At 45.9% G+C, this 72,089-nt stretch overlaps 1 protein-coding gene, 2 non-coding genes and 1 pseudogene across 3 annotated transcripts; 1 reads left to right on the top strand and 3 right to left on the bottom strand.

Moving 5' to 3' along the window:
* Positions 1 to 35,225: 35,225 nt before the first annotated feature.
* On the bottom strand, positions 35,226 to 36,631 carry LOC147988798 (uncharacterized; annotated as a pseudogene).
* A 10,019-nt stretch (positions 36,632 to 46,650) lies between these two features.
* TRNAE-UUC (transfer RNA glutamic acid (anticodon UUC)) lies at positions 46,651 to 46,724 on the bottom strand. Its single transcript has one exon. It is a non-coding gene; the product is annotated as a tRNA-Glu (tRNA).
* Positions 46,725 to 46,798: 74 nt separating this feature from the next.
* LOC125531133 (coiled-coil protein (DUF572)) lies at positions 46,799 to 50,938 on the top strand. Its single transcript, XM_087545540.1, has 7 exons — positions 46,799 to 47,025; positions 47,176 to 47,238; positions 47,351 to 47,430; positions 48,102 to 48,210; positions 49,828 to 49,987; positions 50,073 to 50,236; positions 50,329 to 50,938. Exons 1-7 carry the CDS (start codon positions 47,023 to 47,025, stop codon positions 50,686 to 50,688), a joined length of 939 nt encoding a protein of 312 aa, XP_087401666.1. The 5' UTR covers positions 46,799 to 47,022; the 3' UTR covers positions 50,689 to 50,938.
* Positions 50,939 to 51,242: 304 nt separating this feature from the next.
* TRNAE-UUC (transfer RNA glutamic acid (anticodon UUC)) lies at positions 51,243 to 51,316 on the bottom strand. Its single transcript has one exon. It is a non-coding gene; the product is annotated as a tRNA-Glu (tRNA).
* Between the last annotated feature and the right edge of the window lie 20,773 nt (positions 51,317 to 72,089).

Here is a 72,089-nt window from a genome sequence, read left to right as displayed (position 1 = left end):
CCCATGGCCCATTACTCCGACAGTAGTCCCCGAAGCTGGTGAGGCGCCGCGGACGATCGGCCGAGAAGCCTCAGCAGTTTCTCTTTTCGGGTGCTCAACACATGGTTCTTGGTTGACTTCTGCCGGGCCGGCTAGAAGGAGTCGGACTCGCCCAACTCTGACTCGCACAATATTTCAAACGTCACGGCGGGATCCAAGTAGCGTGCTAGCTAAGCCTCCAGGCCGCCGCCCGTTCTAGGCCCATCATACGATGACACGTGGCTGGGCCATTCTGCCAGCCTACGCGCGCGACGGGACAGGCCACTAGGCGGGGCCCACCACTACCGCGCCTCGGCGCCCGAGCAGATCCGTTGCGGCCCCGGCGGACGGTTGGGATTCCCGTGGAGTTACTGCACGCAGTAACTTTGTCATGGAACGTGGGGGTCGTGGGGCTGTGGGCACAGTAAATCCCACGACCGCCCCGTCGGCTTCGCAGCCCACGAGGCTATAAGTAGGGGAAAGAGGGGGGCACGCACACCCCTCCTTCCCACTACTCCTCGCTCTCCTCCTTCTCACTGCTCCTCGCTCTCCTCCTTCTTCTTCTTCGCTCCGCCGCGCGCCCAAGCTTCGACGAATGCCGCGGCGATCAGCTCGCGATGAGTTCTTCCTCTGCCGCCGCGCCTCCCCCGGTGCGCTCCGGCACTTGGGACGGCTCCGAAGTTCACGACGACCACATCGAGTTCCTCCGCAAGACTCGTCAGCTCCCCGGCGAGGATCACGTGCGGGTGCGTCTTGCGCCGAAGGGGGAGATTTCCCCGCGCCGCAGGAGGGCGAGTGGGTCATCTTCCGCTCGCACTGCTTGCGCGGGTTGGGGCTGCCGGCGAGCAGTTTCTTCCGCTCCTTCCTGGAGTTCTACGGCCTCCAGCCGCACCACCTCACCCCCAACATGGTGGTGCTGCTGTCCACCTTTGTGGCCTTGTGCGAAGGCTTCCTCGGAGTCCCCCCAACCCTCGAGCTCTGGGGGGAGTTCTTCTTTTCCAAGCTCGGCACCCAGGCTGCAGGCGTGCCGGCTCAATGCGGCGCTTTCATCGCCGTGCGAAGGTTGGGGGCCGACAACCCCTTCCCCACCATCTCGCTGATTAAGTCGGTGAAGATGTGGCAGAGATCGTACTTCTACGTCAGGAGTGTCTCTGCGAGGGGCGACTGGGTCAACCTGCCGGCTTTCGAAGTCAGCCCGCCGGCTGGGAGGCTGCCCAACTGGTCGTACCGGGCCAAGTCGCTGACGCCGGCAGGAGCCGAAGCCATTGCGTGACTCCGAGTGCTGACACAGTCGGAGGGCTTGACTGGTCCAGACCTGCTGGCCGCCTTCGTGGCGCGCCGAGTTCTCCCGCTCCAAGGTCGCCCCCACATGATATGCCAAATGAGCGGGCGTCATGGCCCGAGTTGGATGTGCACCAAGGACATGCCTCACGAGGAGGTGACCTACATGGTGAACTACCTCTCGGACAGCAAGCTCCTGGAGGATTGGCGGTTCGGCAAGGAGCCGTACTCCCGCGCCAACCCCCCGCCCGTGGTGAGTTGCCCTTTCTTTCTTTCTTTGGATTGTCTTCTTTCTTGCAGAGTTTGTTTTGACCAGTCGGCTTTGGTCAGAATCCCCTCCTCCATCCACCAACCGGCACCTCGGGGCCGGCCCACGAGTTCCTTGCCGACCGGGCGGAGAGCGATGTCGACGACCCCGATCTGGGGGCGGCGGATCTGGAGGACGACGCCAAGGGAGGAGGAGGAGCAGCAGGCGGCTCCAGGCCTTCGGCCACTTTCGCCGACTGGCCTGACGATGATGCCATGGGAGAAGTCGCCCCCCGCCATCGGCCAGGAGCCAGCCAGCCTGGCGCGGGCTCTTCTGCCGCGCCGGGCGCTCCGGGCGGCGAGAAGAAGCGTAGGGCTGTGCCGACTTTGTTCGGCAGTCGGCCGAAGAAACCCAAGGGTTTGGCCGCGGCGACCCGGCGGGACGAGGCGGCTGCGAAGGCCATACGCTTCCGTAAGGAAGTGAAGAAGCCGCCGCTGGTCTCCGCGTGAGTATTCTGTCTTAACGCTTTATTCTTTCTTTGTGGCTTTATCCGAGTCTTTTGCTTGCTTCCCTTGCTTCAAGGCTCCCCTCACTCTTGAGAGGGTCACCGCCGCCTCCGTTATGGGGTCAGCGGAGACGTCCGCCACCACCCGGCGGATTGACCCCGCTGCTGACCTCCGGGAGGCAACAGAGCGAAATGCGCAGGAGAAGCGCAATGAATAAGAGGCCGCTCGCCTGGCGGAGGCCGAAGCCGTCGCCGCGACGAAGCGGTAGGCTGAGGAGGCCGCGCGCCGCCAATCGGCGGTGTTCGTCACCCCGCTGAACTCTGCACCGCCGCCTCCGGAGTTCACGGGGCAGACTGGGGAAGCCAGCGGCGAGAACCCCGTCATGGAGAGGGAAGGCGATGACTCCTCTACGCCGGACGTGATCGTTCCGCCGCCGCCTCCGCCGCCGTCTGGGAGCCCGCAAGGCAAACAGCCAGCGGACCCTCTGGTGCCGCCGACCGAAGACGAGGACGTGGCGAGGCTACTCCTCCAAGTCAGCTCACCAACGCGCCGCCGTCTGGAGAAGGCGACTTCGGCACCCCGCCCCCTGGAGGCCGGCACCGCCAGCTTGGCGATCCCAGACACCGAAGCGACGAGCGCCGCGCCCATTGGGTGGGTGCGAGGAGGCGGCACAGGGCCACTGAACCAGGCGCTTCTGGACGTCCAGGCGAAGCTTCGTGCTGAGGGCGACACTCTCCAGAATTGGACCAAGGCGTACCTGGCATCACGGGCAGCCGTCCAGGTATGTTTTTTCCTTTGGTCCTTGTTTTCTTGTTCCTCTCTGTGGCGGCGCGCCAGCGCACCCACTGGGTGTAGTCCCCGAGTTTCGGGCTGGCTGCTGAGCAGGCGGCCCGGAACTCCAATTGATGAACTCTGGGTATTAACTTTTTGTCTGAAACGCTTGTCGTAGGATTACCACAACCTCCGCGTCACTGCCTTCAACCGTAACGTTGAAGAGCTGGGCAAGCGGACCACCGATTTGTTGGAGAGCCGGAGTAAGTCCTTTTTCTTCTTTGTGGGGGCGCGCTGGCACACCCGTGGGCTGTAGTCCCCGAGATTCGGGCCGACTGCTGATGACTTAACGCCTTCTTTCTTCCTTCTTTTCAGGAGCCAACGCTGCTCTTCAACAGCAGCTGAGCGAAGCCAACTCCGCATTGCACGCCAAAGGGGAGGAGTGCAGCAAGCTCGCCATAGAGCGCGATCTGCTGGCCACTCAATTGGCAGAGCAGAGGGAGCTGCTTGCGAAGACGCAGAGGGAGGCGGAAGAGACGGAAACCGCCCTCCTGGCCGAGTTCGCGAGCGAGCGCTCCTCCTGGTCTGACAAGGAGGCGATGCTGGCCTCCGGCTTCCATGAGATTGAAGACATCGTTGATGGTGAGTTTCTTTACTTTCTTTCTTCGAGCTGCCGATTATAAGTCGTGCCGACTCCTGGTTTTTGACTTGCTTCTTAGTTTCTTCCGTCTTGGCAGACTTCTTTCCTGGGCACTCGCAGGCCGCCATCCAAGCCATCGAGGCTGACCGTGAAGGTCGGAGGGCGGAGGGCGCAGAGATCGCCGCCGACGCCCCCCGAACCCTTGACGAGCACATCCTGAGCATCGAGGCTCGCCTTCAGCCGACTCACCGGATGCTGCGCCGGCTTCAGCGTGTCAGTGCCCAGGCGATTGCCGCCCTGTGGCCGGACATGTAGGCTCCGCGCACCCCCAGCCTGACGGCCGACTGGCTAGAGGTCGCGGCTGGTCGTCTTGAGGCCTGGAAGGGTTCTTCGGCCCGAGCTGGAGCACGCCGGGCCTTGGAGTTCATCAAGGCATGGTATCCGGGGCTAGATCTAGACTGGCTGGCCACACTTCGGTCGGAGGCCCAGCCGGAGCTGGCAGCTGCGGAAGACGCCCTCATCAAGCGTGCTGCGGCGATCGCCGAGTACACCGACACCAGCATCTTCGTCCCCGAGCGGTCTGAAGACGGCGAGGAGGTACCGCCGGAGTGGTTTGGGATGAACCCAGACTACGGCGAGGACTCGGCAGAGGTGATTGGCTCCAGCGTCGAGGAGGAAGGCGAGGCGGAGGACGGAGGCGAGACGGAGGCACCAGAAGACGGAGCAGACGGCCAGCCTCAGCTCGACCACGCCTCCAGCAACGAGCCGCGTGCGACCGAGCCGACTACCGCTGGAGGCGATCAAGCCGAGACTACCCAGACGGCCGCCCCGACGCCTGACGCTGCCGCCTCCTCCGACCCTCTGAATCCGTCTGCTGCTTCCTAAGCTGCCGCCTTATCTTTATTTTATCCGCTTTAGTAGTCTTTGAAGAACTTGTTAATTCGCACAATTCCACCCGCGGGGTGTATTTTGAACTTCTGCTCGAAGATTCGGCCAAGGGCCTACGTTATGTAAATATATTTATCCGAGTTCTATCTTTTCTTGCTCATTGCTCTTTTGGCTTTTTTCCTTTGCCGCTTTCTCTTAGTTGCCTACCTTGCCAATCAGACAGCCGCTTTGTGGACTGCCGCTGGATCAAATGCTTGGCTACTTTGGGAAGGCAAGTACTTAGCCATTTTTTAAGATTTTTTTAGCAAGTTGAATAGAAGGCGGCAATCCGACTATTCGAGAGTCGGTTTGCGAAAAAAGGCTGGAAGCCGTCTTGACCTATGTTTTATGCTTTGAGTCCTTAGCCATTTTTCATGCGAACGCCCATTCTACCTTACTTCTGCCAACCGTACAGTCGCTCTGCGAGTTGCGGCTTCTGACAGGAGACAGTTTAGGTGTTACACACTACTTGTCCGGCTGCAGGAAGCATTTCACAGTGCAAGGTGGCAAGTCCCCGGGCCGACTTGTCGAGCCCAGTGCCAAGCGGCATAACAAAGAGTAACATACTTGTAGGCATAATTTTTATCATACAGACAAAAGAGGGCAGTCCCCGAGCTCGTCTCGGGGGGCCCGAAGTCTTGGTACTTTAATAAAAAGGTAGCGTGGTACATACTGCCTCAACTGTAAAATCTTCGGAGGAGATTTGCATTCCATGGCCGCTCTGTCTCCTTGCCGGAGTCATCCCTCTTGCGTGCTCGGGGCTTCTGAGCGTCAATCAGGTAGTAGGAGTCGTTGCCCAGTACTTTGCTGATGATGAAAGGGCCTTCCTAAGGCGCCGATAGCTTGTGTTGGCCGGCTGTTCGCTGGATCAGCCGGAGCACAAGGTCGCCTTCTTGGAAAGATCTTGGCTTGACCTTCCTGTTGTGGTATCGGCGCAGGCTCTGCTGGTAGATGCTGGACCGGCTGAGTGCCAACAGCCGGCCCTCTTCCAGCAGATCGACAACGTCTTGTCGTGCTTCTTCTGCTTCCTCCTCGGTGTACATGGTGACTCGTGGGGAGTCGAACTCTATGTCCGTTGGGATGACGGCTTCGGCACCGTAGATGAGGAAGAAAGGCGTGAAGCCAGTTGACTTGTTTGGAGTCGTGCGCAGACTCCAGAGGACGGCTGGTAGCTCATCGAGCCAGCAGCCAGCTGAGCGCTCTAGAGGCTCGATCAGCCGGGGTTTGATGCCGAACAGGATGAGGCCGTTTGCTCGTTCCACCTGGCCGTTTGACTGTGGGTGGGCGACGGATGCTAGGTCCAGTCGGATGCCCTGTGTTGCGCAGAAACGGACCAAGGCGCCTTTGGCAAAATTTGTGCCGTTGTCGGTGATGATGCTGTGTGGTATGCCGTACCGAATTGTGATGTCGGAGATGAAAGTTACGGCAGTCGGACCGTTCAGCTTCTTGATTGGCTTCGCTTCTATCCACTTGGCGAACTTGTCCACTGCGACAAGTAAGTGAGTTAAACCACCTCGTGCTGTCTTGAATGGTCCCACCATGTCTAGAACCCAAACTGCGAAAGGCCAAGCAATGGGGATGGTCTTGAGTGCAGAAGCCGGCTGGTGCGGCTTGGAGCTGAACTTCTGGCACCCTTTGCATTTTTGGACCAACTCCTTGGCCTCTTCTAAGGCAGTCGGCCAGAAGAAACCATGTCGAAAGGCTTTGGCGACGAGTGCTCTTGAAGCCGCATGGTGGCCGCACTCGCCTTGATGGATGTCTTTGAGAATTGCTTGCCCTTGCTCTGGCTCTATGCAGCGCTTGTAGACACCAGTGACACTGCGCCTGACCAGCTCTCTGTTGATTATGGTGTAGGCTACCGCCCGGCATTGTATTTGCCGAGCTGAGGTCTCATCAGTCGGCAGCTCTTTGCTCACCAGGAATTTGAGGATGGGCTGGGCCCATGAGGGTGCTGCTATTTCTTCGACTGCCAGAACTGCGACTTGGATGAGGGCGGTTGGGCTAGGAGGCGGCGAGTTGGAGTCAACAACCGCTTGCTGGGTTAATGAAGTCCCCAGGCCGACTGGAGCGGCCCTTGGGTCGAGTTCTAGAGTCTTCGAGTCCGCCGCCGTAGTCCCCGGGCCGGGCTCGACTATGGCGGCTTTGGAGCCATCTTCCAAAATCCCCGTACTGTCTGCCGGGGCTCTGGAGTCGGATCCGACGTCTTCGGGAGGAGCCGGCACAAAGATGGAGTCTGATTCTGGTGAAGCCTTGATGGACGGCTTGAGGAGGCGTTGAAGGGCGGCGCCGGATGGTATTGCTTGGCGGGTAGATCCGATTCGTGCCAAGGCGTCTGCTTGGTTGTTGTCGTTTCTTGGCACATGGAGGAACTCACACCCTTCGAAATACCCGCTAAGTTGCTGCACGAGGAAACGGTAACTCGCCATGTTTGCACCTTTCGCGTCCCAGTCGCCAGATGACTGCTAGACCACTAAGTCCGAGTCGCCATAACACAAGATCCGGCGGATGCCAAGTTCCTTGGCAAGCCGGAGCCCGTGAATGAGCGCCTTGTACTCGGCGACGTTGTTGGAGGCGGCAAAATGGATTTGCAGTGCGTATTTGAGCTTGTCGCCTTTAGGAGAGGTGAGGACGACGCCGGCTCCCAAGCCGGTGCGCATCTTGGAGCCGCCGAAATGCATCCGCCAATGGGTGGAGTCAGGCGCTGGAGGTAGGTACTGGGTCTCGGCCCAGTCGATGAGGAAGTCGGCCAGTGCTTGTGACTTGATGGCGGTGTGGGGCTGGTAATGGATGGTGTAGGGAGCCAGCTCTATGGCCCACTTGGCCACTCGACCAGAAGCATCTCGGCTTCCGATGATCTCAGCAAGTGGGGCCGTGCAGACTACAGTGATCGGATGCTCTTGAAAGTAAGGCTTCAATTTCTTGGCAGTAAAGTGTACGCCATAGCACATCTTCTGGTAGTGGGGGTAGTTCTGCTTGGAGGTCGACAGTACTTCGCTCAGGTAATATACCGGTCTCTGGACAGGTAGTGCCTTGCCTTCCTCCTTGCGTTCCACTATAATGACCGTGCTGACTACCCGGCTGGTGGCGGCGATGTACAGGAGCATAGGTTCCTTGGGAGTCGGAGCCACCAGGACGGGTGGAGTAGTCAGCGTCTTCTTCAACTGGAGAAAAGCTTCGTCCGCCTTATGGTTCCACTCGAAAAAAGTGGTCTTCTTCATGAGTTGGTATAAGGGGAGAGCTTTCTCGCCCAGCCGACTGATGAATCGGCTGATGGACGCCAAGCAGCCGGTGAACTTTTGCACATCCAGCAGTCGGCTGGGTACCTCCATTCTCTCAATGGCCTTGATCTTTACAGGGTTGCACTCTATGCCGCGTTCAGAGACCAGGAAGCCAAGGAGCTGGCCGGCTGGTACCCGAAGACACACTTCTCGGGATTGAGCTTGATCTGGAATCGGCGCAGGTTCTCAAAGGTCTCCTTGAGGTCTTCCAGCAGTGTTCCACGCTTTTCCGTCTTCACCACCACGTCGTCCACGTAGACGTGGGCGTTCCTGCCGAGCTGCTTGAGGAGGCACTTCTGCATGCAACGCTGAAAGGTGGCACCGGCATTCCTTAAGCCGAATGTCATGGTGAGGTAGCAGAAGGCTCCAAACAACGTGATGAATGCGGTCTTCAGTCTGTCAGCCGGGTTCAGCTTGATCTGGTGATATCCTGAGTATGCATCCAAAAAACTCAACAGCTCGCATCCGGCTGTGGAGTCTATCACCTGATCAATTCTTGGTAGAGCAAACGGGTCCTTAGGGCAGGCCTTGTTGAGGCTCGTGTAGTCAATACACATTCGCCACTACTTGTTCTTCTTTAGTACCAGGACCGTATTTGCTAGCCATTCTGGAAAGAATACTTCCATAATGAAGCCGGCTGCTAGGAGTCGGGCTATCTCTTCTCCGACAACTCTTCTCTTCTCTTCTGATAGGCGGCGCAGGGGCTGCCTGACCGGCTTTGCATCAGATTGGACATGTAACTTGTGCTCGGCAAATTCCATCGGTACACCTGGCATGTCTTTGGGGGACCATGTGAAGATGTCCCTATTCTCACGGAGGAAATTGACGAGCTCGCCTTCCTATTTGCTGTTGAGGTTTGCGCCTACGACAGCGTACCTTTCTGGGTGCTCCAGATCCAAGGGTATCTTCTTTGTCTCTTTGGCCGGCTTGAACGAACCCTCAGCCTCCGAATCCTTCGGGTTGGGCGATACCTCTGGCTGCTTGCCGGCCATCGCCACAACTCGCTCAAGGAACCGCTTCTCGGCCGCGATCACCAGGGACTCGGCTAGCCGACTGCTCTCAGCCGCACAGGCAGACGACTTCCGGAAGTCACCGGCTACAGTCAAAGTTCCCCTGGAACTGGGCATCTTCATTTTGAGGTAGGCGTAGTGGGGGACCGCCATGAACTTGGCCAAGGCGGGTCGGCCGAGTAGCGCATGGTATGGGCTCTCAAGGTCCACCACTTCAAACCAAACCGACTCTCGGCGGAAGTGATCTTTGTCTCCGAAGAGGACGTCCATCAAAATCTTGCCGATTGGTGACCAGGAAAGCCCAGGAACAATGTCGTGGAACACAGTCCGGCTGTTCTGAAGCTGTCTTTGCTTGATTCCTAACTTCTCCATGGTGTCCTTGTACAGGATATTGATGCTGCTGCCTCCGTCTATCAGAACTCGCGAGAAACGCGCGGCTCGTCTATCCGTAGCAAAGGTGGCGTCCAGGCCCAAGGCATAGGAGCCCGGACTCGGCAGCACCTCTGGGTGGTCAGCCCTGCTCCAGCTGATGGGCTTCTCAGACTAGTGCATGAACTCTGGCGTCTCTAATGCTACTGCATTCACCTCTTGTCGCTGCAGCCGCCTGCTGCGTCGATCATCAGCCATACTGGTAAACACCACGTAGGCTCCATGTTCTTCAGGGTATTCGTCTTGTACTGTGCCGACTGGCCTGACAGCCGGCTGCTGGGGCGGAGGCGGAGGCGGCTGCCCAGCAGGCGGAGGAGGCAGGAGGCCGTCTCCCTTGGCGATCCTGGCGAGCCAGTGGCACTTCCGGGTGGTGTGATTCGACGGCTTCGCGCCGCTATGGAACTTGCAAGGTCCATCCAGAGTCTGCTCGTAGGAGAAGGTCGGCAACCAGTTGGGCTTGCCGCCTTTCTGTCGCTTGGGCGGAGGCTGCCCGTCCGGCTGCTGGGCTTCGACGGTCGCGACCTGCCGGCTGCTGGAAGCCGGTAGCGGGGCCTTGCGCTTGTGGTCGCCCTGCTGTTGTCGCCGATTGGCGTCTCCCGCTGGAGTTCTTGGAGCTTGAGGAGCCACTTTGCCAGTTGTGTTGACTTGAATCTCTGCCTTCATGGAGGAGTCGGCCGTGGCGTACTTGTCCGCTATGATCAGCAGCTCGTCGAGGGTTTTTGGCTCATCGCAGAGGAGCTTGTGCTTGAGGAGGGTGCCTTCTCTGCACCCGGCCGTGAAGTACTCGATGGCCTGCACCTCGTGCACGCCCTCGCAGGAGTTCCGAAGCTCGGACCAACACATGAGGTAGTCGCGAGTCGACTCGTCGGGACCTTGCATGCACAAGGAGAGCTGACGAGGCTTGGGAGGACGCTTGTACGTGCCGGTGAAGTTGCGGACGAACGCTTCGGTGAAGTCGACCCAGCTGTTGATGCTGCGGGGCTTCAGGCTATTCAACCACGTCCGTGTCGTGCCCTAGAGCATGAGCGGAACGTATTTTACGGCGACACGCTTGTTGCCATTTGCTATGTTGACAGCCGTGGAGTAGTCGACCAGCCAGTCTTCCGACTTCATGGAGCCGGTATACTTGGGCGTGTCTCTTGGGAGCGTGAACCCTCTGGGAAAGGGCTCGTCTCGAATGCGGGGTCCGAAACAAGGAGGACCCAACTCGTCTTCTTCTTCCAGCGCTAGGGATCGGTGAAGTCGGTCGATCCGGTGGCGGGCGTCATTTTCTCCGACTCCCTCTCGGCAGCCAAGGCGATCGCCGAGAGTCGGATGGTCAACAGGTGGCGGGGAGACTCGCCTCTCCTTGCGAGGAGGAGGAGGCGGACAGTCGTCCCGTCGTTCCACTGCTCTCGGGCGGCCGTCTCGGTCGCGCTCTATGGTAATGTGAGTCCGACTGAGGCTGACAGCCGGGCCCTTGTCTCTTCTTCCTCGGGCACCGCCAGTCGGCGTCCGAGACGCCGCGCCTTGATCTTGGCGAAGGTCATCATTTTGCCACTGCGGTGCCTCCATGCGGCAGCCGACCTCGTTCTGCGCGGCAGCCACATCGAGGAGCCGCTGGACTCGCTCCATCATCAGGCGGCGTTCTTCGCCCTCGAAATTGTCCAGCTCGTCCGCCGCTGCCTGGGCGGCTCGGATGTTCTCCGTTGGTGTAGCGTACACAGGGCGGCTGGCCCCAAACAGGTTGGCGATGGCTACGCCGCGCTGCCGGACCGTGCCAAGGCGGCTGGGCCCTGCCGGGGCCGGCGAGCCGCCAACGGCGCGATCCATCTCCCGCTGGTAGGCTTCAGACAAGCGTCTCATGCTGGCCAGCTTCTTCGCGCCTTCGACGAGCTGAAGGTGGCGCGCCTCCAATGTCTCTGCGTCAGCGTCTTCCGGAATGGGCGCAGTTAGGTCTTGTAGCGCCGCGCCGAGTGAGTCATGCGCTCCTCCGCCGGGGAGCTCATCATGACTGATGACGAGCACCTCGGTGACGGTGCTTCCGTCGCTCTCCGCGCGAGGGAGAGGTTCGTCCTAGACCACCACATTAGTGGGGAACGCGTCGAGCGACGCGGTGTCGGAGTCGACCAGCATCGGGTCGGTGGAGCCTACAGACTCCAAGTCTATGGCAGGCTCGCCGGAAACGTGGAGTTGATCAAGGAGGCCCGCGAGGAGGCTCTCGGAGCCGCCCGTGCCTGCGTTGGATGCAGGTTCGTCGGAGAGGCGAACCTCTTCGACAAGTTCGGCGAGGCAACTGGCTGCCCAGACGATCTCAACGCCATGCAGCGCGTCGACGCAAACTCCGTCTGGCGTGCCTGGCTGGCTGCGCTCGCCAGGGAGGAAAAGGGTTCCCGTCTAGAACAGGTCTCCAGACGGCGGTGCACCAGGCCCCACGGTGGGCGCCAAATGTCGGGGGTTAGGTGCGACATATGCCAAAGGATGGCTTATCATGGTGGGGGCGAGTAGAACGTCACCAGTGCCTGGAAACGGGATGAGGTGAAGACATGCACGCTGGCGAATCTTACCCAGCTTCAAGGCTCTCCGGGGAGATAATACCCCTACTGCTGCTCTGCGGGGTCTCCGCATGATCACTATGGCCAAGTGTTTACACGATTGCTCCTTGAGCAGTTTTCTGGAGGTAGGAGAAGGCAAGGCTAGCTCTCTCCCTCCTATATGATCTGGTCTAGAGCTAATGGGTTCCAACCCTTTGCATGGGTGCCCTGGGGGGTTTATATAGGCTTACCTCCCCAGGGGTACAATGGTAATCCGACTGGACGCGGGCCCAGCTGTCAGCGCCTCTGGCCTCCGTCTTCTCCGCCGACTGGTGGGCCTCGCTGACTGGCCTGGTACGGAGCCGACAGGCCCCGTCCGCCGCGGGCGGGTCTTGCCGGCTGCTGATTACTGTAGCCATGCTTCTGATGACGCGGGCTTGGTCATGGGGTCGTGGCAATAGCCCCGTTGCCTGGCGGGCGATCACTATTGCCACTCTCCATCACATCTTGATTAATGGCGCGTGGGCCCCGGGGGAGGGCTCGGCCGACTCCCCGGGGCCGGCTCCCAACGGGTCCGACTGGTGGTCCTCCTGCCGTTTCCTGGGGTCTCACTGACTGGTGGGACCCGCTGCCTCTGGGCCGTACAGACAAGCCGTCATGGGTGCAGGATTCGATCCTGTAGTGCTGATGTCAGGGCCGGCATGGCAACAGTGCCACGCCGCACGGAGATCTTCCGGGGTACGGCGTGCTGTGGCCATGCCTGCCCTTGGTAAGGGGCGGGAGTAGGCTTCACTGTAACCACTCCCCTGCCCCGTCCCTCTTGATGAGGTCATGGGGTTTGTTGGAGTCGCAGGCCGACTCCCCAAGCCGGCTTCTCTAGAAGTCACCGGTCAGGAGTCGGCATACCCTGAAGTCGTCCCTGGGACTCGGCATGAGTGGGCAGTCGGCCGTCTTGCCGTCGACTCCTTAGAAGGCGGCTCTTCGCCCTGGGGTCTTGAGGGGCGCAGCCTGCCCTGATGTCTTGAAAGGTTCTGGGGCTCGGGTTGGCTTACCCGTGGCCCATTACTCCGACAATACCACAATTAAGAAGATTTGCATTGAAATTATGCCAAGTAGCACTCCGCATCAAAAATTCTCTTTTTATCATTTACCTACTCGAGGATGAGCAGGAATTAAGCTTGGGGATGCCTGATACGTCTCCAACGTATCTATATTTTTTGATTACTCCATGCTATATTATCTACTGTTTTGGACTATATTGGGCTTTATTTTCCACTTTTATATTATTTTTGGGACTAACCTATTAACCGGAGGCCAAGCCCAGAATTGTTGTTTTTTGCCTATTTCAGTGTTTCGAAGAAACGGAATATCAAACGGAGTCCAAACGGAATAAAATCTTCGGGAACGTGATTTTCTCACCGAACGTGATCCAGGAGACTTGGACCCTGCTCCAAGGAACAAAAGAGGCGGTCACGAGGGTGGGGGCGCGCCCCCCTACCTCGTGGGCCCCTCGCTGCTCCTCCTGCATACTTCTTCCTCCTATATATACACACGTACCCCCAAACGATCAGAACAGGAGCCAAAAACCTAATTCCAGCGCCGCAACTTTCTGTATCCACGAGATCCCATCTTGGGGCCTGTTCCGGAGCTCCGCCAGAAGAGGGCCGTCATCACGGAGGGCTTCTACATCACCATAGCCTCTCCGATGAAGTGTGAGTAGTTTACCTCAGACCTTCGGGTCCATAGTTAGTAGCTAGATGGCTTCTTCTCTCTCTTTGAATCTCAATACAAAGTTCTCCCCCTCTCCCGTGGAGATCTATTCAATGTAATCTTCTTTTTGCGGTGTGTTTGTTGAGATCGATGAATTGTGGGTTTATGATCAAGTCTATCTATGAATAATATTTGAATCTTCTCTGAATTCTTTTATGTATGATTGGTTATCTTTGCAAGTCTCTTCGAATTATCCGTTTGGTTTGGCCAACTAGATTGGTAGTTCTTGCCATGGGAGAAGTGCTTAGCTTTGGGTTCGATCTTGCGGTGTCCTTACCCAGTGACAGAAGGGGCAGCAAGGCACGTATTGTATCGTGGCCATCGAGGATAACAAGATGGGGTTTATTTCATATTGCATGAATTTATCTCTCTACATCATGTCATCTTGCTTAAGGCGTTACTCTGTTTTTAACTTAATACTCTAGATGCATGCTGGATAGCGGTCGATGAGTGGAGTAATAGTAGTAGATGCAGAATCGTTTCGATCTACTTGTCACGGACGTGATGCCTATATACATGATCATGCCTAGATATTCTCATAATTATGCTCAATTCTATCAATTGCTCAACAGTAATTTGTTCACCCACCGTAGAATACTTATGCTCTTGAGAGAAGCCACTAGTGAAACCTATGGCTCCCGGGTCTATTCTCATCATATCAATCTCCATCACTTTAATATTGTTTTGCTATTTACTTTGCCTTTACTTTTTATCTTGCATCTTTATATCAAAAATACCAAAAATATTCTATCTATCAGATCTGACTCTCGTAAGTGACCATGAAGGGCTTGACAACCCCTAATCGCGTTGGTTGCGAGTAGCTATCGCTTTGTGCAGGTACGAGCGACTTGAGCGTGGGCTCCTACTGGATTGATACCTTGGTTCTCAAAAAACTAAGGGAAATACTTACGCTACTCTGATGCATCATCCCTTCCTCTTCGGGGAAAACCGACGTAGCACATAGCAGTATGGGTGGAATAGAATATGATGATTGAGGTTGTGTGAGGAGACAAAAAGGGAGAAAGTCTCACATTGACGCGACTAATCAATGGGCTATGGAGATGCCCACCGATTGATGTCAATGCAAGAAGTTGGGATTGCCATGCAACGGATGCACTAGAGCTATAAATATATGGAAGCTCATCAAAGAAACTAAGTGGGTGTGCATCCAACTTGCTTGCTCAAGAAGACCTAGGGCATTTGAGGAAGTCCATCATTGGAATATACAAGCCAAGTTCTATAATGAAAAATTCCCACTAGTATATGAAAGTGACAAAATAAGAGACTCTCTATCATGAAGATCATGGTGATACTTTGAAGCACAAGTGTGGAAAAAGGATAGTAACATTGTCCCTTCTCTCTTTTTATCTCTTATCTTTTTTGGGGGCCTTATTTTTTTATGGCTTCTTTTTTTATTTTTATTTTTATTTTTCGTCCAGAGTCTCATCCCAACTTGTGGGGGAATCATAGTCTCCATCATCCTTTCCTCACATGGGATAATGCTCTAATGATGATCATCACACTTTTATTTACTTACAACTCAAGAATTACAACTCGATACTTAGAACAAAATATAACTCTATGTGAATGCCTCCGGCGGTGTACCAGGATTGCGATGAATCAAGAGTGACATGTATGAAAAATTAAGCATGGTGGCTTCGCCACAAATACAATGTCAACTACATGATCATGCAAAGCAATATGACAATGATGATGCGTGTCATAATAAATGGAACGGTGGAAAGTTGCATGGCAATATATCTCGAAATGGCTATGGAATGCCATAATAGGTAGGTATGGTGGCTGTTTTGAGGAAGATATAAGGAGGCTTATGTGTGATAGAGCGTATCATATCACGGGGTTTGGATGCACCGGCGAAGTTTGCACCAACTCTCAAGGTGAGAAAGGGCAATGCATGGTACCGAAGAGGCTAGCAATGATGGAAGGGTGAGAGTGCGTATAATCCATGGACTCAACATTAGTCATGAAGAACTCACATACTTATTGCAAAAATCTACAAGTCATCAAAACCAAGCACTACGCGCATGCTCCTAGGGGGATAGATTGGTAGGAAAAGACCATCGCTCGTCCCCGACCGCCACTCATAAGGAAAGCAATCAAAGAACACCCCATGCTTCAAATTTGTCACACGATATTTACCATATGTGCATGCTACGGGAATTGCCAACTTCAACACAAGTATTCATCAATTTCCCAATTACTCAACTAGCACACCTCTAATATTACCACCTTTATATCTCAAAACAACTATCAAGCATCCAACTTCTCTTGGCATTTAAAATTTATAACCAAAGTAAATTACCATGATGTTCTAAAGGACTCTCAAAATGATATAAGTGAAGCATGAGAGGTCAATTATTTCTATAAAATAGAACCACTGCCGTGCTCTAAAAGATATAAGCGAAGCACTAGAGAAAATGATAAACTACTCTGAAAGATATAAGTGAAGATCAATGAGTAGTCGAATAATTATGCAACTATGTGAAGACTCTCTAACATTTAAGAATTTCAGATCTTGGGATATTATTCAAACAGCAAGCAAAACTAAATAAAATATAATGACGCTCCAAGCAAAACACATATCATGTGGTGAATAAAAATATAGCTCCAAGTAAAGTTACCGATGAACGAAGACGAAAGAGGGGATGCCTTCCGGGGCATCCCCAAGCTTAGGCTTTTGGTTGTCCTTGAATATTACCTTGAGGTGCCTTGGGCATCCCCAAGCTTAGGCTCTTGCCACTCCTTATTCCAGAGCAGGCTATCGCGCGGGCGAAGGGGTTCGGAGAAATTTCCAAATTTTTGCCCGTGACTATATATAGCCTGACCCTGTCGGTGTGACCGAGTGGAACAACTCGGTGGCACCGAGATGCAAAACTGTATACAGTTGTTGCAACTCGGTGTGACCGAATGGTTCAAATCGGTTGCACCGAGATCGAAAACTTAGATCAACTTAATGATCTCGGTAGGACCGAAAGTGGGGTATCGGTCAGATCGAGAATCATAAAGAGGTTTTGGAAGTTTAAGTCTATGACGAATCGGGGACTCCGAGCGCTCCTCACACAGAGTGGTTCGAATCTGACTTGATCAAATTTTGTGATGTAGCATGAATAGAGTTTGAGACAAGAAAAGCATAGATAGCTAGAGGAGGTTCTTAGGCATTCTTGTCCATCCACTTGGCAAAAGGAAATAAAACCAAACAATCAAAACAACAAGTAGATGTCCTCGAATGAGTAAAATATGCAACCAGCATGCTCACACAATAAGATGGCAAATTAAATATGTGACAAGGCATGCACAACCAATTCTAGCATCTATCAAGAAATTTGCGATGACAAGGTCATCTATATATGAGTATATTGACTTAGGAGTCAAGTGAGAACACTTGATCATAGGTCATACTCATCGTTTAAGCTCAAGTGGGGTTACCACTTTTACATAAAGCATTGTTGTGTTCACATCTTTAGAGTTGCTTTAGCTCAAGTCTTAGAGTAAAGCTCCCCCTAGATGTGATATCCCCCCTTAGAGGGATGAACTAACCTCGGGTTTTGTCGATGATGACTTCATGTAGATGTTGAAGATGTGGATGCTCAATGTTGATGTAGATCACTTGGAGCTATCCATTTGAGTGAATTGCACTTTCAATACCTACATGGGTTAGTCCCACAAGGAACAAACAAGGATATCCATAGACATAGAGTGATGCACACACAAGATGATGTCCATGAAAACTTTTAGGTTACCTTGTCCCTTGTCTTACCAACAAGAGGGTTTGTGACTCCTTGAACTAGTGCAAGATGTGGAAGTTGATTGCACTTGTTCTTGCCAAAATGATAAGAGTGAAGTATGTTGGCGGAGTCACCCTCAAGAACTCTCTAGCTCTTCTTCTTTTGGATCCACACCATCTTGATGGGAATCCTTGGAGTTGTAGTCGTACTTGATGAAGTGGAACTTGAAGTAGTCTTGGGAATCCACTTGACTAAGGTCTTAGGAGCTTCTTCAAATGCATCAATTTCCTCTTGAAGCTTGTCCTTGCCTTTTTGCTTGTAGTCTTGTGGTGGAAGATCATCTTGAGCTTGTGTCCCCTTGAAAGAAGTATCATACTTCTCTTGTTGAGGAACAAACTTTGTCTTGGGGTATTGATCTTCTTCCCACTCAACTCCATTGGCATTGAACTTTCGTTCAAAACCAACACTTGATTCTTCCGGTGCATTCCTTGCTTGCGCACAATTTCCTTGAATTGCTTACTCCCAGCAAGGCTTTTGTACACTCCTTTCTCTATAATTCCCTTCAATAAGCTATTTTCTTGCTCAAGTGTAACTTGGCTAAGAGAATCATTAGTGGAATCAAGAGAACTACTAGAAGCAACAATATTGGATTTAGCATGATCATTGTTACTGCTAGAGGAAGAATCTTTCTTGTTCTTGTTACTAGACTTGACTTGAGGCATGTAAGTGGATAAGAGTAAACGCTTGGCAATGTAAGAAGAACTTTTCTTGCAGAGATCATCATTGATTGCTTTTAAGAACTCATGCTCTTGCTCAAGATTGAGCTTTTTAAAGCGTAATTTCTCATGAGCTCTTAAAAGTTCTCGATGATCTTCGAAGATAGTTTCATGAGCTAACTTAAGAGTGTTTAGTTCTTTAGTTAGAGCCTCAATCTTCTCCTTATCATTGTCATTCGTTTTATCTTGATTAGCATGATTAATTGACGTTTCATCATAGTATTAATCACTAGAGTTGTCAACAAGCAAATCATCACCTAACAAGTCATCTTCATCACTATTGAAATCAACATACTCGGGGTGTGTTACCTTAGGACCTTTGGCCATGAAGCATCTTCCAATTCCTTCATTTGGTGAGTCAAATATGTCGTAGGAGTTGGTTGACACAAGTGCTAGACCGGCAACACCTTCATCTTGAGTATCTTCGGAGTCGGAGTGATAACTTCTCTCGGAGTGGCTGTCGGAGTCGGAGCCAGATACCCATTCACCAACATGAGCTTGATGTCTTCGTTTTGTGTAGCTCCTTGATGATTTTTCCTTCCTTTCCGAATCCTTGCTTCTCCGTGAGTATCTTTGTTCATAATGATCATCTCTACTCCTTCTCTCTCTCTTGGTGGTGATTCTTTGCTTCTTCTTTTTGGAGAATCTTCTCTTCTCTTGTAGGGAGCCATACACTCATTGGAATAGTGTCCGGGTCTTCCACAACTGTAGCAGTTTCGCTCTCGACTAGAAGATTTTTTTCATTGTAGGACCTTGACTTGAAGCTTCTATCTTTGCTTCTACTCTTGTGGAACTTGTTGAAGTTCTTCACCATTAAGCTCAATTCTTCATTGAAGTTTTGTTGCTCACTTGATGATGTAGGGGCTTCACATGAGGCTTTGTAGGCACCACTTGATTTGTTGTGAAGTTCCTCTTTATCCTTAAGTGACATCTCATGAGCAACAATTCTTCCAATCACCTCCGTTGGCTTGAGATCTTTGTAATTGGGCATCATTTGGATCAATGTGCACACGGTATCATATTTTCCATCCAAGGCTCTTAGAATCTTCTTGATGATGAATCTATCGGTCATCTCTTCACTTCCTAAGCCGGCAATCTCATTTGTGATGAGAGAAAGCCTAGAGTACATTTCAGCGACACCTTCACCATCCTTCATTTTGAACTTGTCAAGTTGACTTTGAAGCACATCCAACTTGGATTCCTTGACGGAGTCGGTACCTTCGTGCATATCAATCAAAGTGCCCCAAATTTCCTTTGCACTCTCAAGACGGCTGATTTTGTTGAATTCTTTGGGGCACAATCCGTTGAAGAGAATATCACAAGCTTGAGCATTGTATTGCAACATCTTCAACTCATCCGCGGTAGCTTCACGGTTTGGTTCTTTCCCATCAAAGAAGTCACCTTGCAAACCAACACACACAATAGCCCAAACGGCGGGGTTATGTCCAAGAATATGCATTTTCATTTTATGCTTCCAACTAGCAAAATTAGTACCATCAAAGTAAGGACCTCTACGGTGATAATTTCCCTCGCTAGACGCCATACTCTCCTAGGTTGTGAAACCAAGGCTATGACCACCAAAAGCTATGGAGATCAAAGCAAATGGAGACCAAAGCTCTGATACCACTTGTAGGATCGAAAGTATGTCTAGAGGGGGGGTGAATAGACTACTTGACCAAATAAAAACTTAACCTTTTCCCAATTTTAGTTCTTGGCAGATTTTAGCTATTGTAGGACAAGTCAAGCAATCATCACACAATTCAAGCAAGCATGCAAAGAGTATATTGGCAGCGGAAAGTAAAGCATGCAACTTGCAAGAATGTAAAGGGAAGGGTTTGGAGAATTCAAACGCAATTGGAGACACGGATGTTTTTCCCGTGGTTCGGATAGGTGGTGCTATCCTACATCCACGTTGATGGAGACTTCAACCCACGAAGGGTAACGGTTGCGCGAGTCCACGGAGGGCTCCACCCACGAAGGGTAATGGTTGCGCGAGTCCACGGAGGGCTCCACCCACAAAGGGTCCACGTAGAAGCAACCACCCACGAAGGGTCCATGAAGAAGCAACCTTGTCTATCCCACCATGGCCATCGCCCACGAAGGACTTGCCTCACTAGCGGTAGATCTTCACGAAGTAGGCGATCTCCTTGCCCTTACAAACTCCTTGGTTCAACTCCACAATCTTGTCGGAGGCTCCCAAGTGACACCTAGCCAATCTAGGAGACACCACTCTCCAAGAAGTAACAAATGGTGTGTTGATGATGAACTCCTTGCTCTTGTGCTTCAAATGATAGTCTCCCCAACACTCAACTCTCTCTCATAGGATTTGGATTTTGTGGAAAGAAGATTTGAGTGGAAAGCAACTTGGGAAAGGCTAGAGATCAAGATTCATATGGTAGGAATGGAATATCTTGGTCTCAACACATGAGTAGGTGGTTCTCTCTCAGAACATATGAGTTGGAATTGTGTATGTGTTCTGATGGCTCTCTCTACGAATGAAGAGGAGGTGGAGGGGTATATATAGCCTCCACACAAAATCCAACCATTACACACAGTTTTCCAATCTCGGTGGGACCGACTCAACAAACTTGGTCGGACCGAAAAGGTAAACCTAGTGACCGTTAGAGATTTTCGGTGGGACTGACATGCAACTCGGTAGGACCGATATGGTTAGGGTTTGGGCATAACGTAATCTCGGTGAGACCGATTACACAAACTCGGTGAGACCGAGTTTGGTAATAAGCTAACCAGAGAGTTGGTCAGGCAAACTCGGTGGGACCGATTTGCTCTTTCGGTGAGACCGAAAAGTTACAAAAGGGAAACAAAGAGTTTACATTGCAATCTCGGTGGGACCGATTCACTCTTTTGGTGAGACCGAAAAGTTATGAAAGGGAAACAGAGAGTTTGCAATCCCATCTCGGTGAGACCGAGATCCCTATCGGTAGAACCGAATTGCTAGGGTTTGGCAGTGGCTTATGACAAGTGAAACTCGGTGGCGCCGGATAGAAAGAATCGGTAGGACCGAGTTTGGCTTAGGGTTTAGGTCATATGTGGATATGGGAAAGTAGTTGAGGGTTTTGGAGCATATCACTAAGCACATGAAGCAAGAGGCTCATTAAGCAACACCTCATCCCTCCTTGATAGTATTGGCTTTTCCTAAAGACTCAATGTGATCTTGGATCACTAAGATATAAAATGAAGAGTCTTGAGCTTTTGAGCTTGAGCCAATCCTTTGTCCTTACATTTTGAGGGTTCCACTTTCACATCCATGCCATGCCAATCATTGAGCTTTCCTGAAATAGTCATCTTGGAATAGCATTAGCTCAATGAACTATATGTTGTTATGAATTACCAAAACCACCTAGGGATAGTTGCACTTTCACATGGGTATCCAGATCCCGCTGTTGGTTATTGACCGGAGAGTTGTCTCGGCCATGTCTGCATGACTCCCGAGCCCGTAGGGTCTACACACTTAAGGTTCGATGACGCTAGGCTTATAGGGAATAGATGTACGTGGTTACCGGATGTTGTTCGGAGTCCTGGATGAGATCCTGGACGTCACGAGGAGTTCCAGAATGGTCCAGAGGTAAAGATTTATATATGGGAAGTCATCATACGGTCACCGGAATAATTCGGGGGTTACCGGTATTGTACCGAGACCACCGGAGGGGTTCCGGGGGTCCACCGGGAGGGTCCACCTACCCCGGAGGGCCCTATGGGCTGTATGTGGAGAGGGACCAGCCCCTTAGTGGGCTGGGCGCCTCCCCCCTAGGGCCCATGTGCCTAGGGTTTGGGGGAACCCTAAAGGGGGGGCGCCCCCCTTGCCTTGGGGGGCAAGGCAACCCCCTTGGCCGCCGCCCCCTCCTCAGATTGGATCTGAGGGGGCCGGGCCCCTCTACCTTGCCCCTATATATATGTGGGGGGTGGAAGGGCAGCCGCACCCAAGTTCTGGCGCAGCCCTCCCTCTCCCAAGTCCTCCTCTTCTCCTACGGTGCTTGGCGAAGCCCTGCAGGATTACCACGCTCCTCCTTCACCACCATGCCGTCGTGCTGCTGCTGGATGGAGTCTTCCCCAACCTCTCCTTCTCCCCTTGCTGGATCAAGGCATAGGAGACGTCACCGGGCTGTACGTGTGTTGAACGCGGAGGTGCCGTCCGTTCGGCACTAGGATCATCGGTGATTTGGATCACGACGAGTATGACTCCATCAACCCCGTTCACTTGAACGCTTCCGCTTAGCGATCTACAAGGGTATGTAGATGCACTCTCCTTCCCCTTGTTGCTAGATTACTCCATAGATTGATCTTGGTGATGCGTAGAAAATTTTAAATTTCTGCTACGATCCCCAACAGTGGCATCATGAGATAGGTCTATGCGTAGTTTCTATGCACGAGTAGAACACAAAGCAGTTGTGGGCGTTGATTTTGTCAATTTACTTGCCGTTACTAGTCTTATCTTGATTCGGCGGCATCGTGGGATGAAGCGGCCCGGACCGACCTTACACGTACGCTTACGTGAGACTGGTTCCACCGACTGACATGCACTAGTTGCATAAGGTGGCTAGCGGGTGTCTGTCTCTCCCACTTTAGTCGGATCGGATTCGATGAAAAGGGTCCTTATGAAGGGTAAATAGAAATTGGCATATCACGTTGTGGTTTTCGCATAGGTAAGAAACGTTCTTGCTAGAAACCTATAGCAGCCACGTAAAAACTTGCAACAACAATTAGAGGACGTCTAACTTGTTTTTGCAGCATATGTCGTGTGATGTGATATGGCCAAAAGGATGTGATGAATGATATATGTGATGTATGAGATTGAACATGTTCTTGTAATAGGAATCACGACTTGCATGTCGATGAGTATGACAACCGGCAGGAGCCATAGGAGTTGTCTTAATTTATTTATGACATGCGTGTCAACATAAACATCATGTAATTACTTTACTTTATTGCTAAAGCGTTAGCCATAGTAGTAGAAGTAATAGATGACGAGACAACTTCAAGAAGACATGATGATGGAGATCATGATGATGGAGATCATGGTGTCATGCCGGTGACAACGATGATCATGGAGCCCCGAAGATGGAGATCAAAAGCAGCAAAATGATATTGGCCATATCATGTCACTATTTGATTGCATGTGATGTTTATCATGTTTTACATCTTATTTGCTTAGAACAACGGTAGCTTAAATAATATGATCCCTCACTAAAATTTCAAGAAAAGTGTTCCCCCTAACTGTGCACCGTTGCGAAGGTTCGTCATTTTGAAGCACCACGTGATGATCGGGTTGTTGGGGAACGTAGCATAAATTCAAAATTTTCCTACGTGTCACCAAGATCAATCTATGGAGTCATCTAGCAACGAGGGAGGAGTGGATCTACATACCCTTGTAGATCGCGCGCGGAAGCGTTCAAGAGAATGGGGTTGATGGAGTCGTACTCATCGTGATCCAAATCACTGATGATCCTAGCGCCGAACGGACGGCACCTCCACGTTCAACACATGTACAGAGCAGCGATGTCTCCTCCTTCTTGATCCAGCAAGGGGGAAGGAGAGGTTGATGGAGATCCAGCAGCACGACGGCGTGGTGGTGGAAGTAGCGGGATTCCAACAGGGCTTCGCCAAGCGCTGCGGGAGGAGGGAGATGTGTCATGGGAGGGAGAGGGAGGCGCCAGGGCTCAGGTGTGGTTGCCCTCCCTTCCCCCCACTATATATAGGGCCAAGGGAGAGGGGGGGAGGCGCAGCCTTGGCCCTTCCTCCAAGGAAGGGTGCGGCCAGGGAGGAGTCCCTCCTCCCCAAGGCACCTCGGAGGTGCCTTCCCCCTTTAGGACTCTTCCTCTCCCTTGATTCTTGGCGCATGGGCCTCTTGGGGCTGGTGCCCTTGGCCCATGTAGGCCAAGGCGCACCCCCTACAGCCCATGTGCCCCCCCGGGGCAGGTGGCCCCACCCGGTGGACCCCCGGGACCCTTCCGGTGGTCCCGGTACAATACCGGTGACCCCGAAACTTGTCCCGACGGCCGAAATAGCACTTCCTATATATAATTCTTTACCTCCGGACCATTCCGGAACTCCTCGTGACGTCCGGGATCTGATCCGGGACTCCGAAAAACTTTCGGGTTACCGCATACTAATATCTCTATAACCCTAGCGTCACCGAACCTTAAGTGTGTAGACCCTACGGGTTCGGAGACATGCAGACATGACCGAGATGACCCTCCGGTCAATAACCAACAGCGGGATCTGGATACCCATGTTGGCTCCCACATGTTCCACGATGATCTCATCGGATGAACCACGATGTCAAGGACTTAATCAATCCCGTATACAATTCCCTTTGTCTAGCGGTACGATACTTGCCCGAGATTCGATCGTCGGTATCCCGATACCTTGTTCAATCTCGTTACCGGCAAGTCTCTTTACTCGTTTCGTAACACATCATCCCGTGATCAACTCCTTGATCACATTGTGCACATTATGATGATGTCCTACCGAGTGGGCCCAGAGATACCTCTCCGTTTACACGGAGTAACAAATCCCAGTCTCGATTTGTGCCAACCCAACAGACACTTTCGGAGATACCTGTAGTGTACCTTTATAGCCACCCAGTTACGTTGTGACGTTTGGCACACCCAAAGCACTCCTACGGTATCCGGGAGTTGCACAATCTCATGGTCTAAGGAAATGATACTTGACATTAGAAAAGCTTTAGCATACGAACTACATGATCTTGTGCTAGGCTTAGGATTGGGTCTTGTCCATCACATCATTCTCCTAATGATGTGATCCCGTTATCAATGACATCCAATGTCCATGGTCAGGAAACCGTAACCATCTATTGATCAACGAGCTAGTCAACTAGAGGCTTACTAGGGACATGGTGTTGTCTATGTATCCACACATGTATCTGAGTTTCATATCAATACAATTCTAGCATGGATAATAAACGATTATCATGAACAAGGAAATATAATAATAACTAATTTATTATTGCCTCTAGGGCATATTTCCAACACGGGTGTGATAGATTCTAATGTTCGAATACAACGGGTGTAAGCCAGATTTACACACGCAATACACTTAGGTTGACTTGACGAGCCTAGCATGTACAGACATGGCCTCGGAACACGGAAGACCGAAAGGTCGAGCATGAGTCGTATAGAAGATACGATCAACATGAAGATGTTCACCGATGTTGACTAGTCCATCTCACGTGATGATCGGACACGGCCTAGTTGACTCGGATCATGTTTCACTTAGATGACTAGAGGGATGTCTATCTGAGTGGGAGTTCATTAAATGAACTCAATTATCATGAACATAGTCTAAATTGTCTTTGCAAATATGTTGTAGATATATAGCTCACATTGTAGCTCCCTGTTTCAATACGTTCCTAGAGAAAGATTAAGTTGAAAGATATTGTAAGCAATGATGCGGACTAGGTCCGTAGTCCGAGGAGTGTCCTCACTGCTACATAGAAGGCTTACATCTTTGATGCACCGCTCGATGTGCAAACCCCTACAACATCGTCTGTGGATGTTGTGAACACCTGACAGACACATCCTGATGACTACTTGATAGTTTAGTGCACCATACTTTACGGCTTAAAATCGGGATTCGAATGATGTTTTGAACGCCATAGAACATATGAGATGTTCCAAGAGCTGAAATTGGGGTTTCAGGCTCATGCCCATGTTGAGAGGTGTGAGACCTCTGACAAGTTCTTTTGCCAACAAGATGGAGGAGAATAGCTCAGCTAGTGAGCATGTGCTCAGAATGTCTGGGTGCTACAATCACTTAAATCAAGTGGGGGTTAAACTTCCAGATAAGATAGTGATTGATAGAGGTCTCTAGCCACTATCACTAAGCTACTAGATCTTCATGATGAACTATGACATGCAAGGGATGAAATTGATCCCGGAGCTGTTCGCGGTGCTTAAGACCGCAAAAGGTAGAAATCAAGAAGGAGCATCAAGTGTTGATGGTTTAACAAGACCACTGGTTTCAAGAAGGGCAAGGGCTAGAAGGGAAACTTCATGGATGGCAAACCAGTTGCCGCTCCAGTAAAGGAACCCAAGGTTGAACCCAAACCCGAGACTGAGTGCTTCTATTGTAAGGGGAACAGTCACTGGTAGCGGAATTACCCCAAATGTATGATAGATAAGAAGGCTGGCAACTTCAAAAAAGTATATACGTGTTATTAATGTGTACCTCACTAGTACTCCTAGTAGCACCTGGGTATTGGATACCGGTTCAGTTGCTATTATTGGTGACTTGAAGCAAAAGCTACAGACTAAACAGAGACTAGCTAAGGGCGAGGTGACGATGTGTGTTGGAAGTGTTTCCAAAGTTGATGAGATCACCATCGCACACTCCATCTGCCTTCGGGATTAGTATTGAACCTAGATAAATGTTATCAGGTGTCTACGTTGAGCATGAATATGATTAGATCATGTTCATTGCAATATGGTCATTCATTTAAGTTAGAGAATAATGGTTATTCTGTTTACATGAATGATACCTTTCATGGTCATGCACCCTATGTGAATGGTTCATTGAATCTCGGTCATGGTAATACACATGTTCATGCCAAAATATGTGGAGTTAATAATGATAGTACCACTTTCTCGTGGCACTGCCGCTTAGGTCATATTGGCGTAAGATGCATGAAGAAACTCCATGTCGATGGATGTTTGGAGTCACTTGATTTTGAATCGCTTGACACATGCGAGCCATGCCTCATGGGCAGGATGACTAAGACCCCGCTTTCAGGTACAATGAAACGGGCAAGTGACTTGTTGGAAATCATACATGCTGATGCGTGTGATCCAATGAGAATTGAAGCGTGCGGTGGATATCGCTATTTTCTCATCTTCACTGACGATTTGAGTAGATATAGGTATATTTACTTAATGAAGCACAAGTCTGAAACGTTTGAAAAGTTCAAGCGATTTCAGAGTGAAGTTAAGAATCATCATAACAAGAAGATCAAATTCCTACGATCGGATCAATGAGAATATCTGAGTTATGAGTTTGGCAAACACTTAAGACATTGTGGAATTGTTTCACAGTTGAAGCCACCTGGAATACCACTGGGTTATGGTGTGTCCGGACGTCGTAATCGAACCCTATGAGATATGGTGCGATCTATGATGTCTCTTACCAATCTACCGTTTTCATTTTGAGGTTATGCGTTAGAGACAGCTGCATTCACTTTAGATAGGACACAATCTAAGTCCGTTGAGACGGCGTCGTATAAACATTGGTTTGGCAAGAAACCAAAGTTGTCGTTTCTTAATGTTTGGGGCTGCGATGCTTAAGGCTTCAGCCGGAGAAGCTCGAATCCAAAGCGGACAAACACATCTTCATAGGATACCCAAAGGTGATAGTAGGGTATACCTTCTATCTCAGATCCGAGGGAAAATTGTTTGTCGCTAAGAACGGGTCCTTTCTCGAGAAGGAGTTTCTCTAGAAAGAATTGAGTGGGAGGAAGATAGAACTTGATGAGGTTGTCGAACCTTTACTTCAACCAGAGAGTGATGCAACACAGAAAGATGTTTTCTATGGCGCCTACGTCTGTTGAATAGGAAGTTAATGATAGTGATCATGAAGCTTCGGATCAAGTTGCTATCGAACCTCGTAGGTCGACAAGGATATGTACTACTCCTAAGTGGTACGGTAATCCTGTCTTAGATATCATGTTGTTAGACAACAATGAACCTACGAGCTATGGAGAAGCGATGGTGGGCCCGTATTCCGACAAATGGTTAGAAGCCATGAAATCCGAGATAGGATCCATATATCAGAACAAAGTATGGACTTTGGTGGACTTGCCCGATGATCGGCAAGCCATTGAGATAAATGGATCTTTAAGAAGAAGACGGACGTGGGCGGTAATGTTACCGCCTATGAAGCTCGACTTGTGGGAAAGAGTCTTTTCACAAGTTCAAGGAGTTGACTACGATGAGAATTTCTCACCCGTAGTGATGCTTAAGTCCGTCAGAATCATGATAGCATTAGCTGTATTTTTTGATTATGAAATCTTACAGATGGATGTCAAAACAAGTTTTCTTACCAGTTTTCGTAAGAAAAGTTGTATGTGATACAATAAAAGGTTTTGTCGATCCTAAGGATGCTAAAAGGTATGCTGGCTCCAGCAATCCTTCTATGGACTAGAGTAAGCATCTCGGAATCGGAATATATGTTTTGATGGAGTGATCAAAGCTTTTAGGTTTATACAATGTTTGCTAGAAACTTGTATTTACAAGAAAGTGAGTGGGAGCACTACAATATTTCTGATAAGTATATGTGGATGACATATTGTTGATCCAAAATAATGTAGAATTTCTGGAAAGCATAAACGGTTGTTTTAAGAGTGTTTTTCAAAAGAAGACCTGGATAAAGCTGCTTACATATTGGGCATCAAGATCTATAGAGATAGATCAAGACACCTGATGGTAATTTCAAAGAACGCACACCTTGACATGTTTTTGAAGGAGTTCAAAATAGATCAGTCAAATAAGGGGTTCTTACCTGAGTTGTAAGGTGTGAAGTTGAGTAAGACTCAAAGCTTGACCACGGCATAAGAAAGAGAAAGGACGAAGGTCGTCCCCTATGCTTTTGTCATAGGCTCTATACGGTATGCCATGCTGAAGTACCGCACCTGATGTGTGCCTTGCCACATGTCTGGCAAGAGGGTACAAAGGTGATCTAGTAGTAGATCACCAGATAGTGGTCGAAATTATCCTTAGAGGAATAAGGAAATGTTTCTCGGTTATGGATATCATAAAGAGTTCAACGTAAAGAGTGTCGATGCAAGCTTAACACCTATCCGGATAGCTCTGAGTAGAGATACCGGATACGTATATGGAGCAATAATTTGGAATAGTTCCAAGTGGGACGTGGTAGCAGCATCTACGATATAAAGTTATGCGAAATACATAGGGATCTGAATATGGCAAGACCCGATGACCACAATCTCTCTCACAAGCATAACATGATCAAACCCAGAACTCTTTGAGTGTTTATCACATAGTGATGTGAACTAGATCATTGAGTCTAGTAGACTCTTGGATGTTGGTCACATGGCGATGTGACCTGTGAGTGTTAATCACATAGCGATGTGAACTATATTATTGACTCTAGTGCAAGTGGGAGACTGTTGGAAATATTCCCTAGAGGCAATAATAAATTAGTTATTATTATATTTCATTGTTCATGATAATCGTTTATTATCCATGCTAGAATTGTATTGATAGGAAACTCAGATACATGTGTGGATACATAGACAACACCATGTCCCTAGTAAGCCTCTAGTTGACTAGCTCGTTGATCAATAGATGGTTACAGTTTCCTGACCATGGACATTAGATGTCGTTGATAACGGGATCACATCATTAGGAGAATGATGTGATGGACAAGACCCAATCCTAGGCCTAGCACAAGATCGTGTAGTTCGTATGCTAAAGCTTTTCTAATGTCAAGTATCATTTCCTTAGACTATGAGATTGTGCAACTCCCGGATGCCGTAGGAGTGCTTTGGGTGTGCCAAACATCACAACGTAACTGGGTGGCTATAAAGGTACACTACAGGTATCTCCGAAAGTGTCTGTTGGGTTGGCACGAATCAAGACTGGGATTTGTCACTCCGTGTAACGGAGAGGTATCTTTGGGCCCACTCGGTAGGACATCATCATAATGTGCACAATGTGACCAAGGAGTTGATCACAGGATGATGTGTTACGGAACGAGTAAAGAGACTTGCCGGTAACGAGATTGAACAAGGTATCGGGATACCGACGATCGAATCTCAGGCAAGTATCGTACCGCTAGACAAAGGGAATTGTATACGGGATTGATTGAATCCTTGACATTGTGGTTCATCCGATGAGATCATCGTGGAGCATGTGGGAGACAACAAGGGTATCCAGATCCCGCTGTTGGTTATTGACCGGAGAGTTGTCTCGGCCATGTCTGCATGACTCCCGAGCCCGTAGGGTCTACACACTTAAGGTTCGATGACGCTAGGGTTATAGGGAATAGGTGTACGTGGTTACCGAATGTTGTTCGGAGTCCCGGATGAGATCCCGGACGTCACGAGGAGTTCTGGAATGGTCCGGAGGTAAAGATTTATATATGGGAAGTCAGCATACGGTCACCGGAATAATTCGGGGGTTACCGGTATTGTACCGGGACCACCGGAGGGGTTCCGGGGGTCCACCGGGAGGGTCCACCTGCCCCGGAGGGCCCTATGGGCTGTATGTGGAGAGGGACCAGCCCCTTAGTGGGCTGGGCGCCTCCCCCCTAGGGCCCATGCGCCTAGGGTTTGGGGGAACCCTAAAGGGGGGCACCCCCCTTGCTTTGGGGGGCAAGGCAACCCCCCTGGCCGCCGCCCCCTCCTCAGATTGGATCTGAGGGGGCCAGGCCCCCTCTCCCTTGCCCCTATATATATGTGGGGGTGGGAGGGCAGCCGCACCCAAGTTCTGGCGCAGCCCTCCCCCTCTCCCAAGTCCTCCTCTTCTCCTACGGTGCTTGGCGAAGCCCTGCAGGATTACCACGCTCCTCCTTCACCACCATGCCGTCGTGCTGCTGCTGGATGGAGTCTTCCCCAACCTCTCCTTCTCCCCTTGCTGGATCAAGGCGTAGGAGACGTCACCGGGCTGTACGTGTGTTGAACGCGGAGGTGCCGTCCGTTCGGCACTAGGATCATCGGTGATTTGGATCACGACGAGTACGACTCCATCAACCCCGTTCACTTGAACGCTTCCGCTTAGCGATCTACAAGGGTATGTAGATGCACTCTCCTTCCCCTCGTTGCTAAATTACTCCATAGATTGATCTTGGTGATGCGTAGAAAATTTTAAATTTCTGCTACGATCCCCAACAAAGTAAAAGATTAAATTGTTGCTTCTCTAATGCATTTTTGAACCAACCGGTTAAAATTGCTTAGAAAGTAAAAGAGTACAGAATTGTTTCCGAATAGATTCAGAAAGTTTCCGCTGCAAAGTAAAAGTTTTATCCTCCAATTAAATTGGAACCAATGGGCAAATTTAATTGGAAGAACTGTTCTTAGCAATGTTTTTCCCCTGTGGGTGAAATAAGATTCAGATAATTTCCACTATGACTACAGAAAGATATTTGTTTTGAAGTTAAAATATGGTATTGTTATGTTCTGACCAACGTTGATGTTCAAAGCTTAAATCTCTGATAAATTTTGTGTCAAAGTGATCAATTTTCAGAGAATAGATAAAGATCAAGAAATGCTCTTGAACTAGAGAAATGTATATTTCTTGTTCCCGCTGCAATAAAGTTGATGATGATTATTATTTCTTAGCAAAGTTGTTTAATAGAAATACTATCATCACATTGTTTATGAGTTATATGCATTATTTCCTTTTCCGCCCAACGGTGATATGGAATTAATGTAGAAGGACGATGTTTTATTTTAATTCTGCCACTACGGTGATTTAGAATCTAAAAAGAAAGTTTTAAATGTTTAATGTGCGTATTTTTTAACCAGACCAACATAGGGTTATTTTTTATGCTCAATATTGTTGATTATTGGCTAAGTTTTCTCAGACTAAAAGTTTTTCATGCTTTCATTCGTGAAAGAGAATGGCTGGGTACTTGTGACCCGAAAGATGACCAAGAAAGGTCATAACGTGAGGAAGTATGTTCTCTCTAAAGAATGGCTTCAAAAGAAAAGAGATAGATCATTGATAGTCTTGGTTGACGAATGTCTTTCATGTACTCTCTATGAAGAAGATTATTCAATCAACATGATTTGAGTTGAAACAAGCAACATGCGTGTTTAATTTGACTAACGTCGGATCAAGCATGTGTGTCAAAGAGCATTCAAATTTATTTCTGAATTTGATGATTGAATATCAGTCAAAAGAGCCAATTCTGGCATTTATGTCCCTTACAAGGAATTACCCGCATAGCGAGAAAATATAATTATGATAAAACCCGCATGGCGGGAAAAGTATGGGAAAATACCTGCGCAATGGTGTAAAGTTGACATAGTATTATGTCAAAAATCATGTATGATGGGAGAAATTTTGGCAAAGGACTTATACTGTATGACAGGAGAAATGTATGATGACTCATGTGCTTTTAATGTGTCCCACTCTGGGAGAAAAGTATGGAGTAGCTATTATGCTTTCCTAGTATCGACCGTACACCTTATGTGTAACGGTCATTAAGCACTCAATAAATCCAAAGAGAATAAAAGTTACAGGCGAACCTAAAGATAAGAATGATATACAAGTGTGACTTGCAAAAGTACTAATGATAAAGAACTCTGTTGAGTTTCCGAAATGGAATGAGGAAAAAGTACTCCCATACCAATTAACGGATAACTTCATTTCGTATGAAGTAATTAGATGAATGAAGTAAATAATCGAAGTTTCCTCAATTCACAAGAGTTATGTATGGTTTTCAAAATTGTGGCAAAAAAGTTCTTGCCACATTTCGAGGGGGAGAAAGAAATATGAGATAAACTAAGAATGATGAAACTCCCCTATACTTTAGATAATGTGATGAAGAATGTGATCGTCTGGGGGAGTACGACGATCATAATAATACCCCTAAAGAAAAGAAATAGATGTATTCCTGGATCTTTTACAATTTCGAAAGCAGGCTAAGGAATACTAAGACGGTGCTTAAAGTGCCATAAAGAAGAAAGTTTTAACAGAATAAACCCAAATAATAAAGTTTAAAATTAACCCATTTTTAGTGAAGATGGATTTATCTAGGGGAGCATGGTATGAAAATACCTAAGACTCGAATAGATTGTACCCGGGGGAGCATGTTGTATGACTTATACAACACCTGTTGTTAGCTCTATAAAAGAGGAATGAGTAAACATGGATCTTGTGATAAAGGTCCCTGTAAAACATATTGCCTCTTGGAAATGAAAGACTATACAATTAATTTGCCTCTTGGCAATGATAGAGTAACAACAGCCCCATATGAAAGAAGTGCCAGTATCTGAGACACAGATGGTCTCAAGGAATGAGAAAATCAGATACTTCTGATTACTATAAAGCCTATGTTAGTGAAATTCAAATGGAGGTTGATTGCACCTCATTTAGAGCGCTCAATCGAGATTTGAGAAGTGTCTGTTTGTCTAAATGATAAGATACAATGAGTGTTGGTGGCACATCATGACCGACATCATGATCTGAGTTACATCGAATGAAAGTAAAGAACACAAGGGTAACTGCTTCAAGAAGTCTTTTATGGACTAGAGCAAGTCTCTAGACAATGGCATTTAAAGTTAGAAGAATCAGATGTTATTTTGGGTTAAGGAAAATAAGAGGACAATTGTATTCATGCAAAGTTATAGAATAGGAAATTCATTCTAATCTCGTGCATGCGGATGACGTCCTACTTGCTGGTGGTCATGTCAATCTACTACAGGAGGAGAAAAGAAGTTCTTGTCCTCAAAGTTCAAAAGAATGTTCTCAGTAGAGTGTCTCTCGTTATAATTATCGAGATTCACCAAGAAAAGAATAAAAGGGGGTATTAGAAATGTCGCATGGACATGCTAAGAAAGGTCTCTAAAGTATGCATGCGAGAAAACATACGCCTGTTCTTATAGTCAAGGGTAATGGAACTGGAAACTTTGGTGTTCCAAAAGTTAATGAGAAAAGATTGAAAATGGATATGGTGTCATATGCTTCAGTTGTTGGAAGCTCAATATATTACATAGTTCACGTATCCGGGTTGTTTTGGCAATGTCCAGTCCATATATAGATCACTGGAATGGAGTCAAGAATATCGGCCTCATGCTGAAAGAAATAAGTGCTCTCAAAAGATTGTGAGTACAAAGACAGGACTTGTGAAATGTATAGCGAAATCCACAATTGTCTCTAACTTTCACACTTGGAGTTTTTTGCGTGGAGAAGCTCCAAAGAGTGAAACAATTACCATCAATGTGACGCAAAAACATGTTATGGCTTGATATGAGGCTGAGGGATAGGCAAAATGGTTAAGGAGACCTATGCCCGGAGTTGATAATGGTTGACAACAACGATAACCATTTTAAGATTTTCGCTCCTATGACAACGAGTCAAGTGTTGATGCCAAACACACTAACACAGAGTTATGCGTTGTAAAGGAGAAAGTCCGAAATTATGTAGAAATGCTTGAAGTATAAAAGCAACAGACAAGTGTTTGCAGATCTGCTTATTAAAGACTTACCGCCCAGTGTGTTCGGAGAACACACAGTTGACATGGGTTTTATGGTATAGTCTATGATTTCCGGACAATAAAAGGGCCCAAGGTTAAAGAATCTGTTTCAAAACAGAGGAGTGTGTTGTAGGTGTTGATTCTATCGGGATAGACCGTGATGATGAGACATGCACAAAGTTATTTCAAAGTATAAAGTTGAAAGTATATGGTGAGATCAAGGGGGAGAATGTTAGATTGATCTCTTCCCAAATGGGCCCAACGGCCCATTTGACCCTTGACCCATGCCCTGATCGAGGGCGTCTAGCCCAAGGCTGGTGGGCCCTTGTCGCGCAGTGCCATATAGAGGAGGTGGGGACCATGGCACGAGGTACGAGGTTCGCCGCCGCCACTGTTCCCCACTTCTAACCCTAGTCCGATTGAGAGGGAGGCACTGAAGCGATGGGAAGCCCACCGATGCCACGACTACCTCGAAGTCGCCCTCTACACCGACCATCGCTGCCCGTGCGCAGACCTTCACCGACGAACCAGCGGTCGCCGGAAGGCAAAGGTACACACCCAAATATAGTCAATATCCCACTGATCTACTCCTAGTCGATCCAGTAGACATAACACAAACAGCTTTCGCCGTGCACGGAACAGAGTCAAAATGAACAACAGTGATGATACAAATGTTGCTTTCATGCTGGAAAGTTGTTTCAAAGTTGTTGCGGATGTTGGTTCCTACGTTGCATAAGTTCTGATGATTATCCTTGGCTGTTTTGATGTAACCTAAGAGGATTTGTTGCTTATGTACATAAGAAATTTATGTTGTATGTATGTTCTAAAAAGTCTTTCACATACCATGAGAAAAAAAATATTGCAAGGATGTTGCATATGTAGGGGAAAGATGTTGCACACTAGGATTTGTGGTTGCGGCAATTGGATGCACCAGCATCTAAGATTAGGCGAGATCGGATGGACTGGAAGACGGAGGATTGTGTGCTCCCTTGCCCAACCAATGCCTAGAGTCTTCCTTTGCAACTACTGTACAGAATTTGGTATTTGTAAATTATTGTTTTTCATGGGTTCAACAATAGTGCAAATTAGTACTACTATTTACCTTGAAACCTGCTAGCGATCTTAAGCAAAAATTTGAACCTATCTCATTCAAAACTGATCGGCCTTGCAATCATGGGACAGAAGGCGTGATCCACACCGGCGGCACCGAGAACATGCCGTACGGCCGCCCGAGCGCCTCCATCTTCTTCACTGTGTCATCCCCGAGGCTGTACACCCCGAGGGCCCGAATGTCGGAGTCGACGGGCTCATCATCGCAACTTTTGTTGGACCACGATGATAGGTCCTTGGTCTTGCGCAGCTCCGCGGCCCATGGTTCATCGTTGGTGAAGTAGATGCACCCGGCCTTGATCTCCGGGTGCCCCCTCGTCGGCACGCACATCGAGTTGTTCACCCCGACGAACAACGCGGCATCGCCGATGTCCCTCGTCCCCTTCCACTGCCCGTCGTCGCCGAGGACATGGACCTTGAAGGAGCACGTCCACCTGTCCTGGCTGTGCAGATCCTTGATCACTTGGGCGTACTTGAGCACCACCATCAGCCGCCCACCCGGCGCCGCGGCCAGGTACTTGCGGTGGCATGGCGAGCGGCTTCCTCGATGTCCAGCCTAGGCGTGACAGCCGTGCTCGTGAACGCGCCGGACTCCGTGTCACGTTGCCACGCCTCCACGATGCCGGAGTAGGAGACGGAGTAGAACTGGCCGTCATGATAAATGGCGTCCTCGACGCCGTCGCGCGACGGTGCCAGCTTCCACGCGGCGTCCTCGGCCGTGGCGAAGGCCGGGGCGCCGAAATCACGATGCAGGATCATCATGGCAGTGCCATAGCTGCCGTGGCGGCTCGGGGAGACCGAGAGGACGACCTTCCGGTAGAACCAGACGCCCCATGTGGTCGGCGGTGACCGTGCGCGCGCCGTGCCCCTCAGGCCCCCAGAAACTATCCTCGCCGCCGAACCGGACGGTCATGAAGCGCTTCAAGCACACGGTGAACCACTGGCAGGGCGTGCGGAGGAAGACGCCCATGGTGGCGACGTGCGGGAGCGCGTGCTGCTCGCCGGAGGCGGGGTTGACGAGGTAGATCTGGCCCCGGCCGTCGGCGGTGGCGAGCCATCCGCGGGAGGAGCGGATGACGAGGTGGTCGCGCAGCGCGGGGTACGGGGCGCGCACTGTGGCCGCGCGGCGGTCGGCGACGGAGAAGAGCTAGCGTGGCCGTCTTCGTGTTCCCCTCGTTCTTGCCGGGGAGGAGGAGCCACGGCGCCGATGGGCTGAATACGTCGGTGGATGAGACGAAGACCGCGGCGAAGGCGATGCGGTCGAGGAACCCCAGGCGGTGGTGGATGTTGGCCAGCAGCTCCGGCGGGAGGCTGGGGCGTAGTCTCGGGCCGGCGGCCTTGATGCTGGGGCCGGCGATCGCTTCCCTGGCCACGGCGGCCTTCCTTCGCCCGGCGGCGGCGCCCTTGCTTCTGCCCATTGACGACACGTACTCCTACAGATCGATCGATCTATAGAGAGAGGTGCGGGCTGATCGGCTGACGCGATCATGTCGTCAGTTGTCACGTCCGACTGTAGCTCTTATTATCTTCTCTACCTCAAAAAAGAAAACTCTTACTATCTTTTTTCGAGGTGAAAAAAAACTCTTATCTCCTCTTTCTATTTTGATATTATTTTTTTCATTTCATCTCTGGTTTTTCCATTGGTGTTCCCTAAAAACCTCATAAGCCCGAGCTCGTCTACTCCTGGATTCACAATTAATTCTACTTTTTTACATCAAAGACGATCAAGTTTTCTAGTTGTACGCAATTTGTCGTGCCAATATGACTTATGCGGTGCTCTATAAAAGCAAAATCAGTGATTCAAAACGTCTTTTTTTCCTTTGTCTAGAGCTCCATTGATGTCATGTCGCTACAAAAAAAGTCGGAAGTACTTACAGAATTGAGCATCTTTGGTGCTAATATTTTTAGCATTATTTCTTCCTTTTTTATTCAAATTTAGTGTTCACGTCGGGTGTACATGAGCTCCAACTCCAAAATGCTATCCTCATTTTTTTCCTTCTCGTATATCTTTTATTCATTTCACGTACAAAGAAAGTGTTTCAGATCATGTTTTTTTTTTCTACCATGTGCAGCTGACACATGTTGAGTTTAACGTTGCTCAGTCAGACTAATGAATACTACATATTCCAAAATTTTCCAATCGAATGACTCGTAGAGGCCCTTGTATCTCGTGGCAACAAGAACATATTGTTTTGAGGTATAATCTAGTTTCAAATATTGGGTTTTAGAAATATTTCGGCCATAGCCGAACTCATTGAAGTTCACTAAATTTCAATGATTTCAGTTATCAGTGTGGTTACTAAAATCTTCAATTGAATTCCATGATAATTCGATAACAAAAAAACTAAAATTTTGAAAAGTAAGTAGAAAAGTATTTGGATTTGAGTTCACTGCCGTGATTGCTAAAATATTTTGATCGAAGGGCGATTTTTTTAGTATCATAGAAATGACCGGAATTTCTGGAATTTGTGTGAAATTTCATTGAAATGGAAAAGCGATTGAAGACTCAGTCTACAGTTCATATTTGTATGGTGCCAAAGCCGGATTCTCGGTGGTGGAAGGGAGAGGAAACAGTGTCGAGAAAGGCCCTAAAGTTTTTATATCTAACCTAAAGATTGTTCTCGTTTCATCTGTTGTCCTGAAGTTTCTTGTGTGTCTTGCTCTGTACCGTGTCTTGTAATTCTTCTGCTCTGGATTGATCGAAGCTGTGGTTTGCTTAAAAGGAAGCGAAAACGTTGGAGCGCAAGTGCTGGTTTGGATCAACTAAGATTGTACGAAACAAATAGCAATCAAGTCGTTGTAGTATAGTGGTAAGTATTCCCGCCTGTCACCCGGGTGTCCCTGGTTCGATCCCCGGCAACGGCGATATTTTTGTCACGTTTTTAATCCCTACTTACTACAGACTTTATTTTGCTTGTTTGGTGTCCCTGGTTCGATCCCCGGCAACGGCGATATTTTTGTCACGTTTTTAATCCCTACTTACTACAGACTTTATTTTGCTTGTTTTGGTCTTTTGTCAGCCAGTTTTTTTATTTGTAAGCTGGAATTGACTCCCTAATTCTGTCCTACAGACTTTATGTCTTGGCTGAAATATACGTAATGACTTCATGTCTTGAAACTCTTGATACATAAAAATTCAGACTTACTCCCTCTGTCTGAAAATACTTATCATCAAAATAAATAAAAGGAGATGTATCTAAACGTATTTTAGTTATAGATACATCCCTTCTTATTCATTTTGATGACAAATATTTTTGGATGGAGGGAGTAGCAGTTGTCGACACATCGAAAATTAGCAGTAGTGTGCGTTGTGCCAAATCATCAATATTTACACTCAGACAACCCATTCATGCGCCCAGTTGCCAGCCATCCAAAAATGATCCAATGGCTCACGTTGGCCCAAGTGAAAACAGCCCGCACTTTGACGTCCGAGAACCAGGCAGTCAGCGCAACAGAACACAAAGCGCGCGCTTCAGACTCGGCCATCAGACAAAACAAAACAGCAGTTTTTTGAGTCATTTTATAAGAGTGCAAACAGCATTCATATATTAAGATTTAGGTACCGAATTTGATACATTAAAATTCAGACTTAGCAGTCCTTTGACACATCGAAGAATATATAGCAGTAGCATATGTCGTGCCAAATCATCAATATTTACACTCTGACAACACATTCATCACAAGAAACTCAGAAGCACTTGGTTGAGATTCAGTACCACTTGTCATTGAAATTCAGAAGCACTAAACATTCATATTTTGTGCCAACCAAGTGCTGCTACCCATCTGGTTAACAATAAACAAAACAAGCAGACAGGCCCACAGGCACAGATGCGGAAGAAAAGGAAAACGTTGGAACCTCTCTAAATTGAAATGCATGATTAATTGGACTTCAGGTGGAAACATGAGCAGAGAAGATACTTCAGCTATTTGAAATCGATGCGAGCCAAGGATACTGTTTTAAGTAGGATATGCCAAATAAATGAAAGGGTGCTAGCTGCAGATATGCACTTTTATTAAGACTAAGACAAGCAGTCAGGCAGTACATTTGGAGCGTTTGTACAGCTGATCTGGTGTACTAGTAAGACCATCTTCAGCCAAGCTAAAAGTTCAGAAAATGTTACAGGCTGAATATGAACAAGCAGGGTGCTCACGACACAACTGCCCGAGGAGGTTTACGTAGAATAGCGCGGTGCACATGGACTTCTGTGGTTCCACCTATGTGATTGGGTGATCCTCGGCCTCCTTTTTTGATGATCCCATCACCATGGACTTCTCTTTCACCTATGTGATCGGGTGATCTTCGGCTCCTTTCTTCCTATCCTAGATTAATTTCCCGCATGGCCAACTAGGCCTCCTTCAGAAGCTCATCGTCGCCCGAAGCTAGGCCATTCGATAGCCAATCAAACCATCAATCCCAGATGTTCCCGTGTGTACACCGTACATGGATTGGGGGTCCAGGTAGTTTCACGGCCAACCGTGATGTCATTTTCCTCCATATGCACTCGGGCATGGGCAAACGGGTAGCATGGGTCAATGCTTGTTAACCATGTTCGCGCTGATGAGATGTCGGTTATGGGTGAGCTGTGTACATGTATGACAATGCAACTTGACACGCGGGAAAAGAGTGTATGGCCACATAAAAGCTCATATACAAGTTTTTGTTCCAAGGCCGACTTTTCTTTTGGCGTCGGCGGTTGCAGAACTATCTCTAGGTCATCATTGGTGGTGTGGGTGCTGGTAGTACGGGGCTGTTTGGTTGGAGGCCTGAGAAAATTTGCCTGGCCCGACCTCCCTAGAACGTGCATGTGCCTTGTTTGGTTGGTTTTTTTTTTTGGAAATGGAGGCTTACTCCCATGGAACGTGCATGTGCCTTGTTTGGTTGGTGACCTGAGAAATAACTTCAAGAGGCTGTTTGGTTGGCTTCCATAAAAACCTGCCTGACTCAGGCATCAATCTCAGGCGTTGAATTTTGAAGGCCTGAGGCCAGGATCGTTGACTGAGCAAGGAGTTGCCTGTTAGGCCTCCATCCAAACAGCCCCGAAGAGCCTGGCCGCTGCCTGAGCTCTAATCACAACCGAAACAAGGCACCCACATGAGCCTAATTATTTTTAAATGGGAAAGCATCTAGCAGCTAAACACTTCACAGGCTAGGTTACCAACCAAACAACATATTCTCAAACTTGTCTGGCCAGGCAAAAATCACATGACTCACCGGCTGCTGTCGGGCAGTGATTTTTCTTAGGCATGATTCTCAGGGTGGCAACCAAACAACCCCTACTACAACAACTGCTTGCTTTGCAGTCCGCGTGTTGCCATCCGAAGAGTATTTATACTTTCTCGCGTCTCTCCTCTAGTGGCATCTCAAATTCATGGATGCTTCTTTTGCATATCCGATGTGCTAAGAAATTAGCTCGCCGGTGGGAGGTGCAAACATACTATTGTTGCTCGAAGAAAAGTGCTCGCCGCTGTAATCTTACATAGCAATGATGACCAAAAGTGCAAGCTCACCACTGGTAGGTCTCTCGTTACCATGACGAATGAATTATCGTGCGCGTCACTGGTAAGTGACGCCTAGCCATTTTTGTACGCCACTTGTAATTTTATCGGTTACTAGTGATGAGCTATTTTTGTGCACACATCACGATACAATTCTGTAGTACTGGAAACATGATAGAGATGATGAATACGATATGGTACGACTAGATAAAACCATTTGACAAGATAATAGAAAGGTTCACTATACCAATCACATGACTACGAGGATATACCATACTGGGTATTTGAATGGTTGGGGTGTATCAAGCAGGGTGCTCACGACACAACTGCCCGAGGAGGTTTACGTAGAATAGCGCGGTGCACATGGACTTCTGTGGTTCCACCTATGTGATTGGGTGATCCTCGGCCTCCTTTTTTGATGATCCCATCACCATGGACTTCTCTTTCACCTATGTGATCGGGTGATCTTCGGCTCCTTTCTTCCTATCCTAGATTAATTTCCCGCATGGCCAACTAGGCCTCCTTCAGAAGCTCATCGTCGCCCGAAGCTAGGCCATTCGATAGCCAATCAAACCATCAATCCCAGATGTTCCCGTGTGTACACCGTACATGGATTGGGGGTCCAGGTAGTTTCACGGCCAACCGTGATGTCATTTTCCTCCATATGCACTCGGGCATGGGCAAACGGGTAGCATGGGTCAATGCTTGTTAACCATGTTCGCGCTGATGAGATGTCGGTTATGGGTGAGCTGTGTACATGTATGACAATGCAACTTGACACGCGGGAAAAGAGTGTATGGCCACATAAAAGCTCATATACAAGTTTTTGTTCCAAGGCCGACTTTTCTTTTGGCGTCGGCGGTTGCAGAACTATCTCTAGGTCATCATTGGTGGTGTGGGTGCTGGTAGTACGGGGCTGTTTGGTTGGAGGCCTGAGAAAATTTGCCTGGCCCGACCTCCCTAGAACGTGCATGTGCCTTGTTTGGTTGGTTTTTTTTTTTGGAAATGGAGGCTTACTCCCATGGAACGTGCATGTCCCTTGTTTGGTTGGTGACCTGAGAAATAACTTCAAGAGGCTGTTTGGTTGGCTTCCATAAAAACCTGCCTGACTCAGGCATCAATCTCAGGCGTTGAATTTTGAAGGCCTGAGGCCAGGATCGTTGACTGAGCAAGGAGTTGCCTGTTAGGCCTCCATCCAAACAGCCCCGAAGAGTCTGGCCGCTGCCTGAGCTCTAATCACAACCGAAACAAGGCACCCACATGAGCCTAATTATTTTTAAATGGGAAAGCATCTAGCAGCTAAACACTTCACAGGCTAGGTTACCAACCAAACAACATATTCTCAAACTTGTCTGGCCAGGCAAAAATCACATGACTCACCGGCTGCTGTCGGGCAGTGATTTTTCTTAGGCATGATTCTCAGGGTGGCAACCAAACAACCCCTACTACAACAACTGCTTGCTTTGCAGTCCGCGTGTTGCCATCCGAAGAGTATTTATACTTTCTCGCGTCTCTCCTCTAGTGGCATCTCAAATTCATGGATGCTTCTTTTGCATATCCGATGTGCTAAGAAATTAGCTCGCCGGTGGGAGGTGCAAACATACTATTGTTGCTTGAAGAAAAGTGCTCGCCGCTGTAATCTTACATAGCAATGATGACCAAAAGTGCAAGCTCACCACTGGTAGGTCTCTCGTTACCATGACGAATGAATTATCGTGCGCGTCACTGGTAAGTGACGCCTAGCCATTTTTGTACGCCACTTGTAATTTTATCGGTTACTAGTGATGAGCTATTTTTGTGCACACATCACGATACAATTCTGTAGTACTGGAAACATGATAGAGATGATGAATACGATATGGTACGACTAGATAAAACCATTTGACAAGATAATAGAAAGGTTCACTATACCAATCACATGACTACGAGGATATACCATACTGGGTATTTGAATGGTTGGGGTGTATCAATCAAAAAAACTTACATAAACTCCCTAAAAACGCTAGTGCTAGACGAACAGTCTTTGCTTGATGCTTTTTCTAATCTTGACTTGCCATCAACTTACCATTCACGTTGGATGTGCCATAAATATGAGGGGTGCCTCTTTGAGATTGTTCCACTAATGCTAATTGGCTAATGTGTATGTAGTTGCCAATGTCTCTAGATCAAGACAACCTACAAAGAATAGCCTCACACGTGAGTTCCAACCTTTCTATTATAGAGCGATCAACAACCTTGATTAAGTGGCGAACAATCGCTTTAATGCCATCATCATCAACATCATTGTTATTTGCTTCCTTTCAATGATTATGACAATGACAAAAGGTAGATTGTTCGCCACTTACTCGGGATTGTCAATTGTTAAACAATAGAAAGACTGAAGCTCATATGTGAGGCTACTCTTTGCAAATCTCTTGTTGTAGAGATAGTGGCAAGTACATATGCAATAGTTGATCATCATTAGTATAACAATATCAATGGGGCGCGTCTCAAATTCAAGGCATATAAAACGAGAATTGGTAAGTTGGTGAGAATGCAAGATTACGACAACCTCATAAGAAAGACCTAGTATAGCACCAGAGATATTCAAGACTGTTTCTAATTTCCCTAAAAATCAGTATGGTAGCTCATCGCAGTCACGTGACTGATATACAACACACCTTTTGATTTTCTTATACATACAATGAATTTTTTAGTCATATGTTATGTTAATAATTTCTCATGTTTGACTTAGTGTATTTCAAGAAACTGTGTACATAAGTCATTCGATCTAGTATGTCATGACGTGTAGGGAGGATCAATTATCACTAATGCATGTTGTTGATGAATGTGCTACACATTTCGAATAACACAACGTACATAAGACAACAATGATGATATGCCAAAATTATTACATGTTCTCATCCACACAAACATGTATTGCCAAACAGAGAGTTTAACTGTAGCCCCACGACCCTATAAGCGTCAAACTGCTAAGTCACCAAGCTAGCAATATTACACCACATGCTTCATGTGAACAACTAAAAGTAAATTAGGGATCAATGCGAATCAAATTAAGAATTGTGGTATCATGAGCTTATTGCTCTCTTAACGTTATTGGATTTTATCCCACTAATGTATAAAATGGTGTGGTGATTACATGAGCCATGTGACTAATTTTGTGATGCTATCTTTGATGGATATTTAATATGTTTTGCTAATGCATATAATTAATAAGCACCTTAGGCAGACCAATTCTAAAAAGATGAAATGTGCAATGAATCAAGAGGACACACCATAAAATAGGAAGGAAAAGGGTGAGGGAATGTAATTAGTTAACTACCATGGCATTAGAAATGAGGAGGATGGCCGGAAATCTCACAAAGATATGAATGGACAAAATAAATGCATACAAATCAAATCAGCGAAGGGAGTTGATTCTTGACCTATGAGTTATGAAATAATATATGATAAGCTCACCCGGAGCCTCCAATGTGACATAGAGATGATGAAAGTAGAGGGGGCATCGATATCCATGCAAGTCCTTCTAACCTCTACTTCCAGGGCGCCCCACCTCCACCAACGACCTTTGAGGTTACCTCTGTGCTAACACGTGAATTCGATGAGAGGAGAGCAAGCGGAGATCTAAACCTTTTTGCCACCATAATGGCCTGGATCACATGACGCATGGTCTCGACCTTCCATGCATCTTGTTCCTAATATCTAGGTAGGTAGGGTGAGGGGAAGGGGAGAAATAGATTAAGGAGGCAAGGACCATGCTAATGCCTAGGGAGAGACAACAAACCGCTTGAAGCCTTGAGTGTAGTCGATCTGCTATTGAGGGAATCCTTCTTCGTCCCCTTTCCCTGTCAATTTCCCTTTGTGCATACATGCTCACGCCACCACACTCGCTTTGCATAGGGATGAACAAAGAGCCTCCTTATTGCCGCTTCTCCGCTCGCCATCTCGCCACACTCATCAGCACTCTAAAGAGACAAGGAGACAAGGATGGAAAAGCGAGGATAAAGGTGGAGGCAGCAAGAGACATCGGCCTGGAAGGGCACAAGAGTGAGCGAGAGGAGGAACACTCGTGGCGGCGCGCGAGGAGGAGGTGAAGTGGAGAGATGTAGGGGCTAGGGTTTTTTGTGCATTGCCTTTTTATATACGTCCTATTTGAGCATCAACGGCTGTGAACAACTAAAGAAAAGATCAAATGGTCACGAGAATCTTGGTGAGGTGGCATATCACCCCCCCAATTCCCTCATGTACTATTATCGGTAATTATTGAACAACTCTAGATGAGGACGAAGTTATTTAGGACAGTAAAACTGAGTCTAATCTAAGCCCTCGCATGACCTAAGTGTTTTTGGCCATCAGTTCGCGTGATCTGGTTGATCTGAGCCGTTAAATTTGCTGCCAATTCCAAGCTCCATCGCAGATCTTTGTTCTTGGGCTCACTGTCCTAAAAGGGCTGCTACCCCAAAAGAAAAAAACTGATATCGGTGATGCACTAGGCATTTGTGCTGGCCCATTTAGCTAACCCTCATGCGAGACATACACATGTCGCTAACCTGAGAGTTCTAAAAAAAGGCCACTAACCTGAGCGCTATACCATGAACCCCCCGAAACAAAAGCGCTCAACCCATTCGAGGTGGTGGCGAGGACGAGCACCGGAGATGGGACGGACAAGCGGAGGCGCCGACGGGAGAAGGAAATGTTAAGGTATTTTCTTATGGAGGAGGAAAGAGAGGGCCCTTGTTCTTTCTTTGATGCATGCTTTGAAGAGTGGACTACCAGGACCTCATTGACAAGTTCTCCAAGAGGCAAAATGTTCTCCTGACTTGCAATTTGTGGGAGATTTATGAAATAGAGGGCCTCACAAAGCATTGAGATTGCTTGGTTCAATGCTAATATTTGGCATGCAGGATGTGTTGATATGTTTTAAAAGTTGGCTAACCAAATTTCAAAAAAAATCTTATGTAAATTGGTTATTTTCAAGTCTAGTTAAACCGTGTCTCATGTAAATCTTCAAGTGTTACTCACTTCTCCCCAAAGCCTCCCCATAAGTTATGTACGACCAAGTAACAGTAGCATACAGAAAACCAAAGAGAAAAAAAATTCAAGACAACACCATGCCCAATTGGAAGCAAGAACCGCCAACGGTTGTTGCACTAGTAGCTTCTCCTCCACCACCCATGCCGACCGCAGATGAAACCAGGTATGAAGACACAAATACTAGGTAGGAGACGAGGAAGTAGCATTGGTGGACAATTGATTTTAAGGGAAGCCGGTTCTGTTCACACACATCACGACTGATTCGGTGAATTGTTAGCAATTTTTGTTGGATGGCAGGAAATTAATTCGTGTAATGCATATGTCACACAAGGTGGAGATCATGCAGAGCATGTCGACCGACCTTACCGGCTACCAAGGCGTAAACGCGGTCGGGCAGCCTGTGAGGGCTCCGACATCACGCACCTCATGGATCTATGACGTGCCTAACACACCGTCCTTATTTTTGTTGATGGAACAATCCTCATATACTTCTATGAACAAGCTCGTCACTACTATGTCGGCAGGGTCGGCCGGTCCTTAGCCAACATTTTTCCCGAAAACCCGTGACACAAGGAAGGAAGGAGAAGAAACACTTCAAGATTCACGCCCAGGGCACGCGTTATGCTTTTCAAAAAAAGGGACAAGGAAATATACCATGTTTTATAGGATATTTTTCCAAAAAAGCAATAAATTCTTACCAACCTCTAAAAATGTTGTCAACTTTTGGTTTTGCCCAATGTTGGCATCAAATCAAATGTCTACATCAATGAAAATGAGCTATTTTTCATTAAAAAAGGAGAGAGAGAGAGAGAGAGCGCCAAGTTCAAACTTAGCAGCAATTTTTGGTGATATGGAGTAGCTAGCAAGTGCTACAATTTGGGTATAATAAAAAAAGTAGAAAAAAAGGCTCCATTGCCGGGATTTGAACCCGGGTCGCCTGGGTGAAAGCCAGGTATCCTAACCGGGCTGGACGACAATGGATTTGTGTTTCGTTTCGATCCGTTACTTACTTAACAGCGATTCCGTCCGTAAACTTGGACCGACACGTCCCTGAACCGACGCATCCACAGACCCCCGTCGTCGTGTTAAAATAAGAAGAGTCGAAACAAATCACAAATCTCCTTTTCCTCTGCCCGCCGCTCGCCCGGAACCTCCCCGTCGCCGCCGCCGCCGCCGCTCGCCCGAGACCTCCCCGTCGTCGCCGATATCCCGGAGCCACCGCACCTCCGCTCGTCGCGCCGCTCGTATCCTCCTCCTCCGCCTCCTCGCCGGAGACAACATGGTACGATCAGCTCTATTCGCCTCTCTCGATTTCGACCTCTCCTCACCCCCAAATCCTAGGGTTTCCCGAATCCGGGGGCTTCTGGGGTAGCCCGGCTGACGATCCTTCATGTCCGCCGAGACGATTTGACTGATTTGTTGTATCCTGCAGTCGACGCTTGCCGCGGCGAGGGCCGACAACTTCTACTACCCGCCCGAATGGAGCCCGAAGAAGGTACTACGGATCTTCCTCGGCGAATTCGTGCAGCTCTTCGTTTTGTTCTACTTTCTTATGGTTGCTGATGCCGCTGCGTGCTTGTCTTTTTGTTCCTGTTTGGTTAAATCAGGGTGGGCTGAACAAGTTCCACGGCCAACATGCCCTCAGGGAGCGGGCGAGGAAGCTGGATCAGGGCATCCTGATTATAAGGTTTGTTTCCCTTGATATGTAGCCTGTTTTCTTATATGATCGTCCGTTCGGACATAACATGATGATGTGAAGCTAGAAATGCGTCGGACCTGGGGCCTTTTATCTAAACAGGCTTATAATGTGGATGGTTGGGCAATAGAGTTGGAGTTATGTGGGTTGATTGAGGTTTAAAGAATGGTGGGATGCCAAAGTAAGAGGGTGTGAATTTGGAGTAGGGAAGGAGTATGTGCCACCAAAATATTTGGGCCATGACTTGTATTTTACAGATGTTATGACAACTGTTGACATTGTTCCGTTACCAAACCGTGCTGATAAGATAGATTCATCTCAAAATATCTGTCTTGCAAATCAATTTTGTTAGTTTTTCACGGTCATATACCAATTAGTTAACCAATCTTGTTGAGAATTGTGAAATACTGTTTGGTTGATTTGGCAGTTCGCTTGATTGCCTTAAGTGCTAGAATCATGTATGAACTCATTCTTCTGCCCAGTTCCACACATATCTATCTCAATATGTTTTATCTGGCATAACACATTAGTACATGATAGAGAGATTGTTCCTTTGATGCATGTTAAAGTTGATTTTACCTTTATGCTTACTTTTTTGTAGAAACATCTTGTTGAAGTGTTTATCTAGCTTATTAACTCAATTGGTTTGTTCTGTTCTGCAGATTCGAGATGCCTTTCAATGTCTGGTGTGGTGGATGCAGCTCCATGATAGGGAAGGGAGTAAGGTTTAATGCTGAAAAGAAACAAGTTGGAAATTATTACTCTACCAAGGTTCGTGTCCAATCTTAACATGTACCGCATCATCACTGCTGTTCATTTAACTTTCTCTTCTGTGAATGGTGGAAGCTGTTTGTGCTTGAATTAGCGCAGCATATCCTCTCCCTATGTCTTTTCTTTCTTTCTTTCTGAAAGCCTCTCCCCATGTTATCACTTATCAGAGCAATTGAATCTTGGTTTTATGGCTTACCATCTTTACTCAATTAGTTGCATAGTATTATGTTTCTTCTAGCTATGCCATGTCTAAATGCAAAATTTTGTAAAATTGGTTCAGCGTCAGCCTCGGCTGATCTCTTAAACTCACTCATTAGTTGATCTGCACCATCCTCAAATCATATCCTAAACTACAATTTGTGCGCATACGTTGCAAGGATAATTGGAGAAAATAATTAAAAAGTGAGTTGGTGAATTCTGGAGAAAATTTCGTATTCTAAACTGGCGTCAGCTTCCAAGCCAATGTGAATTGAAACAATGTTAAGGATGCGTAGTGTGTTTAGTTACAAACCAAATAGCTTCTCGACCTGATATTGCCTTGGGATTTATATGTGTTGTTTTTCTACACAACTGGGATTTTTTCCCACAAAAGTGAAGATAGATATATGAGATTTTTGTCATCACCGTAAACGCTAGTTTGTGGTTGCTGCGCTTGTTGGGAAGAAAACACACACAAGTACACACGGAGACTTTTTTGTGGCACACACGCACTTGCCTTTTCTCTTGTTCACTTCTCACACCACAGGGCAATTAATTGGGGCTTTTATAGCCATACACACACGGCTAACATGTATCCACTTACCAACTAACTAGCATGCACACACTCACACATGGTCAAGCCACTAATGGCTTGCTCCACTAATCACTCCACTAGCTGCGCACGCACATATTTAGCACTTACGCAACTTCTCAAACAGCCACATGACTCGGCCAAATGCATGCAGCTACATGTGAGGATGCATGCAGCTCATCTGAACTCATTCCTGGAGCTAATCTCACGCTGGGCACACACATCTTTATCGTCATAACTAATTATTCCTTCTGGATAGAAATGGATGTATCTAGAACTAAAAATACGTCTAGATACATCCATTTCTGCGACAAGTAATTCGGGACGGAGGTAGTACTTCTTATTGCATTTTGCTGTGTACATTCGCAAAAGAGTATTGAGGGTAATCATAAAATGTTTAAGGGGTTGTTGGCATTTAAATAAATATTCCCTCTGTAACTTAATATAAGACTTATTTTGACTCTGTCAGACTCTAAAAATGTCCTATAAAAGTTACAGAGGTAGTATTTGTTTTGATTGTAGATAAGTTAAAATAGCTTGAATTGAACCTACATATTTCCGAATAGCTTCTATGCTGCTTCCTTAGCCATGCTAATATTATTAGAAAAGAGAACTCAGTTGTACTTGCTTCTGCTAGCTGTGTAATGTATGTGTTAAAGAACCTCCAATAAGTTCTAATGACTTGGGGCCTTGTATATTTTCTGTGTTTATTCCCTGAGAAACTGCAGTACTATAATTTTCTACTCCACAGTTGTGACAGATTTCTGCTTAAAATCATTTACCCGTATGCTGTTCTGATATTGTTTCACAACTTTTTCCTATGTCAGATATGGAGCTTCAGTATGAAATCACCATGTTGCCAGCATGAGATAGTCATACATACGGACCCGAAGAATACTGAGTATGTTATAATCAGTGGGGCTCAGCGGAAGACTGAAGATTTCGATGTTGAAGATGCAGAGACGCTCCTGCTCCCTGCGGATGAAGGTTCTGACACCTAGTACAGATTTGTTTCTTTTTTATGGTTTTCCTTGTGATTCAAATGCCTGATGGTTTATTGTACTTGCTTCAGAAAGAGACAAGCTTGCGGATCCCATGTATAAGCTTGAACACCAGGGAGAGGATATTCGGAAGAAGAAAGAAGAGGAGCCTGTTTTAGTTCGGCTTCAACGCCTCTCTGATAGCCGTCATTCTGATGATTATTCCCTGAACAGAACCCTCCGCGACCGCCTTAGGGTCATCTAGTGAATTCCTTTGTATAATTTTTCATCAGTAAGTTGTCTAACTGTCAGGATTCTTATCCACTTGTTGTCCTATTATTTATGTAGAGCCAAAAGAAGAGAGTTGCTGAAGAGAAGAAATCAGCGAGGAAGATGGGGCTCGGAGTACGCCTTCTGCCACCCTCCGCAGAGGATGCTGCCGCTGCAGCTCGTGTGAGGTTCGCCTCGAATTTCGAGAAGAACAGGAAGGACAAGAGAGCAGCGATCAAGGCCGCCTCCATCTTCCCGGAGCCATCAGGCTCAGCTTCGAAAGACAAGCTAGACCTTGCGCTGAAGAGGCGGAATATAAAAGCTAGTGCAGCGTCGGCGCTGATGGCGGGCAGGGCAAAGCCGTCGTCGTGGTCGCGGCAGAGCACCGGTTCTGGAAGTACAAGGACTGCTGTGCCGATATTGGCAAGGCGCAAGTAGAGCCACACCTCGAGTTGTGCTTGCGCAACCAAGCAAGAATTTTGTGATCTTGTCCGGTCTGTTGCTCAGTACACCCCATGTATACGTGTATCTTGTGTAGTACCTTCATTGATCTAGCAGTGTACTGTAACCTTGGTGTTATGTCCTGCTGTCGTGGCTGGGGCTGTGAGCCTGTGACATATCATGAGAAACTGATTTTGCCTTGTAACTGATGGTTCTGGACTGAGTAACTGATTTGCGTTTTTTCTCATTTTTTTAGTCACTTTTCGTATAGATCACTGCTAACCTGCATATCACGTTCTCTGTCAACCTGCAAGAGCTAAATTTAAACTTATGTCAACCTGCAAGGGCTAAATTTAAGCATGTTACTTTCTCTGTCAACCTGCAAAGCTAAATTTAAACTTATGTTTTTGCAGGGAAATCAGCCAAGTTTTTTCTCGTACTAAAAACAAGTTTAAACTTCTGTTTGTGTGTCTAGGGCTAAATTTTGGGTAATATTCAAAATAAAGGGCAGCGTAACACAGAAGTACAAAAAGCAAAGAAAAAGAAAAAGGCTCCATTGCCGGGATTTGAACCCGGGTCGCCTGGGTGAAAGCCAGGTATCCTAACCGGGCTGGACGACAATGGATTGGTGACAATTTTAAGATTCCACACTTATATACGAGAAGCACAGCATCTGGGATGTCCGTTCAGAGACTGATGTGTTTTTCTCGAGCAATTTGGGGTAAAGAATGCAGGTGCTATCTGCTTCAATTCCTCGTTGATGCTGCACAGCAGGCGAGTATGTCCGTTTCAGGCCATCTCCGTGGCAGCACCGACCCTCGCGCTGTCGCTGCGTCGCCTCATCGAGCCGTAGTGAGTGTGACACGCGATAGATCTCCGCCGCCGCCCGAGGTCGTCCCCGCGGCTACACCGACTCGCGCGCCGCCGTTGCGTCGCCCCTTCGTGAAGAAAATATGCCCTAGAGGCAATAATAAAGTTATTATTTATTTCCTTATATCATGATAAATGTTTATTATTCATGCTAGAATTGTATTAACCGGAAACATGATACATGTGTGAATATATAGACAAACAGAGTGTCACTAGTATGCCTCTACTTGAACTAGCTCGTTGATCAAAGATGGTTATGTTTCCTAGCTATAGACAAAGAGTTGTCATTTGATTAACGAGATCACATCATTAGGAGAATGATATGATTGACTTGACCCATTCCGTTAGCTTAGAACTTGATCGTTTAGTTTGTTGCTATTGCTTTCTTCATGACTTATACATGTTCCTATGACTAAGAGATTATACAACTCCCGTTTATCGAAGGAACACTTTGTGTGCTACCAAACGTCACAACGTAACTGGGTGATTATAAATGTGCTCTACAGGTGTCTCCGAAGGTACTTGTTGGGTTGACGTATTTCAAGATTAGAATTTGTCACTCCGATTGTCGGAGAGGTATCTCTGGGCCCACTCGGTAATACACATCACTTAAGCCTTGCAAGCATTGCAACTAATGAGTTAGTTGCGGGATGATGTGTTACAGAACGAGTAAAGAGACTTGCCGGTAACGAGATTGAACTATGTATTGAGATACCGATGATCGAATCTCGGGCAAGTAATATACCAATGACAAAAGGAACAACGTATGTTGTTATGCGGTTTGACCGATAAAGATCTTCGTAGAATATGTAGGAGCCAATATGAGCATCCAGGTTCCGCTATTGGTTATCGACCGGAGACGTGTCTCGGTCATGTCTACATAGTTCTCAAATCCGTAGGATCCGTACGCTTAAAGTTCGATGACGATTATATTATGAGTTTATAGTTTTTTGATGTACCGAAGGTAGTCCGGAGTCCCGGATGTGATCATGGACACGACGAGGAGTCTCGAAATGTTCGAGACGTAAAGATCAATATATTGGACGACTATATTTGGATACAGGAATGGTTCCGAGTGAGATCGGGATAATACCGGAGCACCGGGAGGTTATCGGAACCCCCCGGGAGGTTATGGGCCTTAATGGGCTTTAGTGGAAAGGAGGGAAAAGGAGCAAGGGAGGGGACGCCCCCCGCCCAAGCCCAATCCGAATTGGGAAGGGGGCCGGCCCCCCTTTCCTTCCTCCCTCCTTCCTCTTCCTTCCCTCTCCCTCTCCAAATAGGAAAAGGAGGAGTCCTACTCCCGGTGGGAGTAGGACTTCCCCCTTGGGCGCGCCTCCTCCCCTTGGCTGGCCCTCTCCTCCCCTCCTTTATATACGGAGGAGAGGGGCACCCCATAGACACAACAATTGATCTCTTGGATTTTTTAGCCGTGTGTGGTGCCCCTCTCCACCAGAGTCCACCTCGATAATATCGTAGCGGTGCTTAGGCGAAGCCCTGTGACGGTAGGACATCAACATCGTCACCACGCCGTCGTGCTGACGGAACTCTCCCTCAAAGCTCGGCTGGATCAGAGTTCGAGGGACGTCATCGAGTTGAACGTGTGTAGAACTCGGAGGTGTCGTGCGTTCGGTACTTGATCGGTCGGATCGTGAAGACGTACGACTACATCAACCGCGTTGTGCTAACGCTTCCGCTTTCGGTCTACGAGGGTACGTGGACACACTCTCCCCTCTCGTTGCTATGCATCACCATGATCTTGCATGTGCGTAGGAACTTATTTGAAATTACTATGTTCCCCAACAGTGGCATCAGAGCCAGGTTATATGCGTTGATGTTATATGCACGAGTAGAACACAAGTGAGTTGTGGGCGATACAAGTCATACTACTTACCAACGTGTCATACTTTGGTTCGGCGGTATTGTTGGATGAAGCGGCCCGAACCGACATTACGCGTACGCTTACACGAGATGAGACTGGTTCTACCGACATTCTTTGCACACAGGTGGCTGGCGGGTGTCAGTTTCTCCAAATTTAGTTGAACTGAGTGTGGCTATGCCCGGTCCTTGAGAAGGTTAAAACAACACTAACTTGACGAACTATCGTTGTGGTTTTGATGCGTAGGTAAGAACAGTTCTTGCTCAGCCCGTAGCAGCCACGTAAAACTTGCAACAACAAAGTAGAGGATGTCTAACTTGTTTTTGCAGGGCATGTTGTGATGTGATATGGTCAAGACATGATGCTATATTTTATTGTATGAGATGATCATGTTTTGTAACCAAGTTATTGGCAACTGACAGGAGTCATATGGTTGTCGCTTTATTGTATGCAATGCAATCGCCCTGTAATTGCTTTATTTATCACTAAGCGGTAGCGATAGTCGTAGAAGCAATAGTTGGCGAGATGACAACGATGCTACGATGGAGATCAAGGTGTCGCGCCAGTGTCGATGGTGATCATAACGGTGCTTCGGAGATGGAGATCACTGATGACCCACAAGTATAGAGGATCTATCGTAGTCCTTTCGATAAGTAAGAGTGTCGAACCCAACGAGGAGCAGAAGGAAATGATAATCGGTTTTCAGCAAGGTATTCTCTGCAAGTACTGAAATAAGTGGTAACAGATAGTTTTGTGACGGGATAAATTGTAACGAGCAACAAGTAACAAAAGTAAATAAAGTGCAGCAAGGTGGCCCAACCCTTTTTGTAGCAAAGGACAAGCCGGAACAAACTCTTATAATAGGAAAAGCGCCCCCGAGGACACATGGGAATATCGTCAAGCTAGTTTTCATCACGTTCATATGATTCACGTTCGATACTTTGATACTTTGATATGTGGGTGGACCGGTGCTTCGGTGCTGTTCTTACTTGAACAAGCATCCAACTTATGATTAACCCCTATTGCAAGTATCCGCAACTACAACAAAAGTATTAAGGTAAACCTAATCATAGCATGAAACATGTGGATCCAAATTTGCCCCTTACGAAGCAACGCATAAACTAGGGTTTAAGCTTCTGTCACTCTAGCAACCCATCATCTACTTATTACTTTCCAATGCCTTCCTCTAGGCCCAAATAATGGTGAAGTGTTATGTAGTCGACGTTCACATAACACCACTAGAGGCTAGACAACATACATCTTATCAAAATATCAAACGAATACCAAATTCACGTGACTACTAATAGCAAGACTTCTCCCTTGTCCTCAGGAACAAACGTAATTACTCACAAAGCATATTCATGTTCATAATCAGAGGGGTAATAATATGCATATAGGATCTGAACATATGATCTTCCACCAAATAAACCAACTAGTATCAACTACAAGGAGTAATCAACACTACTAGCAACCTACTAGCACCAATCCCGGACTTTGAGACAAGAATTGGATACAAGAGATGAACTAGGGTTTGGAGATGAGATGGTGCTGGTGAAGATGTTGATGGAGATTGCCCTCTCCCAATGAGAGGAGCGTTGGTGATGACGATGGTGACGATTTCCCCCTCCCGTGACAAGTAGACCGAAATGATTCTGCATCTACTACTATTACTCCACTCATCGACCGCTATCCAGCATGCATCTAGAGTATTAAGTTAAAAACAGAGTAATGCTTTAAGAAAGATAACATGATGTAGAGAGATAAATTCATGCAATATGAAATAAACCCCATCTTGTTATCCTCGATGGCAATGATGCAATACGTGCCTTGCTGCCCCTTCTGTCACTGGGTAAGGACACCGCAAGATCGAACCCAAAGCTAAGCACTTCTCCCATGGCAAGAACTACCAATCTAGTTGGCCAAACCAAACGGATAATTCGAAGAGACTTGCAAAGATAACCTATCATACATAAAAGAATTTAGAGAAGATTCAAATATTATTCATATATAGACTTGATCATAAACCCACAATTCATAGGTCTCAACAAACACACCGCAAAAAGAAGATTACATCGAATAGATCTCCACAAGAGAGGGGAGAACTTTATATTGAGATTCAAAGAGAGAGAAGAAGCCATCTAGCTACTAACTATTGACCCGAAGGTCTGAGGTAAACTACTCACACTTCATCGGAGGGGCTAGGATGATGCAGAAGCCCTCCGTGATGACGGCCCTCTTCCGGCGGAGCTCCGGAACAGGCCCCAAGATGGGATCTCGTGGATACAGAAAGTTGCGGCGGTGGAATTAGGTTTTTGGCTCCCGTTCTGATCGTTTGGGGGTACGTGTGTATATATAGGAGGAAGAAGTACGCTGGAGGAGCAACGAGGGGCCCACGAGGCAGGGGGGCGCGCCCTGGGGGGGGGGGCGCCCCCCACCCTCGTGACCGCCTCTTTTGTTCCTTGGAGCAGGGTCCAAGTCTCCTGGATCACGTTCGGTGAGAAAATCACGTTCCCGAAGATTTTATTCCGTTTGGACTCCATTTGATATTCCGTTTCTTCGAAACACTGAAATAGGCAAAAAACAACAATTCTGGGCCGGGCCTCCGGTTAATAGGTTAGTCCCAAAAATAATATAAAAGTGGAAAATAAAGCCCAATATAGTCCAAAAAAGTAGATAATATAGCATGGAGCAATCAAAAAATATAGATACGTTGGAGACATATCAGGCATCCCCAAGCTTAATTCCTGCTCGTCCTCGAGTAGGTAAATGATAAAAAGAGAATTTTTGATGCGGAGTGCTACTTGGCATAATTTCAATGTAAATCTTCTTAATTGTGGTATGAATATTCAGATTAGAAAGATTCAAGAAAAAAGTTTATATTGACATAAAAAATAATAATACTTCAAGCATACTAACAAAGCAATTATGTCTTTTTAAAATAACATGGCCAAAGAAAGTTATCCCTACAAAATCATATAGTCTGGCTATGCTCCATCTTCACCACACAAAGTATTTAAATCATGCACAACCCCGATGACAAGCCAAGCAATTGTTTCATACTCTAACTTTTTCAAAACTTTTTCAATTTTCACGCAATACATGAGCGTGAGCCATGGATATAACACTATAGGTAGAGAATAGAATGGTGGTTGTGAAGAAGACTAAAAGGAGAAGATGGTCTCACATCAACTAGGCGTATCAACGGGCTATGGAGATGCCCATCAATAGATATCAATGTGAGTGAGTAGGGATTGCCATGCAACAGATGCACTAGAGCTATAAATGTATGAAAGCTCAACAAAAGAAACTAGTGGGTGTGCATCCAACTTGCTTGCTCACGAAGACCTAGGGAAATTTTGAGGAAGCCCATCATTGGAATATACAAGACAAGTTCTATAATGTAAAATTCCCACTAGTATATGAAAGTGACAACATATGAGACTCTCTATATGAAGAACATGGTGCTACTTTGAAGCACAATATATGAGACTCGCTATATCATGGTGCTACTTTGAAGCACAAGTGTGGAAAAAAGGATAGTAGCATTGCCCCTTTTTATTTATTCTCTTTTTTTGGGCCTTCTTTTTTTCTTTGACCTTTCTCTTTTTTTATTGGGACAATAATCTATTGAATGATGATCATCACACTTTTATTTATTTACAACTCAATGATTACAACTCGGTTCTAAAACAAAGTATGACTCTATATGGATGCCTCCGGCGGTGTACCGGGATATGCAATGAATCAAGAGTGACAAGTATGAAGAAATTATGAACGGTGGCTTTGCCACAATACTATGTCAACTACATGATCATGCTAAGCAATATGACAGTGATGAATGTGTCATGATGAACTAGGTGGTGGAAAAGTTGCATGGCAATATATCTCGGAATGGCTATGGAAATGCCATAATAGGTAGGTATGGTGGCTGTTTTGAGGAAGGTATATGGTAGGTGTATGATACCGGCGAAAGGTGCGCAGTATTAGAGATGCTAGCAAAGGTGGTAGGGTGAGAGTGTGTATAATCCATGGACTCAATATTAGTCATAAAGAACTCATATACTTATTGCAAAAATCTAGAAGTTATCAAAGCAAAGTATTACGCGCATGCTCATAGGGGGATAGATTGGTAGGAAAAGACCATCGCTCGTCCCCGACCGCCACCCATAAGGAAGACAATCAATAAACAAATCATGCTCCAACTTCGTTACATAACGGTTCACCATACGTGCATGCTACGGGAATCACAAACTCTAACACAAGTATTCTTTAAATTCACAACTACTCAACTAGCATGACTTTAATATTATCACCTCCATATCTCAAAACAATTATCATGCTTCAATCTTTTCTTAGTATTCAACACACTCAAAAGAAAGTTTCACAAATCTTGAATACCAAGCATATTGTTATTAAGCAAATTACCATGCTATTAAGAGATTCTCAAAATAATTTAAGTGAAGCATGAGAGATCAATAGTTTCTTTAAAACGAATCCACCACCGTGCTCTAAAAGATCTAAGTGAAGCACATAGAGCAAAATTATAACGCTCAAAAGATATAAGTGAAGCACATAGAGCAAAACTACTTAGCTCAAAAGATATAAGTGAAGCACATAGAGCAAAACTACTTAGCTCAAAAGATATAAGTGAAGCACATAGAGTATTCTATCAAATTTTAATTCATGTATGGCTTTCTCAAAAGGTGTGTACAGCAAGGATGATTGTGGCATACTAAGACACAAAGACACAAATAATACAAGACGCTCCAAGCAAAACACATATCATGTTGGTGAATAAAAATATAGCTCCAAGTAAATTACCGATGGAAGTGGACGAAAGAGGGGATGCCTTCCGGGGCATCCCCAAGCTTTGAATTTTTGGTATCCTTGGATTATATTGGGGGTGCCATGGGCATCCCCAAGCCTAGGCTTTTGCCACTCCTTGTTCCATGATCCATCAAAAGAATTCACCCAAAACTTGAAAACTTCACAACACAAAACTCAAAATAGAAAACTCGTGAGCTCCGTTAGCGAAAGAAAACAAAAGACCACTTCAAGGTACTGTAATGAACTCATTCTTTATTTATATTGGTGTTAAAACTACTGTATTCCAACTTCTCTATGGATTGTAAACTATTTTACTAGCCATAGATTCATCAAAATAAGCAAACAACACACGAAAAACAGAATCTGTCAAAAACAGAACAGTCTGTAGTAATCTGTAGCTAGCGCAAGATCTAGAACCCCAAAAATTCTAAAATAAATTTCTGGACGTGAGGAATTTATCTATTAATCATCTACGAAAAGAACTAACTAAATAGCACTCTTCAAATAAAAATGAAAGCAGTTCTTGTGAGCGCTAAAGTTTCTGTTTTTTACAGCAAGTTCAACAAGACTTTCCCCAAGTCTTCCCAACGGTTCTACTTGGCACGAACACTAATTAAACACAAAAAAACACAACCAAAACAGAGGCTAAATAATTTATTTATTACTAAGCAGGAGCAAAAATCAAGGAATAAAAATAAAATTGGGTTGCCTCCCAACAAGCGCTATCGTTTAACGCCCCTAGCTAGGCGTAAAAGCGAGGATAGATCTAGGTATTGCCATCTTTGGTAGGCAATTCTTCGATGAGGCATCTATTTCCCTTAGGAATTTATTTATTTCTAGTGATTATCAAACTTTTAGGCACATGATCGAAAAATTTATTTGTAGCAATTGGTTCCTTAATGATAGCAAAAAGATCGGGATGAATACTTATAGATTTAAGATCCGCAGTTTCCTTACTAGATGATTCACCCTTATTTTTAGGAACATACATAAGCTTGGCAATTTTAGTAGGAGGACTTGGAGTATTCTTTACGGAAGAAAAAGCGGTTCCCAAGTTTGTAATGATACCCTCAAGTTTATCAATTTTAGTAGAATCTAAGTTTATCTTCTCATTAACTATGGGTTCCTTTTCCTTAATATTTTTCAGAGTCATTCCTACCTTAGATCCATATTGAGTAATTTGATTGTGGATCTTTTTATCTAGATTTTCAATTAATTCAGTAGTAGAAATTTTATTTTCAATAATTTCAAGTCTTTGCATAACATGCTCCAAAGTTAACATGGTTCCATTAACCAAAAGAGGTGGTGAGCCAAATAAATTTAGCATAGCATTATAAGAATCAAAAGTATGGCTACCCAAGAAGTTCCCTCCGGTAATGGTATCGAGGATATATCTATACCAAAGATTAACACCTACATAAAAATTGAGGAGAAGAACTAAGGTAGATTGCTTCCTGGTAGATCTATTTTGAGCATTGCAAATTCTATACTAAGCATCTTTTAGATTTTCTCCCTCCCTTTGTTTAAAATTTAGAACTTCACTCTCGGGAGACAACGGAGAAGATACGAGACTAGCCATGACGACAAGCAAACAAACTAGCACGCGAGCAAACAAGAGGCAAATAGAGAGGGAGGATAGAGAGAGAGAGGGCGAATAAAACGGCAAGGGTGAATTGGGGGGGAGAGGAAAACGAGAGGCAAATGGCAAATAATGTAATGCGAGAGATAGGGATTGTGATGGGTACTTGGTATGTTGACTTTTTGCGTAGACTCCCCGGCAACGGCGCTAGAAATCCTTCTTGCTACGTCTTGAGCTTGCGTTGGTTTTCCCCGAAGAGGAAGGGATGATGCAACAGAGTAGCGTAAGTATTTCCCTCAGTTTTTGAGAACCAAGGTATCAATCCAGTAGGAGCCCACGCTCAAGTCCCTCGTACCTGCACAAAGCGATAGCTACTCGCAACCAACGCGATTAGGGGTTGTCAAGCCCTTCACGGTCACTTACGAGAGTGAGAACTGATAGATATAATATTTTTGGTATTTTTGGTATAAAGATGCAAAGTAAAAAAGTAAAGGCAAAGTAAAAAGCAAAACAAGATTAAAGTGATGGAGATTGATATGATGAGAATAGACCCGGGGGCCATAGGTTTCACTAGTGGATTCTCTCAAGAGCATAAGTATTATACGGTGGGTGAACAAATTACTGTTGAGCAATTGACAGAATTGAGCATAGTTATGAGAATATCTAGGCATGATCATGTATATAGGCATCACGTCCGTGACAAGTAGACCGAAACGATTCTGCATCTACTACTATTACTCCACTCATCGACCGCTATCCAGCATGCATCTAGAGTATTAAGTTAAAAACAGAGTCACACCTTAAGCAAGATGACATGATGTAGAGAGATAAATTCATGCAATATGAAATAAACCCCATCTTGTTATCCTCGATGGCAACGATACAATACGTGCCTTTCTGCCCCTTCTGTCACTGGGTAAGGACACCGCAAGATCGAACCCAAAGCTAAGCACTTCTCCCATGGAAAGAACTACCAATCTAGTTGGCTAAACCAAACGGATAATTCGAAGAGACTTGCGAAGATAACCAATCATACATAAAAGAATTCAGAGAAGATTCAAAGATTATTCATAGATAGACTTGATCATAAACCCACAATTCATCGGTCTCAACAAACACACCGCAAAAAGAAGATTACATCGAATAGATCTCCACAAGAGAGGGGGAGAACTTTGTATTGAGATTCAAAGAGAGAGAAGAAGCCATCTAGCTACTAACTATGGACCCGAAGGTCTGAGGTAAACTACTCACACTTCATCGGAGGGGCTAGGATGATGTAGAAGCCCTCCGTGATGACGGCCCTCTTCCGGCGGAGCTCCGGAACAGGCCCCAAGATGGGATCTCGTGGATATAGAAAGTTGCGGCAGTGGAATTAGGTTTTTGGCTCCCGTTCTGATCGTTTGGGGGTACGTGTGTATATATAGGAGGAAGAAGTACGCCGGAGGAGCAACGAGGGGCCCACGAGGCAGGGGGCGCGCCCTAGAGGGGGCCACCCTCGTGACCGCCTCTTTTGTTCCTTGGAGCAGGGTCCAAGTCTCCTGGATCACGTTCGGTGAGAAAATCACGTTCCCGAAGATTTTATTCCGTTTGGACTCCGTTTGATATTCCGTTTCTTCGAAACACTGAAATATTAATAGGTTAGTCCCAAAAATAATATAAAAGTGGAAAATAAAGCCCAATATAGTCCAAAACAGTAGATAATATAGCATGGAGCAATCAAAAATTATAGATACGTTGGAGACGTATAAAGTATCCCCGGCAGAACAGCTCTGCCAGAGCTCTAGATTGGTTCCGCCTCGTGGCGGCGGAGTCTCGTCCCGAAAAGTTCCTTCTTATTTTTTTCTCATCGAAAGGCTTCATATAGGAGAAGATGGACGTCGGAGAGCCACCAGGGGGCTCACGAGGTAGGGGGCGTGCCCTAGGGGGGGGGGGGCGCCCCACCCTCGTGAGCAGGGTGTGGGCCCCCTGGCCTTCATCTTTGCCGTGGAGTTTTCTTTATTTATTTTAAGATGTTCCGTGGAGTTTCAGGACTTTTGGAGTTGCGCAGAATAGGTCTCTAATATTTGCTCCTTTTCCAGCCCAGAATTCCAACTGTCGGCATTCTCCCTCCTTATGTAAACCTTGTAAAATAAGAGGGAATTGCCATTAGTATTGTGGCATAAAGTGAAATAATAGTCCATAATGCAATAAATATCTCTATAAAAGCATGATGCAAAATGGACGTATCAATCACAAGCACAAGATGATGATGGCTATATCATATCACTTATACTGATTGCATGCGATGTTTATCTTTTATGCATTTTATTTTGCTTTGATTGATGGTAGCATTTTAAGATGATCTCTCACTAAATTTCAAGATAAAAGTATTCTCCCTGAGTATGCACCGTTGCCAAAGTTCATTGTGCCCAGACACCACGTGATGATCGGGTGTGATAAGCTCTACGTCCATCTACAACGGGTGCAAGCCAGTTTTGCACACGCAGAATACTCAGGTTAAACTTGACGAGCCTAGCATATGCAGATATGGCCTCGGAACACTGAGACCGAAAGGTCGAGCGTGAATCATATAGTAGATATGATCAACATAATAATGTTCACCATTGAAAACTACTCCATTTCACGTGATGATCGGTTATGGTTTAGTTGATTTAGATCACGTGATCACTTAGATAATTAGAGAGATGTCTATCTAAGTGGGAGTTCTTAAGTAATATGATTAACTGAACTTAAATTTATCATGAACTTAGTACATGATAGTATTTTGCATGTCTATGTTTGTTGTAGACAGATGGCTCGTGTTGTTGTTCCGTTGAATTTTAATGCGTTCCTTGAGAAAGCAAAGTTGAAATATGATGGTAGAAATTACACGGACTGGGTCCGTAACTTGAGGATTATCCTCATTGCTGCACAGAAGAATTACGTCCTGGAAGTACCGCTGAGTGCCAAACCTGCTGCAGGAGCAACACCAGATGTTATGAACACCTGGCAGAGCAAAGCTGAAGACTACTCGATAGTTTAGTGTGCCATGCTTTACGGCTTAGAACCGGGAATTCAATGATGTTTTGAACATCATGGAGCATATGAGATGTTCCAGGAGTTGAAGTTAATATTTCAAGCAAATGCCCGGATTGATAGATATGAAGTCTCCAATAAGTTCTATAGCTGCAAGATGGAGGAGAATAGTTCTGTTAGTGAGCATATACTCAAAATGTCTGGGTATCATAATCACTTGACTCAACTGGGAGTTAATCTTCCTGTTGATAGTGTCATTGACAGAGTTCTTCAATCACTGCCACCAAGCTACAAAAGCTTTGTGATGAACTATAATATGCAAGGGATGAATAAGACAATTCCCGAGCTCTTCGCAATGCTAAAGGCTGCGGAGGTAGAAATTAAATGCAAGGGATGAATAAGACCGCCAGTTTCAAGAAAAAGGGCAAAGGGAAAAGGAAGGGGAACTTCAAGAAAAACAGCAAACAAGTTTCTGCTCAGGAGAAGAAACGCAAGTCTGGACCTAAGCCTGAGACTGAGCGCTTCTACTGCAAACAGACTGGTCACTGGAAGCGGAACTGCCCCAAGTATTTGGCGGATAAGAAGGATGGCAAGGTGAACAAAGGTATATGTGATATACATGTTATTGATGTGTACCTTACCAGAGCTCATAGTAGCACATAGGTATTTGATATTGGTTCTGTTGCTAATATTTGCAACTCAAAACATGGACTACGGATTAAGCGAACACTGGTTAAGGACAAGGTGACGATGCGCGTGGGAAATGGTTCCAAAGTCGATGTGATCGCCGTCGGCACGCAACCTCTACATCTACCTTCAGGATTAGTTTTAGACCTAAATAATTGTTATTTGGTGCCAGCGTTGAGCATGAACATTGTATCTTGATCTTGTTTAATGCAAGACGGTTATTCATTTAAAGCTGAGAATAATGGTTGTTCTATTTATATGAGTAATATCTTTTATGGTCATGCACCCTTAAAGAGTGGTCTATTTTTGATGAATCTCGATAGTAGTGATGCACATATTCATAATATTGAAGCCAGAAGATGCAGCGTTGATAATGATAGTGCAACTTATTTGTGGCACTGCCGTTTGGGTCATATTGGTATAAAGCGCATGAAGAAACTCCATACTGATGGACTTTTGGAATCACTTGATTATGAATCACTTGGTACTTGCGAACCATGCCTCATGGGAAAGATGACTAAAACACCATTCTCCGGAACTATAGAGCGAGCAACTGATTTGTTGGAGATCATACATACTGATGTATGTGGTCCAATGAATGTTGAGGCTCGCGGCGGGTATCGTTATTTTCTCACCTTCATAGATGATTTAAGCAGATATGGGTATATCTACTTAATGAAACATAAGTCTGAAACATTTGAAAAGTTCAAAGAATTTTAGAGTGAAGTTGAAAATCATCGTAACAAGAAAATAGAGTTTCTACGATCTGATCATGGAGGAGAATATTTGGGTTACGAGTTTGGTCTACATTTGAAACAATGCATAATAGTTTCGCAACTCACGCCACCCGGAACACCACAGCGTAATGGTGTGCCCGAACGTTGTAATCATACTTTACTAGATATGGTGCGATCTATGATGTCTCTTACTGATTTACCGCTATCATTTTGGGGTTATGCTTTAGAGACGACCGCATTCACGTTAAATAGGGCAGCATCAAAATCCGTTGAGACGACACCTTATGAACTATGGTTTGGCAAGAAACCAAAGTTGTCATTTCTTAAAGTTTGGGGCTGCGATGCTTATGTGAAAAAGCTTCAACCTGATAAGCTCGAACCCAAATCGGAGAAATGTGTCTTCATAGGATACCCAAAGGAAACTGTTGGGTACACCTTCTATCACAGATCCGAGGGCAAGACATTCGTTGCTAAGAATGGGTCCTTTCTAGAGAAGGAGTTTCTCTCGAAAGAAGTGAGTGGGAGGAAAGTAGAACTTGATGAGGTAACAGTACCTGCTCCCTTATTGGAAAGTAGTTCACCACAGACACTGATTCATGTGACGTCTACACCAATTAGTGAGGAAGTTAATAATGATGATCATGAAACTTCAGATCAAATTGTTACTGAACCTCGTAGGTCAACCAGAGTAAGATCTGCACCAGAGTGGTATGGTAATCCTGTTCTGGTGGTTATGTTGGTAGACCATGACGAACCTACGAACTATGAAGAAGCGATGGTGAGCCCAGATTCCGCAAAATGGCTTGAAGCCATGAAATCTGAGATGGGATCCATGTATGAGAACAAAGTGTGGACTTGGTTTGACTTGTCGATGATCGGCAAGCCATCGAGAATAAATGGATCTTCAAGAAGAAGACTGACGCTGATGGTAATATTACTGTCTATAAAGCTCGACTTGTTGCAAAAGGTTTTCGACAAGTTCAAGGGATTGACTATGATGAGACCTTCTCACCCGTAGCGATGCTCAAGTCTGTCCGAATCATGTTAGCAATTGCCGCATTTTATGATTATGAAATTTGGCAAATGGATGTAAAAACTGCATTCCCGAATGGATTTCTGGAAGAAGAGTTGTATATGATGCAACCAGAAGGTTTTGTCGATCCAAAGGGAGCTAACATAGTGTGCATGCTCCAGCGATTCATTTATGGACTGGTGCAAGCCTCTCGGAGTTGGAATAAACATTTTGATAGTGTGATCAAAGCATATGGTTTTATACAGACTTTTGGAGAAGCTTGTATTTACAAGAAAGCGAGTGGGAGCTCTGTAGCATTTCTGATATTATATGTGGATGACATATTGTTGATTGGAAATGATATAGAATTTCTAGATAACATAAAAGGATATTTGAATAAGAGTTTTTCAATGAAAGACCTCGGTGAAGCTGCTTATATATTGGGCATCAAGATCTATAGAGATAGATTGAGACTCTTAATTGGACTTTCACAAAGCACATACCTTGACAAAGTTTTGAAGAAGTTCAAAATGGATCAAGCAAAGAAAGGGTTCTTGCCTGTGTTACAAGGTGTGAAGTTGAGTAAGACTCAATGCCCGACCACTGTAGAAGATAGAGAGAAAATGAAAGATGTTCCCTATGCTTCAGCCATAGGCTCTATCATGTATGCAATGCTGTGTACCAGACCTGATGTGTGCCTTGCTATTAGTTTAGCAGGGAGGTACCAAAGTAATCCAGGAATGGATCACTGGACAGCGGTCAAGAACATCCTGAAATACCTGAAAAGGACGAAGGATATGTTTCTCGTTTATGGAGGTGACAAAGAGCTCGTCGTAAATGGTTACGTCAATGCAATCTTTGACACTGATCCGGACGATTCTAAATCGCAAACCGGATACGTTTTTTTATTAAATGGTGGAGCTGTCAGTTGGTGCAGTTCTAAGCAAAGCGTCGTAGCGGGATCTACATGTGAAGCGGAGTACATAGCTACTACGGAAGCAGCAAATGAAGGAGTCTGGATGAAGGAGTTCATATCCGATCTAGGTGTCATACCTAGTGCATCGGGTCCAATGAAAATCTTTTGTGACAATACTTGTGCAATTGCTTTGGCAAAGGAATCTAGATTTCACAAGAGAACCAAGCACATCAAGAGACGCTTCAACTCCATCCGGGATTGATACGTCTCTGTCGTATCTACTTTTCCAAACACTTTTGCCCTTGTTTTGGACTCTAACTTGTATGATTTGGATGGAACTAACCCGGACTAATGCTGTTTTCAGCAGAATTGCCATGATGTTGTTTTATGCGCAGAAAACAAAAGTTCTTGGAATGACCTGAAACTCCACGGAATATCTTACAATAAATAATAAAAATCCTTGCCAAAGATGAAGACCAGGGGGCCCACACCCTTGCCACGAGGGTGGGGGGTGCCCCCCCTAGGGCGCGCCCCCTACCTCGTGGGCCCCCTGGAGACCCCCCGACTCCAACTCCAACTCCAACTCTATATAACTGCTTTCGGGGAGAAAAAAATAAGAGAGAAGAAATCATCGCGTTTTACGATACGGAGCCGCCGCCAAGCCCTAAAACCTCTCGGGAGGGCTGATCTAGAGTCCGTTCGGGGCTTCGGAGAGGGGGTTTCATCGCCGTCGTCATCATCAACCATCCTCCATCACCAATTTCATGATGCTCACCGCCGTGCGTGAGTAATTCCATCGTAGGCTTGCTGGACGATGATGGGTTGGATGAGATTCACCATGTAATCGAGTTAGTTTTGTTAGGGTTTGATCCCTAGTATCCACTATGTTCTGAGATTGATGTTGCTATGACTTTGCGATGCTTAATGCTTGTCACTAGGGCCCGAGTGCCATGATTTCAGATCTGAACCTATTATGTTTTCATCAATATATGAGAGTTCTAGATCCTATCTTGCAAGTCTATAGTCACCTATTATGTGTTATGATCCGTTAACCCCGAAGTGACAATAATCGGGATACTTACCGGTGATGACCGTAGTTTGAGGAGTTCATGTATTCACTATGTGCTAATGCTTTGTTCCGGTTCTCTATTAAAAGGAGGCCTTAATATCCCTTAGTTTCCATTAGGACCCCGCTGCCACGGGAGGGTAGGACAAAAGATGTCATTCAAGTTCTTTTCCATAAGCACGTATGACTATATTCGGAATACATGCCTACATTACATTGACGAATTGGAGCTAGTTCTGTGTCACCCTATGTTATGACTATTACATGATGAACCGCATCCGGCATAATTATCCATCATTTATCCAATGCCTACGAGCTTTCCATATACTGGTTTACGCTTATTTACTTTCCCGTTGCTATTGTTACAATCACTACAAAATACCAAAAACATTACTTTGCTTTCATTACTCTTTTGTTACCATTATCATCACTATCATATTACTTTGCTACTAAACACTTTGCTGCAGATACTAAGTTTCCAGGTGTGGTTGAATTGACAACTCAGCTACTAATACTTGAGAATATTCTTTGGCTCCCCTTGTGTCGAATCAATAAATTTGGGTTGAATACTCTACCCTCGAAAGCTGTTGCGATCCCCTATACTTGTGGGTTATAAAGACTAATTTCTGGCGCCGTTGCCGGGGAGCATATCTCTATTCTTTGAGTCACTTGGGATTTATATCTAATGGACACCATGAAGAATTTGAAAGATGCTAAGACAACAATTTATCCCTCAACTACGAGGGGAGGTAAGGAACTGCCATCTAGCTCTGCACTTGATTCACCTTCTGTTATTAGTAAGCTTGCGACACCTAAACCTGCTTCTGCTATTCGTTCTGATATGTCGCATGTTATTGATGATGCTACTTCTGCTATACATGATACTTATGATGAAACTACTACTATGCCACTTAGTGATTTTCTCGAGGAACGACTTGCTAGGGCTAGAGAGATTGAAAATATTGAATCTGATTATGAAGATGAAAGTGATGATGAAGAATCACTTGTTATACCTGAGGGTTATTTATTTGATCACGAAGCTTCTTTAGCTATTTTAGCTTGCAAAGATAGATATGAACTCAAAAGGTTATTAGCTAAATGGAATAAGCAATCTCTAAATGCTAGGATGAGGCCTGACCCTGCTTTTGCTACTTCACCTATCTGTGTTGCTGATAAGGATTATGAATTCTTTGTTGATCCTGATATAATTACTTTGGTTGAATCTGATCCTTTTCATGGCTATGAATCTGAAACTGTTGTAGCACATCTTACTAAATTAAATGATATAGCCACCCTGTTCACTAATGATGAGAGATCTCGCTACTTTTATATCCTTAAAATATTTCCGTTCTCATTAAAGGGTGATGCTAAGATATGGTTTAATTCTCTTGACCCTGGTTGTGTGCGTAGTCCCCAGGATATGATTTATTACTTCTCTGCTAAATATTTCCCTGCTCATAAGAAACAAGCTGCTTTAAAGGAAATATACAACTTTGTGCAAATTAAAGAAGAGAGTCTCCCACAAGCTTGGGGGAGGCTTCTCAAGTTACTTAATGCTTTGCCTGATCATCCTCTTAAGAAAAATGAAATACTTGATATCTTTTATAATGGACTAACCGATGCTTCCAGAGATTACCTGGATAGTTGTGCTGGTTCTGTTTTCAGGGAAAGAACACCGGATGAAGCTGAAATCTTATTGAATAATATGTTGACAAATGAAAATAATTGGGCACCTCCTGAGCCAGCTCCTGCTCCAATTAATGATCCTATTCCTAAACCAACTCCGAAGAAGAGAGGTATTCTATTTCTCAGTCCTGAAGACATGCAAGAGGCAAAGAAATCTATGAAAGAAAAAGGTATTAAAGCTGAAGATGTTAAGAATTTACCTCCTATTGAAGAAATACATGGTCCTAATTTACTGCCTGTCGAAGAAACATATGATCTTAATCCTTTATTTATTGAAGAACCTCCAGACCCCGATAACCCGACACAGGTAGTAAAGGTAAATTCTCTCTATAGATATGATAAAGCTGAAATCCCTCCTGCTAAAATTGCTAGTCAATGCTTGGATGAGTTTTATAATTTTATGTTTAAACAAGAAGACTTCAATGCTTATTTTGGTAGACAATTAAAACAAGATGTTGATATGATTAAATACTTGGGTGATTATATGTCTAATATTAGAGGTGAAATTAAATTTGTTAGCAAACATGCTTCTATGGTTACCACTCAAGTAGAACAAGTACTTAAAGCTCAAAAAGAATTGCTCAATGAGATGAATAGTAAGAAAAATGATTATGCTGTTAAAGTGACTACTAGAACTGGTAGAATGACTCAGGAACCTTTGTATCCTGAAGGCCACCCTAAGAGAATTGAGCAAGATTCTCAGAGAAATAATATTGATGCACCTAGTTCTTCTAAAAAGAAGAAAAATAAAAATGATAGAACTGTGCAAACTTCTAGTGAACCTATTGCTGAACCACCTGATGATTCAAATGATATTTCTATTTCTCATGCTGAAACTCAATCTGGCAATGAACATGAACCTAATGAAAATGTTAATGATGATGTTCATAATGATGCTCAACCTAGTAATGATAATGATGTAGAAATTGAACCTGCTGTTGATCTTGATAACCCACAATCAAAGAATCAACCTTATGATAAGAAATATTTTGTTGCTAGGAAACATGGTAAAGAAAGAGAGCCTTGGGTTCAAAAACCCATGCCTTTTCCTCCCAAACCATCCAAGAAAAAGGATGATGAGGATTTTGAGTGCTTTGCTAAAATGATTAGACCTATCTTTTTGCGTATGCGATTAACTGATATACTCAAAACCAATCCTTATGCTAAGTACATGAAAGATATTATTACAAATAAAAGAAAGATACCAGAAGCTGAAATTTCCACCATGCTGGCTAATTATACTTTTAAGGGTGGAATACCAAAGAAACTTGGATATCCAGTTGTACCTACTATACCATGCTCCATTAAAAGAAACTATGTTAAAACTGTTTTATGTGATCTTGGAGCCGGTGTTAGTGTTTTGCCTCTCTCTTTATATCGTAGACTTGACTTTAATAAGTTGACACCTACTGAAATATCTTTGCAAATGGCTGATAAATCAACTGCTATACCTGTCGGTATTTGTGAGGATGTGCCTGTTGGGGTTGCAAACGTTACTATTTTAACGAACTTTGTTATTCTTCATATTCCCGAGGACGATAGTATGCCTATTATTCTTGGAAGACCTTTTCTTAATACTGCAGGGGCTGTTATTGATTGCTACAATGGCAATGTTACTTTTCATGTTAATGGTAATGAGCATACGGTACACTTTCTGAGGAAACAACCTCAAGTTCATAGTATCAATTCTATCGGAAAGTTCCATCGATTATATTTGGAGGTTTTGAATTTCCTCTTCCTACTGTCAAGAAGAAATATGATATACTTATTATTGGGGATGTGCCTATCCCTGTTGAGGTAACCTAGTGTTATTTGAAATTTCTCCAGTTTCATGTTAATCGGAATGAGTTTGTCAACAAGACTTGATCAACCTTGTTAGTGGATTCCTTTTGACGAGCATGAGATGGATGAAACTAGAAGCACAACCTTCTGTACGCTCTCTATACTTTCTGTTATTTAGTTGAAATAAAGTAAAAATAAATAATTTTCTGTCTGTTATCTGACTATCCGTGCAATATAAAAATACCTCGAAAATAAAAGTTCTCCAAATGCCCTGAAAATTAAATATGATTTTTTATAGAATATTTGAGAATTTATGGAACAAAGAACACACCAGGGGGGCCAACCACCTTGCCACGAGGGTGGAGGACGCGCCCACCCCCCTAGGCCGCGCCCCCTGCCTCGTGGGCCCACGGTGGCCCTCCTCCACTTATTCCTGCACCCATCCTCTTCTTCTTCCTCCCACAAACATGAAAAACCAGCTCAAACCCGAGTCCAAGCTCGTTTTGCTGCCATTTTCGATCTCCTTCAGTCATGTTTGATCTTTATAACAAATCTTATACCATGGACTTAGAGGATTTCACTTTTGCTTGCAATCTTCCACAATGGGGTAGTGTTAGGGATCCCCCTAAATCTGAATTTAGAAACTTTCTTGCTAGTATAACTGTAGGGGAATCTAGAGATATAACACAAGCTACCATAGGGAGCATTCACTTTCGTGCTATACATTATTTTTCTCTCTTCTTAGGTAGGTGCATAAATGCTAAGGATGAAGCATGTCACATGTGTGTCCCTGACCTTAGCATTCTTAGGAGTGCTGTGTCAGGAGACCAATCTTATCATATGGGAGCCATTGTAGCTCGTAGGTTGCATCATAATAGACATAATGGAGATTTCTTTGGAGGAATTTATGCAACCCGCTTAGCTAAATTTCTTGAGATAGACGTTCGTGAAGGAGACATGGAGTTGCCTCCTGCTTATTTAGATTTTGATTCTATGGTTTCCCACCATTTTGTCGAGAGGAACGAATCACCTCTCTAGTACCGACTAATCTTTAACCGACGCCGTGCTGTCCATATTACTCTCCCTGCTCCTGCTTCTTTGATTATCAGGCAAGAGGAGGATATACTATTACCAGATAGGAGGCAGATGAGTACGAGAGGAGAGCGGAGGCCGCTCGTCGCCACACTGCAGCTCAGGAGGCGATAGCTGCTGCATCATAGTACGACCCCAACAACTATTATTATGGATATCAGCCAGGCCAGCCGAGGCCATAAACCAACTTAGGCCAAAAGCCTAAGCTTGGGGGAGTACGTATTTCTCACCGACATTACATTTATGTTCACAC

The sequence above is a fragment of the Triticum urartu genome, chromosome 1A (assembly GCF_056163025.1).
Source record: "Triticum urartu cultivar PI428250 chromosome 1A, HENAU_Tu73, whole genome shotgun sequence".
In the NCBI taxonomy this organism is placed as follows: Eukaryota; Viridiplantae; Streptophyta; class Magnoliopsida; order Poales; family Poaceae; genus Triticum; species Triticum urartu.
The sequence above is the reverse complement of the archived record's forward strand: the minus strand, read 5'-3'. Positions and strand labels throughout refer to the sequence as shown.

Bases quoted from the DNA above. Each gene is read 5' to 3' on its own strand.
- LOC125531133 (XM_087545540.1), top strand. The intron at 47,239-47,350 runs GTACTACGGATC...TGGTTAAATCAG, and splicing joins CCGAATGGAGCCCGAAGAAG to GGTGGGCTGAACAAGTTCCA. The intron at 50,237-50,328 runs GTCATCTAGTGA...TTATTTATGTAG, and splicing joins CCCTCCGCGACCGCCTTAGG to AGCCAAAAGAAGAGAGTTGC.